Below are 72,089 nucleotides of genomic sequence, written 5' to 3' on the forward strand. Positions count from 1 at the left end.
TCCTAGGAAACTGGTAACAGCTCACATTCAATCCATCGGTAATCAACCTTCAAAATATACCTAGACCAAGTATCACCTCTTCCTGCCCAATTAGAGATACAGGTCAACTCAAGTGCTATCATTGGCAACCCCGTGTTAGTCCTTGTGCCCCTACAATGACAGCAATCAGAGAGTGATTTCACCCTGAAGTCAAATTTTCTGAGTCCTGTGCTCAAAACCTTCCACTCCTCATTTCTCTCATAATAGAACCCAAAAGTCTTTACAGGGCCTGCAAGCCTAGATATGATCTAGCCCTCCTATCTCTCTGACCTCATTTCTTACCCCCCAGTCCCAGTTTCCTTGTTGCTCTGGAAAGGTGCTAAGCACCCTCTCTTGGAGCCTTTGTGTTCCCTTCCTTCCATCCAGACAACCACAGGCCTGCTTACTTACAGGTCTCTGTTCAAACCTCCTCAGAGAAGCTTTGCTCATTCACCCTATCCAAAGTGACCAATTACTGTCTGTAACTTACTGCTTTATTGATTTTCTTCAAAGTGCTCATTACAAACAGTGTATTTTCCTGTTCATAGCCTCTGTCTGCTGTGAAAATGAAGTGTCAGGACGTTGTCTGTCTTGTTCGTTCTATATTTCTAGCATTCATGTGCAGTACCTTGCAGCCAGTAATGAATATTTGTTGAATGAATGAAGAAGCCAACAAACCTTATAGCTGTTAAGGGTTTCAGCCAAACAGGTTGGAGATGGTAACTACTTTCAGCCCCACCCCAAACAGCACTTTTGGAAGAGTAACCTGGATACCTACCTACACCCATTCTCTATGGGTGGGACAAGAGTCACCACCAAAAGGAACAACCCATTGTAGTGGCAAGGCATGATCTAAAGTTTGGGCATAGTTAAATACCATTAACTTTTTAGTGAGGCATTTTAGAGTGCTCATGACTGTCAAGTCCAAGAGATCTATTAATGTGAAATCTATAGGTTCCTAAAGGAATCTGGAAACAGCAAAAACAAATATTCATGTGTTCAACACGACACAGTTTAAGAAGTGCTTTCATACATCTCATTTGGACTGTTACCTGCCTTAGAGATGACAGATGATACTATTCTCAGCTATGATACTATTCTCAGCTTACAGATGGAAATAGGGAGACGGGAAGAGGCTGAGCGACCTGTACAAGGACATAGCTGCACCACTGACATTAGGATAGTCTCAGCCCCAAACCCAGACTTGTGATTTCAAATCCCTTATTTTCCTCCATTGCACGCCATTCGCTTATTTATTTAATGTACATTATGGAGCCAAAACTGTTTCAAGTATTGTTTTAAGTGAGGCACATAAGGTTAAGAAGGTTGATAATCTTTGTGTTTGGTTTTTCAATTAAAAAGAAAAAATAAAGTACACGTACTGTGGTTGAGGAAAATGTAACAGTAGCTGCTACCTTTTACCCGCCCGCTGTCTCTTTCTCAGGATGCAAGCCACTGCTGTTATCTGGAAATCTTTGTAAATATGCAAGTCCCCCATTTGTGAAGCGGGGTCTTGCTTGCAGGTGGGGGCTGGACTAGACGACCTTGGCTGGCTCATCTCCATCCCGTGGGCAGCCACGGCACAGGATAAAGGGAGCTACCCCTGGTAACGGGGGTACCGTTCTCGGGTGCGGGGATGTGGAGTGGAAAGCATGACCATGCTACAGAAGAACGTCTCTGGGGGGAATGCGCCGAGACCCCGCCGGCAGCAGCACCTTAGGTCGGAGGTACTCAGACGGGTTTGACTAGCGTCCTCGGGCTGGGCGGGCGGGGGGCGGGGCGGGACGAGGAGAGACCCGGCTCCCAGCGGACGGGGCGGGGCGACGCGCGGTCGACGTGGCAGCCGCAGGGGCGTGCGCCTCCGGTGGCCATCTTGGAGGCGGGGACGCGCGGCGCTGAGCTCCTGCCGGCGTCTTCGTGGTCTTCTCCGAGCTTTACTCTTAGCACCCCGAACTCCACGTCCCGCGCTTTTCAACTGCCACGCAGACGCTCTGTCGGGCCCCCCCAGGTGAGCGTCAGCCTGGTAGCGACGCGGGTGCTTGCGGGCGGCGGGATGGGATGCGGGCGCCTACGGGCGCAGTCCCTGCCGGGTGGGCGGGCCGGCCGGCGCCCGGAGATGGTTAGGGTCGCGTCGGAGCCCTGCTGTCGTGGAGTCCGGGCGTAAACTGTGCGAGCGTGCTTCGCCAGGCCAGCAGTCCCTGCCGCGCTCAGCCCTGTGAGTGCGGGTTGTGGGTCTTGTGCCGGCCCTGCGCTCCGGGGCGCCGACCCAGACTGGCGCCCCTGGCCGTTTGGCTCCGCCTTCCAGAGCGCTGAATGTGGGAGCGGGACCGGCGGCAGGCGCCCGCTGACCTTAGGCCGGCCCAGCCCAGCCTGGAGACGTGGCAGAGCCTGCGGGGAGGCCGCTGCCTCCAGGAACAGGATTTCGGCAGCTTCGGCCTTCTCTCGGCTCTGGGGTGCACACCCCGGGCCCGCCCTTGGGAAGTAGCTTGTTTTCCCTAGGTTTCTCCAGTCGGGCCGAGCCCCTTTCCAGAGGGTGTTTGCCTTCTGCTGTCTCTTTGTTTCTCCCTGGAGCCAAGTCTTTAGGCAAGTTTGCAGGAAAGCTCCTCTTCTGGATTGGCCGAGTGATATATCCATTTCTGCATTTCAAAGTAGGTACTTTGAGAGAAACCGTGTACATTCCCGCGAAAGTGACACATTTTGGCATTCCAGCCTTTCTCCTGTACGGCCATTATTTCATTCACTTAACGTTTATGGAAGTTTATTTTGGCCTCACAACTGAGAATGCAAAGGCAAAACTCACATCCTGCTTTGGCACTGTTTTGTCTGTTAGTGGAGACCGTCTTTTGTGCTAGTAAAACATCAGTAATGGCTTTTAATGCTTTTATCATCAAAGCTGCATTATTCCATTTCTTTTATTGTATTCTAATAAGTAGGCATTCACTTTTTAACAGAAAACTCTGATGGGAAGCAAATTGGAAGAGGAGGGTCTGGCCAAAGCCTGAGGGCTCAATTTTTCTAAGCCATTTTCATCACTTTCTTTAATGTTAATACATTAATAATACTTCTTACGCTGAGACTTCTGCACTAAAACCTTTATCAACTTTGACATTTCACTGTTGTCACGATAGCTTTTCTTTAGAAGGGTTCATGTTTATGCACACAGCATTTATCCAGTATTGTCATTAAGCTGTTTCTTAAATAGGGTATCTTTTAAAGACTGAAAAAAATTGACCTTTTGTTGCAGGTTATAGATTGTTTTCATTGCATAGGTCATTTTGCCAACACATTCGCTAGTTTTATGGATCAAGATTATCTTTAAACCTGACTTCCACCAGCCAGTGTAAGCATTTGGCAGCGCCTGTAGGAGGAGACTGAATGACCAACAGAAAATGGGGAGATGAAAAGAGGTAGCTTTCGCAGGGAGTGATAAAGTCCCCAGAAGGCCATTTGTGTTCGAGTTTATTGCCCTTAGGTGTATAGGTACTGAATGAAAGGATTTTGCCTCCCTGATCCCCGTTCCTTCTTAATGACATAGATGTTTCCTGTAGGTTCACAACCATACTTTTTGAAAGTGTGTATTTCTGCCTCACCTTCTACTCATTGTGGTTGAAATTGCCTTCTAGCCCCACTCTGCATGGAAATCGCTGTCACTGTGTTCATATCTTAGTTTGGGCAAGCCATTGGATTTTTCAGACATCAGTCATCGTATTTGGCATTTCCGCAGCGTTTGATATTGCTGCCTGTTCCCACCTTGAAACTCTTCTTTAGCTTTTGGACACTATGGTCTCCTGGTTTTCTTCTTTTTGGTCGTCTCCCTCTTCTCAGTAAGCTCATCTTCTTTCTGCCAGACTATTTTTCAAGGATTGACGGGGTCATCTTCTCTTTTCATGGTATTCTCTTAGGTAACCTCATTCCAGAACATGACTTTAGAGGCTATCAGTAAACTGAAGACATCCCCACCCCCACTTACTTTGAAACCGCAGAGCAAGTCACATGTCTCTATTTGGGTGTTTCAAGGAGCTGAAACTCGACGTGTCCAGTATTAAAGACTGCACAATGCCCCCTTCCCAAGAAAGAAGACGTCATACAAATACTTTGACCTCTTCCTGTATCCCTGTCTTCGTGAATGGTGTAGACATCTGTGCAGTTGTGCAAGTCATGCCTCTTCCTGCCACTGCCCCATATCCAGTTCTTCAGTCGACCCACTCTCCTCCATCTCCTGTATCATCACATGTGTCTAGGCCAGAGCTTCTCACCTTTGGCACTTTTGCAATTTGGGGATGGATAATTCTTTCTTGTGAGCGCTGTCTTGTGCATTGTAGGATCTTTAGTGGTATCTCTAGCCTTGACCTACTAGATGATAGTAGTCCCTCTAGTTCTGACAACCACAAAGGTCTTCAGACGTTGGCAAATGACTGTGAGAGGCAGGATTATCCTCTTTTCCTCCTGCATGTGAGAGCCACTTGTCTAGAGTGTTACCAGTTTTATATGAACCACTTCTATCCTTCTTAATAGTCTCTCTGCATTTACTCTGACTGTCCCCTGTCCCTGTCTGCATACTGTGGTCAAAGGAATGTTTTCATACTTAGGACACAAATATGAATCGGCAAAAGCTGGAATTAGCTTTAAATACATCCTTCAGCAGACCAGTAGCTAAACTGTGGCACATCTATAAAATGGAATACTGTTCAGCAGTTAAAAAAACCTACCTAGTGATAGAGCCAACAACTTGGATAGATCTCCAGAGCATTATGCTGAGTAAAAAAAAAAAAAAAAAGGGCTGATCTCAAAATGTATGCTGTATGATTCTATTTAGGTAACATTTCATGAAATGAGAAAATGATAGAGAACAGTCGGTTGCCACGGCTTATGGTTAGTGGGTGGATGCGACAAAGGAACACTCTGAGGGAGTTTCTTTAGGGTAATAGAACAGTTCTGTAACCTGATTGTGGTGTTGGTTACATGAGTCTTTGCAGATGATGAAACTTCCTAGAACTACACACACAAACATACACACAGGTGAAAATGCAAATAAAATCTATAGTTACTGGTATTGAACCAATGTTAATTTTCTGGGTTTAATCACTGTACCACAGTTAGGATGCTGTTGCTGGAGAAGCTGAGTGTAGGGTAGTCCAAGAACTCTGGTCTATTTTGCATCTTTCTTTGAATCTAATTAAAAAAAAATTTTTTAAGGCTTATTTATTTTTGAGAGAGAGAGAGGGAGACACAGAATTCAAAGCAGATCCAGGCTCTGAGCTGTGACCACAGAGCCCAGTGTGGGGCTCGAACCCTCAAGGCTTGTGGTCATGACCTGAGCCGAAGTTGCCGATTAACCTCTGGAGCCACCCAGGTGCCTCTAAAACTTCTTTTAAAAAGTTAAAACAGAAGACAGAGATTTCATCTCCAGCTTGAATGCTGTACGATGATTTTCTGTTCTTAAAAACCCCAACTCCTTGACCTGGTGTATAAGGTTCACCCCGGTGTGGGCTGTTGCCTGTGTCTCCAGTCTTCATTCTTCTTTTCTGTTCGGTGCACATGGATTTTCTTGAACTTGTCTTGTCCCCCTCCCTTACAGGGCTTGTTTACCTCCTGTATTTTCACTTTGTCTGGAATCTGCTCTCCTTAGTTCTTTTCCCTTGCTTAATTCTATATATCTTTCAGATCTCTGCTTATATGTGATTGTCTTTCCTCCCTTTCAACTCAGAATCATATTCCTTTCAAGACTGTGATTTTACCCATGGAGCACATAATTCAGTTCATTGCACATGGGTGGTATTATTTTATTGTCTCTCCTACTGGACTGTATGTATCCTGTTTGTTTCTGCATACATTGTATGTCCACAGGCACCAGTACAGTGCTTGGCAAACAGTTGACTTTCACTGAGTATTTGTTAAATGAATAGAAACATCAAAAGCAAATTCTGAAGTTTTATTTGGAAGTTTTGATTTTATATTTGAGACAAGCTTGGAAATTTGTCATTTTTAAGGAAGTTTTCCCATATTTTGTACTTCATTATTGTCTTAGGACCTGCTTTAAAAAAAAAAAAATAATGTTCATTTATTTTTGAGAGACAGAGAGAGACAGAGTGTGAGCAGGGGAGGGGCAGAGAGAGAGAGAGAGAAAGACACAGAACCTGAAGAGGCTCCAGGCTCTGAGCTGTCAGCACAGAACCCGACGCGGGGCTCAAACTCACAAGCCGTGAGATCATGACCTGAGCCGAAGCCGGACAGCCTAACTGCCTGAGCCACCCAGGCGCCCCAGACCTGCTCTTTAGTTACTGTATAACATTTTTGCTGAAGTTAATGTTTCCAGTACGTGAAACATATCATTTCACAGTTACTAAAGATGCCCTAAGATGTGAACTAGAGATACTGGGAATGGAGCACATTTCAGTTTTATTTTCATGTTAACAGAAATAGCCCACATAATACATTATGGGGAGAGAAGTAATGTTAAGAATATTTAATAATAGGAGCACCTGGGTGGCTCAGTCGGTTAAGTGTCCAACTCTCGATTTCAGCTCAGGTCATGATCTCAGGGTAGTGGGAATGAGCCCTGTGTCAGGCTCCAGGCTAGGTGTGAGCCTGCTTAAGATTCTGTCCCCTCCCCCTCAAAAAATACTGAGTAATACTTAATGCTTAAAAAATTCATTTTTAATTTAAATGTAACAGTGACTGGAATCTAGATATAAGACTTACATACATTCATGTGATAGAGAATTAGTAATTTACTGTTTGAAGTTTTTGGGTAGTTAACATCAAATTATTTCCTAATTACAAAGTATAGTATATGAAAATGTCCCATATTATCTGAATGTTAAACATAAGCACAGACTGTTTTCCTAGGAATTTTGACAGATCCTTTATGTAGAAATAAATGGCATTATAAGTAGCAAACACAGATCTCTGTCTCTTGATGATTATTTTCTAAAATTATTCTCTAGAAGTACACTTGATTACCGTGTAATATTTACTACAATTTTATATCTTTACAGTAAACCATAACTGAAGAAAAATGATGGAAGAGAGCGGAATAGAGACCACCCCGCCCGGGACTCCTCCTCCACATCCTGCAGGACCAGCCGCGGCTGCTGTGTCTTCAACCCCCCTTCCTTCAGGTACATGAAGCTGTCGAGTGTCTAGTGTGTCTGGAGGGCGGTGAAGACACTTAACTTTTCTCAGAGTCAATTAGAAGACTACATGTTTACAGCTCTTCTGATCTTTGCCAGGATGAAAGGAAGGAGCCTTTCTTATTTAAGCCCGCAGGTAGAAAACGTTATGTTTTGCTTTGGGTCAAGTTTTGTTCTTTGTATTTATACTAACTATATTAAATCATCTTCTTATGATTAAAAATATCCTAAGAAGCACGTATTGGTTTTGTCTCATGTTCTGTGGGTTTGATGATTAACTTTCTGGCCAAAATTTTTGAGCCAGTATGTAGGTTTTTATGCTGAAGTTAGCAGTGGTGAAAAACAGCTCTATTTTATTAAAAATACATCCAAAATGAATGAAAACACAAAGATCTGCTTATGAATGGGACTGTAACTTAATTATATACGGCTGCCTCTTTTACGTAAGGGAGCTGAAAGTCATTTGCACTGAGTCGTATTTGTTGTGTAATTCAAATTGTACATTTTAAATACTCACTTATGGCTTGTTAATGTGTTAGATTTTGCAAGAAAAATGTGATAAGATACTTTGAAAATCAAGCGAAAGCATTTTCAGTCTTCTGTTTTTTTTCCCCCTCCCCACCTGTTTTTTTAGCTGCAACCGGTTCTTTTTCTTCTCCAAATGTGTCCTCCATACAACCCTTGCCGCCGCACGTGTATGCCACCCCCCAGCCGCCCGTCCCTCCCGTGAGGCCCTCTGCACCCTTGGTGCCGCCTTCACCCGTCCCTTCTGTCCCAGCGCTTGCTGCCTCCGTGCCACCTCCGGGTTCGCCAGCACCTGCTGCCGCCTTCACTAGCCCTCCTCTGTCCCACTTCCCTCCTCCATCTTCTGCCCCAAACACGCTCTTATCTGCACCCTCTTCTGGTCCTCCCACATCGGGGTTTTCTGTTGGGGCGGCTTATGACATTACAAGGGGACATGCGGGAAGAGCTCCCCAGACACCCCTGATGCCGTCGTTCTCTGCACCTCCCGTCACAGGTAATCCTCTCTTACTGATACTTTGAATTAAATGGCTGTAGGTAATGTTTAAGTGTGTGGTTGTTGTTTTTTAATAACTGTTCTATTGAGAAATAACTTACATACCATATAATTCACCCCTTTAAAATATACAGTTCAGTGGTTGTCAGAGTTTTTACTGAGTCCTGCAACCATCGCCATCATCAGTTTTAGAACCTTTTAATCACACCGCCCCCCCCCGCCCCCCCGAAAAGAAGCCCCATTGCTATTAGCAGTCACTCCTGACTTGCTCCCAACGTTCACAGCCCGAAGGAAGCATTCATCTGCCTTCTGTCTCTACGAATTTGCCTATTTTGGACATTTCATATAAATAGAATCATGCAGTGTGTGGCTTTTGTGACAGGATTCTTTCACTTAGCATATGTAGCATGTTTCTGTACTCTGTTGTTTGTCGTATGGATATTCCTTCCACATTTTATTTCATCAGTTGATGAACTGTGTTTTGTTTTTACTTTTTGGTGTTACGCATACTGCTTTTATGAACATTGGTGTACAGGTTTTCATGAGGACATGTTTTCATGTCTCTTGGGTATATACCTAGGCACGGGATTGCTGGCTTTGAGAAGATGCTAGACTTTTCCAAAGCAGTTGTACCATTTCACTTTCTCCTCAGCACTGTCTCTGTATTACTTTTTTTTTTTAACTTTGTTGTTTCTTGCTGCATTATTTTTAGCTCCTTTCTTTAAGCTCTGGAATGTTCTCATGTTTTGACTTTTTTTTTTCTTTAAAAAATTTTTTTTAATGTTTATTTATCTTTGAGAGAGACACAGAGCATGAGCAGGGAGGGACAGAGAGAGAGGGAGACACAGAATCTGAAGCAGGCTCCAGGCTCCTAGCCACCAGCACAGAGCTGGACGCAGGGCTCTAACCCACGAACCATGAGATCATGACCTGAGCTGAAGTCGGATGCCCAACTAACTGAGCCACCCAGGTGCCCCACTGACATTTAAACTATCGAAATAAAGCTGTTGTTAACTTAGTAAATGCTAAAGTTAATATGTTGTAAAATGTACATGTTTAGTATATAAAGTGCAGTTTCTCTTACAGAGAAATACCAGGGTGAAATTCGAGAGTTTCTTAAAGCTTTACTTGAAAGGTTATATGGGCAGAATGGTTCAGGAAATAGTTTTATTTAGCCAGGTAAAAATTGAGAACCAAATAAAAGCTCATGTATACCTGAAGTTTGTGGTGTTGGGCCATTTTCCTTTTCTAAGTTGGTTATACCTACTTTTTTGTCTTCCCCGAATGGTTTTTGAAAGCCAGTATCCAAACTTCAGCCTTGTCATCTTCTGCCTGTTACTTCTCCTTTTACAAAAAGAAGCTTCTTTTTTGTGATTTTTATTACCAAGGTTTCTGCTTATCTACCTTTACAAACAGAATTTTTAGTACAGTATAATACTTATGTCCATGAATGTGTGAATTTTCTATTTTGAGTTCAAGTAGAGCACATGGAATATGTACTCATTGTCCTACTCTTTTATATGATAGGCTTGGGTGCTCACATCAATTAATTTTATGCATTAAAGGGATTGGAATTATAGCTGCCCACATCCAAGTGCTAAATAGGGCCAATAGGAAGTACTTTTTGATATACATTTGGTCCATTTTCGGGACACTTCATAAAAATGTCTACAGAAAGGGAAAGAAATTTGTTCTTTGGAATCTTGTTCCATTTGTATTTCATAAAGATTTAGGTGATTCTTGGAGTATATAACTCAGTCCTGAAATGCCTGAGTATAGGGGTGCCTTGGTGGCTCAATTCGTTAAGTGTCGGACTTTGGCTCAGGTTATGATCTCGCGGTTTGTGAGTTCAAGCCCCACCTGAGTCTCCATGCTGACTGCAGAACCTGCTTCCCATCCTCTGTCCCCTGCCCCCCTTCTGTCTCTGCCCCTCCCTGGCTCATTCTTTCTCTCTCAAAAATAAATAAACATTAAAAAAATTAAAAAAAAAAAAAGAAATGCCTGAGTATATATTCATGTTATTGAAGCTGTTTTGAGCTACTCATCTCATACATCTTTTTACAGGAAATAGTTTATGAAATAAATTACACATATTAGAAATTTTTGCCATTTACTAGGTATTTTGCCGACTCCCATTACTCAGCAAGCCAGTTTGTCATCTCTGGCACAGGGACCTGGAACCACATCAGCCATTACTTTTCCAGAGGAACAAGAAGATCCCAGAGTTGGTAGAGGTCAGGATGAAGCATCTGCTGGCGGACTCTGGGGTTTTATTAAGGTAAAGGGGTATTTAGTTGAAAAACTAGGCTGAGCTTTTTCATTCTAAAATTATTAGATGGCCATTAAAATAATTTTTAAAGAACAAAATGATATAAGGAAAAGTAAAAATTCTTTTTAGTCTTGTGACCAATTTTTTATAGTTTCTCTCAATCCTTTTTTTGTGCTTATCTGCGTAGATAGATCTTTTCTAAAATTAAAGTCAAAATGGGGTAGTGACACGTGGACACTATTTTGTGTCTCGTTTGTCCTTATGTAGCACATATCAGGAACATCTTCCAAGCCATAAATACTCTTCAGAAATTTTCTTTATGGCTGCTTTGCCCTTCATGCCGTGGCATTTATTTCCCATATTTTTATTAAAAAAATTTTTTTTTAACATTTATTTATTTATTTTTTTTTTAATTTTTTTTTTTTTTTTTTTTCAACGTTTTTTATTTATTTTTTTTGGGACAGAGAGAGACAGCATGAACGGGGGAGGGGCAGAGAGAGAGGGAGACACAGAATCAGAAACAGGCTCCAGGCTCCGAGCCATCAGCCCAGAGCCTGACGCGGGGCTCAAACTCACGGACCGCGAGATCGTGACCTGGCTGAAGTCGGACGCTTAACCGACTGCGCCACCCAGGCGCCCCAACATTTATTTATTTTTGAGACAGAGACAGAGCACGAACAGGGGAGGGTCAGAGAGAGAGGGAGACACAGAATCTGAAACGGGCTCCGGGCTCTGAGCTGTCAGCACAGAGCCCGACGCGGGCCTCGAATTCACGGACCGCGAGATCATGACCTGAGCCAAAGTCGGACGCTTAACCGACTGAGCCACCCAGGCGCCCCTATTTCCCATATTTTGCTAATGGACTTTAGTATTCTCAATTGTAATTCTTATAATACAGCTGTGATGAGCATGCTTGTAGGCAGATCTTAGTGCTCATCTCTGTTTTGTTGAGGTTAATTTCTGATGAATGTCAGAGTGAACAGAGTGAATGTCTGACTGTCCCAGCATTTTTCGTTTGTCAGCACTGATTATGAATTTGAAATAAAACTTTTTCTGATTTGATAAACAAAAAACATACCTTGTTTTAATTTGCATTTCTTCATTACCAGATTTGAACATTTTTTTCATGTGATTTTTTTGCCATCGTATTTTTTTTTCTTAAGTCTCTAGTCCTTTTCTTTGCCCATTTTTGAATTGGGATGATTTTTCGTCTCTGAACAAAAATTCATAAGAGCTCCTAATGTAGTAAGAATGTTTTATTATATGCCATCATATGTTGCACTTTTCTCTATTTTTATCATACATTTAAATTATATTATCCTTTTTTGACACAAAATCTAAATTTGCAGAAGTTCTTCATATCAGTGTTATGTTTTTTTTATTTTTTTAATGTTAAAAATGACCTTTTACCACCACGTTATATCATGAATGTTTTTCTGTGATTTCTTCTAATTCTTTTATGGTTTCATTTTTCTTATACCCACCAGTTTATTGTTGCTGATACTTTATTACATGAAGTAGAAGTCAAACTTAATTTTTTTCTGACTACTTACTCAACTCTGGCAACATCGTATCCCAGTGTTTTGATATGTCATCTTTATTTTAATTACGCAACTGTGTGTTAATGTCATTTTCTGGACTTGTTTTTCTTCCACTGTTTGGCCTGCCCCTGCAATAGTACCTCACTATTTCGATTATTATTGACTCTGTTTATTATTATACTATTATTTATTGAAAGTTGACTCTGTGCTCGTGGAGATTAGGAATATTCATTAATGAGTAAGATAGAAAGGTCATTTCCAAGTGCCTGCTTTTGCAGTGATATATCAGTATTTAATTTTATAAGTTTGCACGTTTCTCTTAAGAATTTTGTTTTACTGGTCTTCTGCATTTATTTCTCTTAATGAATTTTGGAATCACTCTGACAGAGTTTCTCCCAGTATTCTGTGGAGAGTTTGGCTACAATTTAATTATATATTAAACATATTTTTAAATTGGTAAGTAGCTAACTTATTTACTACATTTGAGCTTTATGTTACACAGGGATGGTATTTTTCTAAGCTTCCTTTTTTTTTTTTTAAATCCTTCTGTACTTTTTAAAGGTTTTTCCTTATATAGGGATTACTACTAGTTTCCTTTGTTAATAGCATGTGTTATGAACTCAACTTTTTTCTGATTCCAGTTAGTTCAGTGGTAGATTGGAAAAGCCTGCTAGTCAGATGCCATCTCAGGAGGCACTTCTCCCTAGAAGTCTCTTACCACGGGAGAAGTATACATAAGAAGGGAATACTCAGACCTGGTTCCTTCTGCTTAATAGTGTGGTTGTAAGAATTCAGAGGAATGGGTCTGGGTTAAAAGAGAGAATTTGGGGATGAACGCAACAAATAAGAAGCAGGAAAAAAGAAACGTTAGTAGAACATAGCAGAGTAATACATATTAATAGGTAACTTGTGGGGAATAAGGGTGAGAAACATTACTATTTTTATTTTTTGGTTAGGGAATCAAGTATGAGTTTATGGAGACGTCTCATTACACTTTTTATTTGGGACCTTAATGGATAAGTTTTGCCTAGTCTTTCATATAAATAAGTGGAAATGAAATGCAATAAGAATATGTACATACAGAGAAATGACCGTGTGTGTGTGTGTCTAAAATGAATACGTATGAATATATACATCCACAAAATGAATGAATACATACACATGTGGATATACAGGCCAGTGTGGTCTGTAGACTGCTGTGGGTCTGCGATAAGAAGAGAAATTGAGGGTAAGCATTTTGAAATCTTAACAGCAATTTGACATTGCTATAACCATGTTTTTCTTACATTTTACAAAATCACAGGTCTACCATGTATCAGAAACTTCAAAAAAGTTTTCTTCCACCGTCAGGTGTTCTGTACTTAGAATGGGCATTTATATATTAATTTGTCTTGTGCAGGGTGTGGCCGGAAATCCCATGGTGAAATCTGTGCTTGACAAAACAAAACATTCGGTAGAAAGTATGATTACAACGTTGGACCCTGGCATGGCTCCGTATATCAGTATGTACTTAAGATAGAGCTGCGTCTGCTGTATGGTTTTAAAGTATATGCCTTTGTCAGCCACTCACTGTGACCCATAGTCTTGTAATCATTGGAGATCTTATGTTCTTGATTATAAGTCTTAGCGTTGGCAATCTTAACTTTTTCTTAGTCACAGATACATTTTGAAAACTCCACAGAATCAACTTTGGGAGGAGTAAAACCCATATGAATTGGTATAGTATAGTTTAATTGCAGTTAGTGTATTTTAATTGTAAATGTGGTTGGTATTGTTTTGTGTGAATTGTATTTTATTCACTGTTGACGTTTGAAATGATGCTTTGTTTATATTTGGTTTTGATAATTCTCCACTTCATCTATTTTAATTAAGTGATTGTGCTTACCCTGGGAATATTTTTAGAGGGAGTTGATCTATTTACTAATAATGTCTGATTACCAGGTCTGTTGGGGAAGTTATTTTAACCACCTTTGAATCCCCATTACCAAGAATTCTCCAGACAGGTGACATAGACATACATGTTCTATGCTGTTTAATTTTGAAGGTACCTGTTCTAATAATGTGAACAAGCATAATCGTTAGCAGGATCAGTGACCAATTATTAGTAATTCTATTAAAGATAACAAAAGCCAGAGCCATGCCCCAGGTACTTGAACAGAGATTTTGAGTAGCAAGAAAAAGTTAGTAGCTTTCAGGAGTCTTGATATTAGGTGGTTGGCTAGTAAATGTCAAAGGACAGGACCTAATTGTAATGAGTATCCTTTATTAAGTGGTTGCTCTGCCAGGCAGTACTTGTCATAAGACCTCTGCAGGGTAAGTATTTTCTTCAAGTTGGAGGTGAAGAATCTCGGTTAGGAGAGATTATTATCGTAGGTCGTATACAATTTGGTGGAGCTAGATTGAACCCATGTTCAATTTGATTTTACACTTAGCCACTTTGCTTCTCTGGAAATAGAAAATTGAATCAAGTATTAAATCAGCTGAATTGTTCTTTGTGTTTGTAACTGCCAGAGGATTTAGAAATTGGACCCTGTCATAGATACTGATTTCACATATTCATAATAATCAAGTTTGACATAATTAATGCATCATATATATTCTTCGCAAGCTCATGTTTTGAATGAGGGAAGGAAAGCAATTAGTATCTTTGAAGCTCTTGCTATTTTAACAGGTACTGTGTTAGACTGTGAAAGCAGTTATTTTACCATAACAACAAGCCCCCTGAGGTGGCAAATGTTTTTCCGTGAAAAAACAAGCTCATTGACTGCCCTGAGGTGACAAAGCTAATCAAGTCAGCACTCACATCCTGGGCTTTTCTTCAGGCCAGTGGTCTGCGTGGCATCATGAAAAAGGCAGAAAACGAAAGGGGTCGGGTTGCAGGGGAAAATATCAAATAAATTGTCTCCCAGCAAATATCGTAACGTAATATATAGTCTTAATCAGTTAACTATAAAAAGCAGTAAAACTGATGTGAAAAAGCCAACTCTTTAGTGACAGTGAAAGCAAGACCATTCTAACAAAATTCAAAAAAAAAAAATTTTACGGAAATATTCTAGAAATCATTACAGTTTCATTTGTATCAAGAAGGCACAAGAATATTAGAAATGGATTTTAACACAATTTAGCTTCCTGAATTCTTAAAATTACTTTCCTCATCGTCATTAAAGGTGGCACTGCTCATCAAAAAAAGGCTGAGAAGCCTTTTGAGCTGAAGTTTAATCGAAAAGTACTCAGCTAGAGTCAAGAGATAGGTGCCACATGGAGAAAAAGTTAGAAAAAAAAGTGTATTTGTTTTCTCCTATGAGACTCAATGCTTTTAGGTTTTAGTAACTTAAGAAACTCTAGTACAGATGGGATCTGTGGATCATCCTATTAAATAGGAAGAAAGATTCATGATAAAAAGCCCAGATGTTTTGAAAATATTTTCAGCTGTTCCACAAGATGTTTATTAGGGCATACCATAACATTGTCTCTGGGGCAAAATATTTTACAATACAAACCGCTTTCTTGATCTTTGTATTTGGTTCGTGATAGCCATTAACGCCAGGTGGCAAAGTATGCAGTGCTTAGAAATAGGTCTTTGAACTCAGTATGTCACAAAATGTTAGATTAAGGTTTTAAAAAAATAATTAGGTGTATTTATCAAATTACCCTGTGTAAATGGTACACCCTTTTTAGAAGTGATATATTAAAAATGTTTCAGAATTTTTATTTCATATTGCTCTTTGCCTTTTTAGATTTCAAGTTTTATATGCGTTGGTACTTCCATTTCCTTATATGCTTGCATATTAGGAAATAATAGATGTACAATTTATAGCTAGATAACCCATTTATTTATGGCATATGCTGTTTTCTTCTTCTAATGATGGAGACGTAGGATAAAAAGGTTGACTCACCATGTAAACTATTTTCTAGATAAAAAGTACGTTTCATGGCAGCCCTTGTTGAGTGCAGAACTTTTTTACAACTCTGACACATTCCTTATTGTCAATAACAGCCTTCATTTTCATTTTCTGTAACATACCCTAAATGTGTAACTTGGGTTCCACAAGCCACGTATTTAATTTCTGTGATCGCTCAGTTAGTTGAAGGACTTGGAACTCCAGCATCCTCATGGTATCACAAGTTTATGCATAACAGGTGTGTGTCTTTGTTAAAGCAGGAAAACCATTGTGATTTGCAGCCTTAAAAATGGCAATGTGTTTTATACAAAGTGTAAACTTACCAGAAAATGAAATCTTGTGAAATTAATAGAGCAACATAATAGAAAATTAAACTTTTTTCATAGCTGGTAAAACATTATTTCCCAAATTGACATCTGTGGAAGACTTTGTAGGAGCTGTCATTAGATGCTAAATAAGTAGTCCATGAACAGATGGAAAGTATGGAAAGTACTGGGTTAAAGCCATGAATTTTAACTGTTGGTTTTCTGAGACTCTTAATGTTCCCTGTGGATTTCTTTTAAAAAAAAATTTTTTTTTAATGTTTATTTCTGAGGCAGAGAGACACAGAGCATGAGTGGGGGAGGGTCAAAGAGAGAGGGAGACACAGCATCAGAAGCAGGCTTCAGGCACTGAACTGGCAGCACAGAGGCCGACGCGGGGCTTGAACTCACAAACCGTGAGATCATGACCTGAGCCGAAGTCGGTCGCTCAACCGACGGAGCCACCCAGGCGCCCCTCCCTGTGGATTTCTAGGAGAGAAATGTGTAGAGCATCTCTCAAGCTTGTTTGATCACAAAATGGCTGTTTTAAGGGGATCTACTAATATACCCTGGAACAGCATTTCATAGGAAAACAACTGTTGTGCTCTATTTGTGGCAGATGAGATGTTCAGAACATTGAGAAGGTATGCAGTATCTCCCGCCTGCAGATTAGACTGTCTCAGGTAATGCATTAAATGCTCATTTTTAAAAGTCAGGAAAAGTTGGTAGTTTTCGTCCAAGCACTTGGAATAAGATGCTGTTAGATTAGAGGGTGAAAGTGTGTCTGATAGAGCAGATGGTGTAGTGAAAGAGGATTTCGGAGTGTGAGAGACCTAGGTTTGCATCCTGACATCATTGCAAAATTGTTATGTTACTGTTGGCAAGGTCTTATCAGTCTTAGTTTGCTTCCTCAGCCTATAAAGAAGTTTATAATCTGTGTCTTGCATTATTTTGTGAGCTTAGTAATAATTATGTAATGTTACCATATGACAATGATTAGGACAATTTCATTAATCTGGAGTTGAAATTTTTTTCTTGGTAGAATCTGGAGGTGAACTGGATATCGTAGTGACCTCGAATAAAGAAGTGAAAGTTGCCGCCGTCCGAGATGCCTTCCAGGAGGTCTTTGGCTTAGCTGTGGTGATAGGGGAAGCTGGACAGTCCAATATTGCCCCACAGCCGGTCGGGTATGCAGCTGGGTTAAAAGTGAGTAATAGAAAACTTTTTCAGTATATAGAAACTGGAAGCTAATTTTTTCAGAATTCTGATAGTAATCCTTTGGTCTTTATGGAGCTAATGGCTTTTTACATTCTGAAATATTGATCATCTTGGTTTTTAATTAGACAACCGTTGTGTAGTTTTACTTTAAAGAAAGGGTAGGTTTCGATGATGGGACGGGAGGAAACACGTGGAGAACACAAAGAATAGTTAGTGCTGAGAGATCTTAACCCAGTGTTAGCATGTAATTTATCATTTTATACTGAAATTATAGTATCTCTTGAATTCTTTAAGCTTTTTATTACTTCACTGTAAATAATACTTTATACTTATGTATTTCTTCATGGTTTGGGGAAGTCTAATATATTTGAAAGTTTCCCGACTATTAATGGGGTGCCAGTAGGCAGGTGCTATCTCGATTGACCCTACAGATGTCCCTTTTGCCTTGTACTTGGTGAAGGGACTTAGCAGTCATCTGGAAAGCTTTTCTTAGCTTCCTTGCCTTGATTCTTCCTCTTCTCCATCCTTTTAATTCCTTTGTCTTAAAGATCTGACTGCCTGGCACCTACCTTATAGGTACAATACCTGTGTATAACCAGAGTTTTTCAGGGTCTCCTCAGTGTATAGAAACTTTTAAAATCTTATTAGCACTAATATCAAAAGGAAGACGCGGTCTTATTTTTTCCATAATGAAGGAAGAGGATCTTGTGATCAAGTTTGTAGCAGGGGCAGATGATAGAATTGACTTGTTTTAAAGAGAAATTTCACACCACTGCATACTCACACCACCATTTAAATTTTATAGTTTGTCTTCTGGTCTGTTACAGTTCAAAACCTTGTCCTATGTCTGTGTAAAACCTGTCCAGTTCCCAGTGAACTAGAGCTGGTTTTCTTAAGCTAGCGAGGATTCAAGTTCCAAGAATCCGGGGGCGCCTGGGTGGCTCAGCCGGTTGAGCGTCCGACTTCGGCTCAGGTCATGATCTCATGATTTGTGGGTTCGAGCTCCACGTCGGGCTCTGTGCTGACAGCTCGGAGCCTGGAACCTGCTTCGGAATCTGTCTCCCTCTCTCTCTCTGCCCCTCCCCTACTCATGCTCTGTCTGTCTCTCGCTCAAACATTAAAATTCCAAGAATCCTTTCCTTTCTCTCATACATTTTTTACCACCAGCATATAGACGTGCAAGAGCAAATGAATACTGAACAGGTCATTAGCATGCAAATATTTTTCTCACCTTAAATAAACCAAAGAAATTTTAACAAAATTTTTTACCTCATTTAACTCATCATCTATCACCTTAATTTTTTATTATTTTGTGCTTCTTTTTGCAGCAAAACTTCTCCAAAGAGTTGCTAATCCTGTATCTCTAATTTTTGCCTTCATAGTCTCTGAAACTCAGCCCAGCCAGGCTATCAGCCTGACCCCACAGATAATGCTGTCCAGGTCACCAGTGGTCTCCATCTGGTTTTACCCGTCTGTAGCTTTTGAGACACTTAGGCTTTAATGTTTTTTTCACTTCTGGGGTTCCACATGTTTTTCCCCCGCCTCACTATTTGTTCATTCCCCTGTGCTTCCTTTGTTGGTTCCCTCTGATGATTTTGTCTTTAACTACATTCCCTCCTTTGGTGAGCTCATGGAGTCCTATGGCTTTAAATGCCATCTGTGTGCTGACAGTTTTAGATTTCTGTCTCTAGCACAGACCTCTCATGTAAACTAGATTTATGTAAAAGTTGCCTTCTCAACATCTTAACTTGAGTGCCTCAAACATCCACCTGCTTTTCTTTCCTCCCAGTCTGCCCCTAGCCTTCTCCATCTCTGTTGATTGATGGCAGAGCTATCCTTCCATCTTCCCCAGTGAGAAATGTTGGAGTCACCCTTCTCTCTTTCCCCATGTTCAGTTTATGAAGAAATCTTGTTCGTCCTGCCTTCATGGTGTGTCCAGCCAGCATTTGACTTCTCACGTCTCTACCGCCACTGCAGTGCCTTGCTGGAATCTTGCCATCCTCTCTGAGTAGGCCATCCAGCTGTTATGGTTACCCTGACAGGGTAATGACCTTGTAGCCCTCTAGGTCATTCTCAGCAGAGTGGCCAGATAATCCTTTCATATCATACATCAGAGCATATCACTCTCTTTTTCAACACTTTATATTTCACTCATCGTAAGCCCACGTTCCTTAAGTGGCTTCCACGGCCCCTCACAGTTTGGCTGATGTGGCCTTTTGTTTCTTCTCTCGGTGCTACAACTCCTGGTCGTCCCCTCACTCACTCATGCCAGTCACAGTGGCTTCCTTGCTGCTCTTCATACTTGCCTGGCCTGCTTGTCTTTGTAGGGCCTTTTCACTAGGTCTTTCCTCTGTCTGGGACGTTCTTCCCTCCAATATGTGCTTGGCAGGCTCTTTAAACCTTTAAGTCTTCACGCACATCTTGCCTGCACGGCAAGGCCTGTCCTGACTGCCTTGTTTTGTCCTGCATTTTGCATTTTATTTCTGTGGTTCTCAGCACCTTCTGATACACTGTGTCATTTTGTTTTGTATTCGTGTTTCGGAATGTGTCCCCACAAGAATTAAGTTCCTCAGGAGTAGGAATTTTGGTTTGGTTCAGAGATGTGAAGTGCTTGGTGCTTTTCAAAGTGAGTATCTAACAGTTTTATCAAGATGTCTGAACTGCAAACATCAGAACTAAAAATTCTAGGGTATGTTTTTAAAATTATCAATTTTCTCAAGTAAGCAGTCTGATACACAAGACATTTTCATTGTGGGATCTGCTTTCAGTTTTGGTTTAACGTCCTATCGGTTTCATGAGAAGCTTAGAGATTTTTTTAAGCTCATACGAGCACTCTAGCTGCCCCCCACCCATCACTATCCCTTGATTGTACCTCCACAGCCACACAGTGGTCTTAAGACTGGTCTAGAAGTACCTCTGTGGAGACACAAACATTTTGCAGGGTCTCAGGAGAGCCCAAGAGCTTTAAGGAATTCAGCTTCAGCCTTTGAGAGGCTCTGTTCTTGCCCTTTGGGAAATGAGACCTACCTCCTCCCCACTAAATGTTCATATAGTACATTGCCCCAGAACATAAAATGCTCTGGAGTGTCATTTGAAGGGACAGTTCAAATTACTGTGTTCAGTGTTGGGAATACAAATGACATAATGATGAAGTAAAATCTTGTTTGTTCTCATCAATACTGAAAAAGGACTGACAACAGTTGTCAGCTCGATAGGTCATTAATAATTTTTGAAGATAAATCACCATGTGATATTTGGACTATAACTCAAAATTTCATGGTTTTTGAAACATGGGTCTGAAATATTTTGTTATGTCAAATATTATTACACAGAAGAGGTTTAAAATTGGGGTGCCTGGGTGGTTTCATCAGTTAAGCAGCCAACTTTTGTTTTTGGCTCAGGTCACGATTTCATGGTTCTCTCACGTGAGTTCAAGCCCTGCATCGGGCTCTGTGCTAACAGTGCAGAGCTGCGTGGGATTCTCTCTCTGCCCCTCCCCTGTTCGTGCTCCCTCTGTCTCAAAAGAAGATACTTAAAATCATTAGGTGCTGTTTTTGAAAGGCTTATGGAAATTTTTTTCTTCAAGAAAAGCTTCATCTTTTAGATAATATTAATAGATAATATTAATAGCTCAGTGTGTTGTGATTTTTCTGTGTTTGACAGATTCATTTTTATTATTGGTTTTTTCCCTTCAGACATACAGATTTCTTTTCCATAATATTTAATAAGCAGCTTAAAATCAAAATTCACAGAAACTGATACATAGGAAAATCCTTCATAAATTTATCAACTGTTTTTTCCCCACAAACAGTAGAGGGAGCTAATGAGAAGAAAAGTAATGTAGAATCCTAGAATTTAAAATTTCAACACAGATTTTTTACTCTCCATCAGATTTTAATTAAATGACTTTTCTCAACTAAACCCAGCTTTTCCTTTAAGCACACGAGAGTGTTTCAGGAAATAAACCTGCCGTAATTAAAATTAGGAAGCTTTTGGGGCGCCTGGGTGGCTCAGTCGGTTAAGCGGCCGACTTCAGCTCAGGTCACGATCTCGCGGTCCGTGAGTTCGAGCCCCGCGTCGGGCTCTGGGCTGATGGCTCAGAGCCTGGAGCCTGCTTCCGATTCTGTGTCTCCCTCTCTCTCTGACCCTCCCCCGTTCATGCTCTCTCTCTGTCTCAAAAATAAAACGTTAAAAAAAATTTTTTTTTTTTTAAATAAAATTAGGAAGCTTCTGAAGCATGTATGCCAACCATTAATTGTATGGAAAGGCCAATGATAGTTATGGCCACTGTTTTATAACTTCTATTCAACAGATACAGATAAAAATCCACATGCATTTTAGAAGTATGGAATTTTGATTAAACCACATTGCTTAGTATAAGCTCTTAAGAGTACACAGTAAGCTCTGGTGGCCTTTTTGTGGATTGCTTCCATTTGAGATCATTACTTCATTGTGGCCTCAAAAGTACCTAATTCTTGATTCCTTACACTTCTGAAAATGAAGTTAAAATGTGTTCTTAAAACATGGATGGGGGCTCTGCTTAAAGTGTCTTTATTTGTGACTCCAGAAGATGCCATACTTAACGTCAGGGGAGAAGAGAGGCAGATATAACCCTCTCTTTGTGTTCCTTGTGAAATATAAACCCCTATTTGGTAGGATAGTAAAAAATGAACAAGTTTATTTTGTGAAAGCATTAAATCTAGGAATATTTTGTTGTGCATAGCTGAGATACCTTCTTCAAAGAGGGCTGAATCTCCTAATAGTTTTTACTGAGTTAACAGTAAAATAACATTTATTTAAACTTATTCATAATCAGAATTTAACCATAACTAACTTCCTCTTGGGGGGAATAATTGGGGCAAAGTTACATTTTCCAGGATAACATCTCTTAGATTTTCTTTCAAATCCAATAGGTGCCTCCTCATTCACTGTTACTAGAAAATTTACACTATTAAGATTAACATGAGTGATAAAAATTTTTAAGAAACCCTTTATTTCTTCCTTTATTTTTTCTTGTAGTTCGACACTATGTGAGGTACTGGAGAGATAAGAGTAAGCAAAAATACAGTCTTGATACTATTACAGTTTTGTTCATACATTCTTTCATCTATCTTTATAAGCTAACGTCTTAAATTGATTTATCCATTTTCTTGTAGTTATCAGTTTCTTTATTTCTGTTGTCTCTAAAATCAGTTGTCTCTAGAAGTGCTCTTGCTTTTAAATTTTCATTTGATAAGAATTGACCACTTTTTCTTAATCACTACTTAGCTCTGTTACCCATAGTAAAAATAGGTTAATGTATTCTCCATGGCAAGTTTTATTCAAAATTAGAACACATTTGTCTAACTTTTTAGACATTTCCTGTCACTTCCCTTATCACTGTTTATGAAGTAATTCAGATGAAAGTAGGTAAACAGCATTCTTATTGTTAACTTGTAGTTTTGTATCGTAAGATATGTATTGATGATATTGAGTTATGTAGCGTTGTCAGCCCCTCAGTTTTGTTGCATAAATGGTATTTTCCTGAATAAATCTTGGTGCAGTATATCCATTTGCAGTTAAAAATACATCAGCCGTCATTTTGGTGCTTATTTTAAGGCTATATTTAAAGGAAATAAGAAGAAAGAGGGAAAAACATTTACTGTTGATACGATTGCCTACCTAGATAACTCAAGAGCAAATTGAATAAAAACTACTAGGACTAAAAAAAGATTTATCAGTAAGATATCCTCTTGACAGATCAACATTAAGAAGTAGCACACAGTTTCATATTAGTACAACTAGTACCAATTAGAACATTAATGTAAAAATAATCCATTTTATAGTAACAACCAAAGTAATAGTGTATATGGAAAGTGCTCTGTAAACGTTAATATGGAGGAGAACATGATTGGACTCTTGTACTGTTTATACTTCTGTATTCTTTGGATATATGCAGTGGGTATATAGGTGTGTTTGGTGTAGATGTATATATTACTTATGTAACCGTGAATTAGTATATAGAATACTGAGTAACTTGAAATGGCTTCTAACCTGTGCCGTTGTCATTCAGGGCGCCCAGGAACGGATAGATAGTTTGCGTCGAACTGGAGTGATCCATGAAAAACAGATTGCTGTGTCAGTAGAAAACTTCATCGCAGAATTGCTACCTGACAAGTAAGAGGCTCTTTTTCTTTTAACATAATTAAAAAATTTTTTTTCTTGTAATGAGAACGTTTCGCAATCTACTCTCAGCATTTTTCAGATACACAGTACAGTATTAACTATACTCACTGTGCTATATATTTTATCCCGACTTATTTCATGTCTGAAAGTTGATACCTGTTAACCTCCTTCACCCATTTTAACCACCCCCCCCCCCCCCGCTAACCGTCAGTCTATTCTTCGTATCTGTGAGTTTTTTTGTTTTTTATTCCATATAAGTGAGATCATGCAATATTTGTTTTCTCTGACTTATTTCCTTTTAGACTCTCCTTCTTTGTTCATGGCTGAATAGTGTGTGTGTTTGTGTGTATATACCACAATTTCTTCATTCTTCCACTGACGTGCTTAGGTTGCTTCCGTGTTTTGGTAATTGTAAATGCTGTTGCAGTGAACATTGGTGAGGGGTGCATATATCTCTTCAAGTTAGTTTTCATTTCCGTCAGATAAATACTCAGAAGGGGAATTGATAGATCATATGCTTTAATTTTTTGAGGAACCTCTATATTGTTTTCATACTGCTGTACCAGTTTACATTCTCATCAAGGGATTTTTCTCCACATCTCTGCCAACACTTGTTATTTTTTTGACTTGTGGTAATAGACATACCGATACATGTAAGGTGAGATCTCATTGTGGTTTTGAGCACCTTTTCATGTACGTGTTGGCCATCTGTATGTCTTTGGAAAACTATTTAGAGCCTCTGCCCATTTTTTAATCATTTGGTTTTTGTGCTCTTGAAGTTTTTAATATATTTGTATGTTAATACCTTCTGAGATAAAGGATTTGTAAATGATTTTTCCCATTCAGTAGGTTGCCTTTTCATTTCGTTGATGGTTTCCTTTGCTCTGTAGAACCTTTTTAGTTTGATATAGTCCCACTGAATCATTTTTGGTTTTGTTGCCATTGCTTTTGGTGTCCAATCTAAAAAATCACCACCAAGACTGATAGCAAGCACTTTACTCCCTCTTGTTTTCTAGGAGTTTTATGGCTTTCGGTTTTAAGTTCGAGTCTTAAATCCATTTGAGTTTTTGTGTATGGTGTCAGTAGTCTAGTTTCCCCAGGACCATTTATCCTATAGACTCTCCTTTCCCCATTGTATATTCTTGGGTCTTTTGTCGTAAATTAATTTTAATTGACCATGTGTGTAGGTTTATTTGTCAGCTATTTTGTTGCATTGATGTGTGTCTGTTTTTATGCCAATACCATACTGTTTTGATGAGTATAGCTTGGTAATATATATTGTTTGAAATACAGTTTGAAATCGGGGAGTGTGATGCTGCTTCTTTCTCAGGATTGCTTTGTCTATCCAGGGTCTTGTTCTCTTTCTGTGAAAAATGTCATGGGAATTTTGATAGAGATTGCATTGAATCTTAGATTGCTTGGATGGTATGAACATTTTAACAATTGTAATTCTTCCAGTCCAGGAGCATGGAATATCTTTCTATATATTTTGAGTTTTCAGGTTTTTTTGGCTTTGTTACAGTTTTCAGAGTAGAGATCTTTCACCTTCTTGGTTGTTAAGTGATCCTAGAGAACATTCCATGTGCTCTTGGAAAGAGTATGTTTTCATCTGGTTTTGGAAGGAATGTTCTATATAGATCGGATAAAGCCCATCTGGTGTGATGTGTTGTTGAAAGCCACCATTTCCTTACTCATCTTCTGTCTGGGTGATCTATCCATTGATACAAATGGGGTGGGAAAGTTCTTTACTGTTACTGTTTTACTGTCAATTTCTTCTTTGTATCTGCTAATTTTGCCTTATATATCTTCCATTATTGGGTTCATCTATATTTGCCATTGTTATAATCTCTTGTTGGATTGATCCCTTTATTATTTTGTAATGCCCTTCTTTGTCTCTCATTACCGTCTGTTTTAAAGTCTGTCTGGTCTAAGTATTGTTCCCCCAGTTTTTTTTTGGTTTCTTTCATGTCCATTTGTGTGGAATATTTTTTTATTTAAAAAAGACATATAGACTTAAAAGTCTGTATGTGTCTTTAGGTATGACATGAGTCTCCTTTAGGCCACATATAAATGCATCTTGTTTTTTTATGTAGTCACCCTATGTCTTTTGATTGGAGCATTTAGACATTTTGTTGTTTTGTAGTTGTGTTGTTCTTTCATTATGACCGATGACTTTCTATTGTGTTATACGTAGCCTTATTTTTTTATCTATTAGAGGTTTTGGGTGTGTAGTTACCATAAGGTTTCTATATAACACCTTACCTATATAGCAGTCTGTTAACGGTCTCTTAACTTACACCAATCAAAAACTCCATTTTTACTCATCCCTCCACCCTTTCTGTATGTCGTATTTTACATCTTACCGTGAATCCCTTCATTAATGTAAATATGGTTTTACTACTTTTGCCTTTTAACCTTTGCAGTAGTTGTATAAGGGATTGATCTACTACTCCCTTTGCTGTGTGTTTGCTTTGACCCGTAATTTTTTTTCCTTTATAGTGTTATCTCCGTGGCCTTTGCTTCTTAGAAAAGTCTCTGACATTTCTTACACGCCTGGGTTAGTGGTAATGAACTACTTATCTGTTTTAGTGGTGACTATTACCCTTGCCAGGTAGAATAGTCATGACTGTAGGCTTTTTTTTTTTCCTCCACTGTGATTATAATGCCACTTCCTTCTTTTCTGCAAAGTTTGTGTGGAGAAATCCGAGAGCTTTATGAGGTTTCCCTTGTATATAACTGGTTGTTTACCTCTTGATGTCTTCAGGATTTTCTGTCTTATTTTTTGACATTTTATTTATGTTTTTTATGTGGACCTCCTTGGGTTCATCTTACTTTGGGCTGTGATTCTTTGACCTGGATATTTCTTTCTTTCCCCAGGTCAGGGAAGGTTTTGCTCCTTTCTCTCTCTTCTGGGACCCCTACCCTGCGAGTGTTAGTATGTTTAATATTATTCCAGAGATCACTTTTATGTATCTTCATTTTTTTTCTTTCTGCTTTTCAGCCTCTTTGCTTTATGATACCCTCTCTTCCAGATCACAGATCTGTTCTTCTTTCTAGTCTGACATTTCAGTTACTGTATTTAACTCTGATTAGTTCTTTTTTATGTTTTGAGTTTACGCACTCCAGTCCAGTGAGCATTTTTGTGACCATTACTTTGAACTCTTTATCCATTAGATTGTGTAGCTCTAAGTTTTTTCTTGTTTGAAGCATAGGAGTTTGTGATTTAGGCAAAAACACCTACCTTTCTCAGTCTTGAAGGCGTGGCTTTGTGTAGATGTGTGTTTGGAGTCTTGGGAGGTCCCAGGGCATACCAGGCTGGCATCACCTTCACAAGATGGCTTGAGCTGGTGTGTGTGTCCTAGGGGCCAGGGCTCACTGAGGTGGCATGCCAGCTTGTCTGCATTGTCACAGGTCCTGAGCACCTCCCACCCCAGGGAAAAGTCTAACAATTTCCCCACTGCTTGGGAGATGCTGTGGACTTAATGAATGAGCCTCCTTCACTTCTAGTCGAGTTGCTGAATTAAGGTTAGGTGGTACTTAGGTCCAAGTGAAAGTCTTCACCTCACTCTGAAAGCTTTTCCCCATTTCCCCATCCAGAGCGTTACTCCATTTTGCCCTCCTGGCTTTTACAGCTCTTTAATTTGGTTACATATAGGACTTACATACCTCATCCACCTTTTCATTGGGAGCAATGGTCTGCCATAAACTGCCCCACTGTAGCTAGCTGTGGCATTTTTCCTACCAATTACCTTTTAACCAATACAGTGGCATTTAGGAAGATTAGGGATAGAAAAACAGTTGACTCGTGAAAAGCATAGATTGGAACTGCACAGATCCACTTACACAGCTTTTCTCTGATAGAATGCAGTACTATAAATGCCTTTTTTTCTTCCTAATGATTTTTTAAGTGTTTAGTTTTGAGAGAGAGAGCACAAGCAGGGGAGGGGCATAGAGAGGGAGACAAAGGATTGGAATAGGAGGCTTGTGCTGACAGCACAGAGCCCTGTATGAGGCTCAGACTTGTGCACTGTGATGTCATGACCTGAGCCGAAGTCAGACACGTAACTGAGCCACCCCGGTGCCCCTCTTCTTAACGATTTTCTTACTTTTTTCTAGCTCACTTTATTGCAAGAATATGGTAGATGATACCTATAAAACATGCAAAACATGTTTTAATAGACTGTTATTGGTAAGGCTTTTGGTCAATAGTAGGCTTTTATATGTGTTTGGAAAGTCAGAAGTTAGATTTTTGACTGCGCTAGGGGGTCATGGCCACCCAAATGTCCACGTTGTTCAAGGGGATACTGTAGTATTAGGAAATCTGTTGGTTTCTAGTGTGGATTAAAGAGGAGGGGACGGAAAGGCTGTGATAGGAAAGTGCAGACGAGCCGAGAGGGAGAACATACAGAGCAGATAGCAAACCTAGGATCCAACCACTTGACAGTTCCTGCTTTCTCTCTGCTGTGGTCCTGGTCCTGTAGGAAATAAATGCCGGGAAGATAAAGTCAAAAACACGGTTACAATTAAGAAGATACCCATCCAGGAAGAGCCAGTTAGTCGAAAAAATGTGTTGATGCCTAATAACCAAGAGTAGAGCCAGTACAGACATACTTCTCTGATGAATTTTATATCAGTTCATGTTATGGGAGGAAAACTAACATGGTCTGTACCATACCTGGACAAAAGCCTGTGTAAGCATGGACTGTCCTTATTCAGAGGTTAACCTGTCAAGTTCAGAAATCTTAGGTTTTGTGTTAAATGTATTAAAATGTCTTTTTTGTGTGTGAATTGACTGGTGGTGGTAGGTGGTCTTTGTAAAATAGAGTGGTGGTTCCCACATTCTGTTTTGAGATTTTTTCTGGTAAAAGGTATTCAAGTATCTTGGAATCACAATTCTTAAGTTCTTTTTTAGTCAAAATGGCAGCCACATGAGATTGGTTATTTTAGCAGCTACCTGGAGAGGGATCCTCAGTGATTGTCCGTGAATGTGGGGTGGGGAGTGCCCTTGGAGTTCTTGAAGGATAGTATTTGGGAGAGGAGGAGGACCCAAAGTTTCCCTGGCCAATAGCACTCTTGAAAGAAATGCAGGAGGTTTCCAAGGGCATGATCTTGGTTGCAGTTTTAGCCACATCCCTGTCGACATGCTCAAGAGCCTGATGGAATTTTACATAACAAAGAGGACCTTGTAGTTCTTCTAATGCGTCTTCACCAGCATCTCCAAGGGACTTTTACCTTCAGTGAGTCTCATTTTCAGCAAGTGCTTGCCTAACAGTCACTACAGTTATACACAAGTTACTGATGAGTATGCCAAATAAATAGTGTGATTTAATGTGGTTATTTTGAAACCAGATTTTAGGATATGAATACTAAGAATGTAATGTCTGATCATTTTAATCCTCAGCAAAACTTATTCTATATTTTACTTTGCTGTTTCTTTAAATATGTAAATAGAAGTTACCTAATTCATTTTCTCTTCCATCACACTTTATTAGATCTACATATTTTTAAAAATAGTGAACTTTTTTTGCTCTATATATCCTCTTGTTATTCAGGCTTATGATTTCATGGCATCTGGTGGTTGCATAATTCTAGTTATCTAAAATGCTGGTAGTGTTACAGATGACTTAAGGCAATTATAAAATGTATTTTTATAATTTATGAGTAACTTTAAATAGAAGAAAGTTTTCTTGAAGTGTTTTTAAAGACTGATTATCAAAAATGAGATTTCCTCTGAATGAGCTTAATTTGCTATTCACTTTGCAAATCAGCCACGTATTAACAATGGAGATGGTAATGTAAAATTTCTCATATTTTACCAAGTGTCCTCCCTCCTCTTGGAATTAAGCTAATAGGTAATTTTATATATTATTCTTATGGATTGTTTTCTTGAAAATTGATTAGAAAAACATTTCCTGTTTGAACGATAATAGTTTTTGGGTTAGTTTTTTCTATTCACTGTAACTTTTTTTTTTTTTATGGCACATCAACAACTTAATCCTCATCCATCCCGTTGTAGGTGGTTTGACATTGGCTGTTTGATAGTTGAAGATCCTGCCCATGGCATTCACCTTGAAACGTTTACCCAGGCCACGCCAGTGCCTTTGGAATTTGTACAACAGGTTGGTTTTCTCCTTTTTCATTATACTCCACAGAAACTTGAAATACTGTTTTAACAATAAAAGCTTTTGTTAGATTTTTCACTGGATATACGTTTTTGATTTTGCTTCTTAATTCTTTCCCCTTTCAGCTTTTTCTTTTTGCTTTCCAATTTCTTTCAGGTTGAGTACCTTCCTTGTTTTCCAGCTGTCTTTGAAAAGATAATACTTGACAACCTTAATCATTATTTTCCTCTTTTGTTTTTATGATTGTGCTGTGCTACTGACAACAAAAAAACGATTTACCAGTTCTGGTTTTATATCCACTTTTCGTTAGTGGATACCATTTTGGTTCCCTTAATTATTCCTATCTTTTGTCTTGATCTTCCTTTTTAGTTCATCTTTTCTAACAAGTTCCTGGAACTCAGGAAACCCACTTTTTCCCCATTATGGATTTATTATAAAAGGATCTAACTCCAGAATGACTAGATGGAAGAACTGCATGGGGCAGGGGGACAGAGGTTCCATGCTGGCTGGACCCTCCACTTTTCCAGATTTGTCATGTTGACTCAGAAGCTCTCCCAACCCCATCCTTGGGGGTTTTTATGGCGAGTATGTTATGGAGGCATGTTACCAAGCCCATAGGTTCGGGCTTTCAACCTGATTAACAAAAGATATCTTTGTGGTTCTCAGTCCTTAAGAAATTACAAGGATGGTAGGAGCACTGTGCCAAAAACTGGGGTCCAAGATCCAATATGTATTTCTTACTATAAACCACAGTATTACATGTCCACCGCCTGATCTTCAAACACAAATTCCTTATAGCAAAACCACCACGAAGGTTTAAGACAACTTGCACATTACTAGAATCCCATTCAGTAATAATTAACTATCTAGTCTGTCATCACATCCTGTCAGAATGTCCACAGGGAGAGGCCACTCAGGTTTGGAGTCTTCTGTTGGCTTCCTAAACAGGGTGTGGTGGCCTTACCCTTCCAGGCCTGCGGTATAATGGAGCTCAGAGCCAGCGTTAGCTCTTGCCCTGGCCTTTTGAGGTGTTAGCATAATGTTTGGTTTCCCTCATTGTATAACCCATTAATTCGTTCCTTTACCCATAGCTACTATTTACCCTCTTTTCCTTTTCATACTCAAACTTTTTCCCTAGCGTCTGCTGGCATGCTTTGGAGGCGGCCGTAGTAGTCTAGCAAGTACATCCCCACTCAGTCCACTTGTATTCAGACAAGGTGAGGTTACACAGGTACAGAGATCTTGCAGGTTTGCTTCCAGACCTGAGATAAAGCTGGTGTCACAGTAACGCATCTGAAATGTGTTTCTTGGTTTCTCAGTGCAGATGATGGTTATGTTTACACTATATTGTTAAACGTACAATAGCATTATATTTATTTTTCCCCATGTTGATAAAATAGTATTTATTCTCTCAGCTCTCGTAAAACTGGCAAGTTTAATTCTCTACTTAGCGATTTTTTTTCTGGAATTATTCCTCCCACTGCTTCCGGTCTTATTTGCCTCTATCCCAAATTAGCATTATATTTAAAAAAACAACATGACGTTTATACCTCAATTAAAAAATACATGACTGCTAAAAAAATTCATTTGGGCATCGAGCAAGTTGTAATTATCGATCACAGATCACTAACAAATAATGAAAAAGTTGGAAACCTGGTGAGAATTACGTATTTAGGAGACAGAGTGACAAAAGCTGTTGGAAAAGTGGCACCAATACACTTGCTTACTGTTGCCACACACCTTCCATTTGTAAAAAGTGCAGTACCAGCAAAGCGCGGTAAAGCGAGGTGCAACAAAATGATGCCTCCCTATGGTGGGCTGTCTCCACCACTGGTACGTGTAGCCACACTCCCTGTCACCCCGTTTTGCCACAGAGAGTGCGGGCACATCCTGCCCCATAGGCCCTTAGGAACTTTGTAACGTCACGTTTGAAACCATACCTAGAGTTTCTTGCTTAGGAGTCATCCCTGTTTCCACGTCTGTGTTTGCAACATCGAACAGGGGAATGAAAAGTTGAAGTGATCTAAGGAAGAAAGAACAAGTCACTATACCAGGGTCACCCTCCCTTGGCCAGAATTGCAGCGTGAGACCATCATCCTCGTCTGCCCCCTGCCCCACGTCCACAGGAAAAGAGAGCTTTTCATCTTTTCATCCTACTCACGCTCAGTGCCACACTCATGTGAGCCGGCACCTAAATGCCTACACCTGCAGCTTTTCAGACAACCTGTGTTTCTGTTGCCCATTTCTGTTCTGGACCAAACTCATTCTCGAAGGAGGATATCTCTGTCCATCGTGTCCATTGCTGGACACGGGCTGTCAGGTGTGTTCCTTGCTCTGGAGAAACGCTCAGCCATCCAAATTGGTACAGTATCTTGTATTCAGGTTCTGTTAGGGTGTCTGAACATCTGCACCTACCCCTTAGTAAGGAAAGCTCCATCCAAAGTCAACGTCTGTTCCTGCCACGGCCCATCTGTAGCCCCCAGAGCTGTCACCATCAGTCTCCTTTGTCGTCTGTGTTTATGGTCTTCCCAGCAGGGAACGTGCTGCATAACCATTTGCATGCTTTCTGTCTCCGGTTGGGAGACAGTTCATATTGGCATTTTTTTGTCTCAGAGAATGCAAGAGGACTCTGTCTAGATTCAGCCTACCTCTGTATTTATCCACTCATTTTGTAGACCCAGGTAGCCATCTAAAGCAGGGGTATCTTTAGATGTTTGTCCATTCCACTCACCTTCCAAACCTGGAAGAAGTTCTGATGGGATCCTGTCCTGCTTCATTGCACCCCTCAGATTCATTTCCACAGGGCTGTGCCCCACATGGGCAACCTTTTAATAGGTAACATATCCAGTGTGCCTTCTTGCCCGACCATATGGTCAGACCATTGGCCACTGCCCTGAGTCAGTAAAAACTGAAACAGGGAAAAAAAAAAAAAAAACACTGGTAAAACCCCCAATCATGCTGAGAAAATAGTGTGCATTTTAGCCCATGGAGCTGATTCATTTTTACCTTCTTCTGTCCAAGTGATGGCCTTCCAGATAGACTGTCCCCTCACCTGTGGAACTGCCATCCACGGACCAAGCAGCTAGCTCTTTGCTCTTCAGTTGAGAGTTGTTCATAGGGCACGGTATACATGGCAGTTGGTTCTCAGAGCTTTTCCCATGGCTCCAAAGTGAGTCCTAGAGGAAAAGAGGGGCCCTGGTCATGACTGTCTCCCTAGGCATCATGATCCTGTATGTAAACCATTTCCATATTAGGAACTTTTCCTGGGCACTGCCGTCCTATTAAGGGATTCTGCGATATCATCCTAGACGTTATGCGTATTTTACATTTCAAAATCATTTTATGTCCTTCAGTGAACGGGGTAGCTTTAACTAATAGTCTGGTAGCAAGGTAGTAAATGCCCCTCAGATGGAAACATGCTACTCCGGAGTCCCAGGAAATGTCGCTGGATGGCACTCAGATTTCTGCCATAAGCCTCAGTCTAAGCTCCACATCGGACTGTGGCATAGAGAGTTTGTCACTGCCAGCTCACAGCTTCTGCCTCACACAGTGTGGGCTCAGCCAGTCCTACTGGTTACTGTATAGCATGGCCAATAAATGATACTTGAAGGGTGAATTGACAGCCCTTCACTAGGCTGGGGAAGCTTTCCACAGTGATTACAGTGTCCATGCCCAAAATGCAATCAGATAAAAAAAAAAAAAAAAAAAAAAACACTTCACATAAAGCCTGTTCAAACCTAACAGTTTCCTTACACATTGGTACTTCGATCTGTACTTTCATCCCCCTAACGCTAGACTCTATTTGGAGCTCATCGACAGGATATGGTTTTACAATAATAGGCAGGGCACCTATTCCCCAAACAGACATGATCACCATTTGCACATAAAATCCAAGTCAAGGAGACACCTTCACATAAAACTTGCTGAAACGATTCAGCTTCCATAACCCAATCAACCCTTCCATTTTCACTTTCTAATTGTAGCTCTCATCACGGCTTCACCAGTAGTCCTGGTAGTGCAGCTCGAGGGACTTGAAACCTCTCTTCTCCACTCTTGGCCATTGTCTCTGCTTGTGTACACAGGTCTTTGTGTTTCCAGCAAGAGGGACAAGGGATAGGTCTTCCCTCTCCGTTGACCACCTTCTTAGTGACCAGAGTTCTGAGAGGTTCTTTGTGTTGTCCGTGCATAACTTGTACCTTGGAGAGGGTGGCCTTGAGGCTAGTGGCATAAGCGAAGTCAGACAAGTCAAGTTGGGCCCAGCATCAAGGCTGGACTCACCATTTTCTTTTAGAGTGTAGCTGTGGTAGACAACAACCACCAAGGGACTATTGTGCTTTTTTGTTAATAGTTTGCATTTCTTTGGGTTTCCAAGAAATCAGCTTCCCAGGAGTTGGACCCATCTCTAATTTTCACTGGTAACTTGACCTTTTAGTAACCGAGTACATCCCAGATGCTGTTCCATGCAAGTGGTGGCCACCCCGCAACCAGACGGTCTTCCTCCCTCATTTTTCATCTTTGTTCTTGGCAAGCTATGTGTTTCCATGAGCCACGGCTGTGCAAGCCAGCTACCCCTTCTGACACCTACTATCTAGGTCTCCTACCCATTTCTAGTGTGTGGGAGGGGTTTTTCCACACCACCCAGCAATTCTAGGATACCAGCTGGTATCATACATTGCAGCTCCATTCCGACACCATCTTCCTGGAGATAGTGTCAGATCCTATAGGGTAAGGACTCGGTCCTACAAGACAGCCCCTCCCCAACCTCACACACCAGGGCCAAGTCCAGGTTATCACCTCTGCTTCTGGCCCCACTGCCGCACGTTGGTTCTCATAACACCTTCCTTCTCAGGAAGCCTGGTGACTCACTAGATGGCTTGCCTGTTACGAAAGGATACAAGTCAGAAACAGCCAGATGGATGAGAGGCAGAGGACAAGGTACTGGGAGAGGGTGCAGCGCTTCCATGCCCTCTCCCAGCCCGCCCCTCTCCCTTGATCTCCACATGTTCGCCAGTCTGGAAGCTCTCCCAGCCCCATCCTTCTGGGTTTTTATGGAGTTCATTCGATAGGCATGATTGGTACATCTGGCCCGTGGTTACATGGTCACCTTGCAGCCTCCCTCCCTCCCCTGAGTTGGGAGGGGATGGGATGACCAAGCACAGTTGACCCGTGAACACCATGGGTTTGAACTGCACAGGTCCACTTACACGCAGACTTTCTACAGTACAGTACTTATTTTCTCTATGATTTTCTTAACATTTTTTTCTGTAGCTTACCTTATTGTAAGCATATGGTATATACATAAGGTACAAAGTGGGTCTTAATTGGCTGTTATTACAAAGGCTTCTGCTCAACAGTAGGCTATTTAGTAGTGAAGTTTTTGGGGAATCACAAGTTATATGTGGGTTTTTCAACTATACCAGGTGGTCACTGTCCCTGACCCCTGCATTGTTCAGTGGTCACGTGTAAGTATATTTTTTATTGTAAGTCCCGGTATCACCCATATTCTAGCCTAGCCACGATAGGTTTATGCCAGAAACGGCCTGATGGTTCAAGCAATAGCTCATCAACTCACACAGTTCAAAACCTATTGAAGAAGAAAAAAGTATTTCCACAGAACTGACACGTATTTGCTACAAATAACCACAGGGATAACTTGTTAGCAAATCGGGATGAGAAGGGTATGTGTGTACTGACAAAGCAAAAATCAGACCTGCCGATAAAATGTTAGAACCTCAGACATGCCCCAGACTAGACCCTTTATAAGTGAAACGTGTAAATGAAAATTTGACATGGTGGAAAGGTTCCGAAGAGCACACTGATGAGCGAGGGACTGTGGAAAAGGACGGGAAGGTGCGCTCTCTCACCACTCAGCTTGTTAACCTGGAACAACACACTGACCGGCACTGAGACCTCAACCCTTGGACACTGAGCTCTGTTGGAGTCGTTCGATTAAGGCTGGCATGACATGTGAGCAAGAGAATGAGCTTACTGTGGACAGTCAACACAGGAGGTGTGTGCAGCATTGTTCTAGGTTCTTCTGTAGCCTGGTCACTTCCTGTAGCTGCTCCCATAGCTTCTCCGGGTTTGTCCTCATCTGTAGTAAAAGTAATCTCAGAGACTTTGGAATGTCAGAGCTAGGTCCAGTCGTTTTTAAAATGTATTATAAATCTGACAAATTTCCTTTTTCCATAGGCTCAAAGTCTCACTCCCCAAGACTACCATCTGAGGTGGTCAGGCCTTTTGGTGACGGTGGGTGAAGTTCTGGAAAAGAGCTTAGTAAATGTCACCCGGACTGACTGGCACAGGACGTTCACCGGCATGTCTCGGCGACAGATGATCTACAGTGCGGCCAAAGCCCTTGCCGGCATGTATAGACAGCGCCTGCCCCCCAGGACCGTGTGAGGGAACGCTCGCCCCGGGCACGGAGACTCCTTCGCTTGGGGCCTGGTGGTATTTAGACCTTGTACCTCCCCTAAGTGGACAGCTTCAGTGAACGCAGCCGTCTTGATAGTTTGCCTGTGCGCTGCGGTTGTTCTTTTTTAGAAAGGCACGGGGCCATTCCAGTAGATGAAAAGAAACAGATCCTTTCTTTGATCGTGTCATTTCGTGTACCACAGTTCTTAAAAAAGAAAATCTATAAATATTTTTATAAGATACTTTGATATACCAAATTTATAAGGTGCAAATTCATGTGCCTACTACATTTAACTTAAGGATATGTACTTGATTTTTTTCGTTAAGAAGACCTAACTCATTAAAGAACGTGTCATTGTTTCTTCTATTTCAAGATTAATCTCTTCCTTCTTAGTTTTTGATGCTTCTTGTGTGTGCAGGTGATCGGTCAGACACTGAGCCATGTGCTCATAGTTGACCCTCAGACACCTTGCAGGGAGATGGTTTGCATTTCTGTGCATATTTTTTGCATGGGCCAAAATAATGAAATTGATAGTTTTGTTGGTGTTATCATGTACACACATACATAGTCTAAAAAAGGAAAAAAAGATTTTTTTCGAAGTAAGTTTTGGCATTTCACAGATTTATACTCTCAAACGTTGGCGTGATGGGTGTTCTTTGCTGTGGCTGTGGGACAACTAAGCAGCACATGATTCAAGTGTATTTTACATCAGAAACATTTGGGTTATTTTCATATAATACTGTTCAGTATTTCCAAGTAAACTCTGATGTTGGCCATTATTTCTCTTTCCACTCGTGTTTTCTCAGCCGTTGTAGAGAAATTGTTCAGAGGAATTGCTTTGTTATTTATGGGATTGTACGCCTCTCATTTTAATTAAGGTTACTTAATATTTAGTTTGCCTTAAACACTGCTTTTCTAACCTGGTGCCATTCTGCCTTTACTCTTTATGGAAATTTTCAGTGAAACTATTTAATACTCATTCTGGTTTATCTACTTCATTGTGTTTGTATTTAGTGAAAGCTTCTTTTTCCCCCAAATAATATATTTTACCGTTTTTGAATTTCTACAAATCAAAATTTAAATAGTTTTGTCTTATACTTTTGGACTCTATATATGCAAGTTCATATAACTTTTTTGAAGACAGTTTCTTACCTAAATGTAATTTAATTTTTATTTACTCGTCTATACAAGTCTTTAGATGGACCAGAATTAGCACAATCTTATAAAGGGTATCAAAGCTCTTACCCTGCACTGTCATTACATGTACCGGTTTCTTTGTATTGTTGAGTACTTAATTGATCTGTGCTATTTTTTACCTGAGGATGAGAAGCATTAATTTCACAACTGTGGTTTGGTGAAATTCAGACTTGTTTGTCATTAAAAGTAATGAGAGAGAGAAAAGACTTGCAACCAGCTGCTGTGGCGTAATAGGGATCGAATACTTTTCTCTCCTCTTTTATTGCTATTTGTGGAACAGTCTATCTATGTTTCCTCCATCTTGTTAATAAAAAAGAGCTTTTCTCTACCATGTACTTTTCTCCTTTATTTTTAAAAAGGTACTCTTAGCTAACGGTATTTTATTGCGGCATTGGCCTGAGGAGAAAACACTGTTAGGGATGAAGGGTGCCCCTACCATATTTCTGCCGCTTTCCCTCCTGTTATAGCGAATTTTATAGATCCTAAGGAATGTCTGTTTTATTTTAGCAAGTCGCAAATATTTTATGTTTTTAAGGACACAACAACGGACCTCCCTCAGATGACAGTTTTCCCACAGTTCTCCAGTTATTCATTTCTTCTGCCACTTGGGTGAAGGAAGCCAAGTGATCTCCCTGCTCCTGCCAATTTGCTGAGCCTTCCCTTCTCTGGATCCGGGAAGGGCACATGTGATCTGGTTCTGGCCTCTGGATTCCTTTCTCGGCCATTGAAAGGCATCTGAGCGTGACTGCCTGCACACATGCTGTATTCCCAACCTCAGGCTTGTTTTTTCACTGTTAGCTTTCTTTGTTGTACTCAGAGCGAGAAGAGTAATGCATGATCTTGTTCACGCCCTGGCAGCGGCAGGCAGGCAGGGTTTCCTTGTGCTGGCATAAGATAACTCAGGTCATCCGTCAGCCCAGGTGCTCTTTGCTTTTTTGTCCCTCAAGCTTCTCAGGAAAACCAGACTTTAACATGGCTCTTTACTTCTGGCCACGATACGTTTTTCTTCTGAAGTGCTCAAGTAATTACTTAACTGAATTCTCTCAGCTTGTACACTTTTAATTCAGTAGTGTCCAAGACAACAGGAAAAATGCAGGAAGAGTCATGTAACCTCAGTTGACAGAAGGTTCTCAGATGGTTCAGTTCAAGACCCTCCTCTTAATAAGCTTGTCACGTAACCCCGGTCCCAGAGCTTTGCCACAGACTCGTGCAGTTGGAAAGCTTCAGGTAGTCTTTGTAGTTTTCCCCTCCTGGTCTCTTTACTACTTCTCCATTCTCTGTTCCTTTTTATCTCAAGGATTAATGAGGTAGAAAATCGAGATGACTGAATATACAGCCAAATGGTAGTGCAATTCTAAGTTTAAGGAAAGTATTATATGCATGTATTCAAAAATTATGCAAATTCGTGATATACTCAGGGTCAGCTAAATTACTTTAATATGTCGTTGAATTTACTTGTTCCTCAACTACAAAAAACCCGAAACCGGTATATGTGTTCTCTGAAGCCAAATTGGTATTTTGTGACCCAAGAGATGTTGGGTTATGTATAAATTATTTAAAAACTTGGATTTTTTACTCCCAGAATATGATGTTCATTCTTCAGATCCTATGCAGGATGACATATTGGATAAAAACAATTTTGTAAGTATGTAAATATGTCATAAATAAATAATACCTCAGTTTATTGCCCTAAGGTGTACAGTGATTTTTTTTAAATGCTAAGTCATATTAACGTTGTATTAGGAGGACCTACATTCCTTCGTCTAAACTAGCTACTGGCTGTCAAGAATTCTTACATGGTAGCAACTTAAAACACATCTTCCCAGTTCAATGGTAGCATTCAGATGTACTAGAAATGCTGATTTCAAGTTCAGAGAACTCAGAATATTAAGGGGAGAGGATATTCTGGAGATAGAGTCGATGGGCAAGAAGTTAATGGCCTGCATTCCTGAGATCTCTTGACTAGGGGGTTAATTTACCCTTAACCTCCACAAACACTTTCTTTAAAAACACAACACAACAAAACACCCTTGTTATATGCTATTCTGAGCCTGTGATCTCAGGGCAGAGAGTTTTGATTTGGTAGGCAAGGGTGTACTTTACAAAAGACAACGAAATGTTCATGTGGGTGTTTTGTTTGTTTGCCAAGGGAAAACAATATTGTTTGCAGTAGACTAGAAAAACACCCATTGGGAACCTAGGAAAGGTCCTGTTAAATTTATAATCTGTTTCAGAATTAACTGGAGGAGAAGTTTGGGCAAGAGAAACAAAATTGACCAAAGGCCAATATCAAGGTGTAAAAACTTACACATGAAGGATATCTTTGAAATTCTCCTTAATGTGAACTCACGTGAAGTAATTTCAAGCTGAGAGAAAACCAGGAACTGACAGTTACGTGATAAATGCATACTGCTGGTTAAGTAGTGCAGTAGAAACGTATTTTTATAGGTGATGGAAGTGAAACGGAATCAGCTGTTCCATCAGTATCATCCCAGCAAGTGAGTTACAGAGAAGGGAGTCACATGGAGGGTGTTACCAAACCCTTCTCTTCCAAAGCATCCTGTGTATTTGCTTCACTAAGTGGGCACACAGCTAATGTTGTAAATGTTTGTCGAATGCAACTTTATACCTTGAGACTCTGCCCTGGTGTACTTTTAGTTTTACAATATTATGTTTAAGAAACACTCTTTATACTCCATATTTTTTCCTTTTAGTTTCAAGTGCTACTTGGGGCTTCCCAACGGGTATGAGAATGTATCTGTGATAATTGAATATTCTCCCAAACGTAACAATCCAGAAACTAGGCTCACATTTGAGTATCATTTTTAGGATTAGAGCCAGAAATGTTCTTACTGTCTAGTCTTCAGGCAAGGTACTGACCACATACCTTTCAAAATGTATTTTAATATTTTGAGTCCTCCTGCTCCAAGGGCCACACTTTGAGAACCACTGCTGTGATACCATTCCTGACTCATTCTTAATGTCCTAAGTTATTTTAGAGGGTGAGGTCACCAAGATAGCAGCATAGGTCGTTCCTGACTTCCCCGTTCCTCTCAGAACAGCAATTAACAACTATTCATGGAACAGATACCACTGAGAGGATCAGAACAACGTAGCGAGGTTGATGTACCCCTCCGCCATAGAGACTAGGACCGACCGCGTGAGAAGGGCAGGAGGAGCAGCGACGTATGGGACTCTGTTGCCGCACCACCAGGCCGGCACAGCACCACACCGAGAAAACCTCCCTGAGCCTCTGGTCCCTCCGTGGGGCACAGAACCCAGGCTGGACATCCAGCTCCCCCAACATTATGGGTTACTTCTTGGGAGCTCCTACTCTAGTCTTGAATCCTAGGTACTGTGGGCGAATCTGCAGGACTTGAGCACAGTGGATTTGATGATGACGGGAAAGTAAGCAGGGGCTTCCAACAACCAACACTGGCACCTTGGCCAACCCATTTCCTCCCTGCAGCCCCCAAGCAGTGGTCCCAACAAGTGGTTTTGCTCATCTGCAGCACCAAGGATGTGGCACAGTCTGATGAGGGAACTCAGCAGGGAGCAGGTCAGCCTGCTTTCAGTCCTAAAATCAACGGCCTCACCAGCCCTGGATCCTGGTCTGCACCGACCCAGGCAGGGGAACTGAATCAGAGCCCAGCCCTCTGCGGAGTGTAACTCTTATTAGCCCCATCTGACCCAGAAAGGCTAGCAGAAACCCCTGGAAGCTGCCTAACCTGGCAGTGCTCGTGCAAGGAGTATGGTAGGCAGAGCTGATCATCCACAAAATGAAGTCAGTGCCAGGTGACCCAGTCAGAGGAGCTAATTCCTACCCCACTCACCATTAAGTAAAAACTCCCACCACCACCACCAAGCCAGAAAGCCTGGCTCAACCACCTGCAAAGCTAAGTAGCCTATCAATTCTTGAGCAGAGAATGTGGAAGGCAGAGCTGACAGTCTGCGGAGCAAGGCTAGTAACCCTGGTCAGGTAGGGAAATTGAGGCAGAGAATGGTTTAAGACAAGACTATAAATAAAGAGCCTTACCACCCACCTTGGAGCTGGTTCTCCCAATGTGCTCTGACAGAGAAACTAATTCATAGCCTCACTCAATGCTGAATAAAGCCTCAGCCTGCCTTCCCAGAGAAGTTAGCCAGAGCACATGTAGTCCATCCAACAGCTCACGATTTTACCCATTTATAAAGAATAAAACCAGTGGCCTTGTTTGGCCAGGAAATACATTGTATACTCTTGTGTGATTCAGGTGCCCAATCAATGAACCATGCATGTCCTGGGTTCTGCCCTGCTGCCCTGCCAGGGCACGGAAGCTAATTCCCCATGCTGCTTAGTATCCAGTCCCAACCATCTAGTATGCCTGACCAGAGAATCCTACCACTTCACTTGGGCAAGGAATCAAACCAGGAGTTCAGTCCAACCATTCGCAAAGCCACACCCCACCTCCCAACCCAGACCAGAGCTTGGGCAGTGGCCTCAACCCACAATAGACCCTGAAAGCAAACCTCACCAGCCCAAGGATGCGCCTAGCAGATACTTCCTACCATATTGAGCTTCCTGGGGAAAAACTGTTTATGCCTAATCGAATCTGTAAAGTAGAGAAGAGGAACTGCTTATTTAAATGTGCAAATACCAACATCAAGAATTCAGGATCATTAAAAAGAGAGCAAGAAGCACCAAAGAAAACATAAAACTCCAGTAACTGACCCTAAAGAAATGGAGAGCGCTCAAATATCAGACTAAAATTCAGAATAATCCTTTTAAAAAATGTTTAGTGAACTGAAGAATACACAGATACCTCAATGAAATTTGAAAACAATGCATGCACAAACTGAAAAGTTCCACTAATAAAGAGCAATCATCAACAACAAAAACCCAAGTAGAATTCCTAGAGCTGAAAACTATAATGACTGAAATGAAGAACTCAATAAAGAGCTTCAAAAACAGATTTGATCATGCAGAAGAAGTCATTAGTGACTTAAAAGAACAGGTGAAATTATGCAGAGGGGGAAAAATTAAAAAAAAAAACAAAAAAAAACGAATGAAAGAAGCCTACTACCAACAGGACACCATCAGAAGAAACAATATTCACTTCTTGGGAATTCCAGAAGGAGAAGAAAAACAGTACGTGACAAATTAGATTTAAATAAAAAATGTCTGAAAACTTCCCAAAACCTGACCCCAAGAACCCAAAATAGGTTGAGTTTGAAAGGGGCTGCAAAGAGACACATTATCATTAAACTGTGAAAAGTCAAAGGTAAGTAATTTTGAAGCTAGCAAGAAAAAAGAGCAGAGTTACATGCAAGGGAGCTCCCAAAACACTATTGATCTCTCAGCAGAAATGTTCCAGGCCAGGAGAGAATGGGATGATATATTCAAAATATTGCAAGAAAAAACTCAACCAAGAATTCCACACTTGGCCAAGCTGCTGGTCGTCAGCAATAGAGAGGTGAAAACTTTACCAATCAATAAAAGCTGAGGGAGCTCATCACCACTACACCTGCCCTACCAGAAGTGTTAATGGGAGTTCTTTGAGTGGAAATAAAAAGAATCCAATTAACATCAGAAAAATGTAAGAAGATAGCATAAAACTCACAGGTAATGGTAAATACATAATCAAAGTTAGATTCTGTAACATGGAAGGGTGGTAGATAATGCACTTATACTTCAAGTTTTAGAACATAGTAAAAATAACCATATCTGTACTATCCTGTTACTAAAAACCAAATATTTAAAGATATGCAAACTATAATATCAGTAAACAAAAATGGGGGTGGGGAAAGCATGAAGTTTAAGAATGCTATTCAAGTTAAGTTTTCAGTTTAAGATAGGGTGTTATAATTTTCAGATATTTTATGTGAGCCTCATGGTACCTTTTTTTTTATTATTATTTTAAATATTATCATGGTACCTTTAAAGGAAAAACCTAGGGGCGCCTGGGTGGCTCAGTCGGTTAAGTGTCCGACTTCAGCTCAGGTCACGATCTCACAGTCCGTGAGTTCGAGCCCCGTGTCGGGCTCTGTGCTGACGGCTCAGAGTCTGGAGCCTGCTTCCGATTCTTTGTCTCCCTCTCTCTCTGCCCCTCCCCCGTTCATGCTCTGTCTCTTTCTGTCTCAAAAATAAACAAACGTTAAAAAAAAATTTTTTTTAATTAAAAAAAAAATAAAGGAAAAACCTAAAGAATTACACAAACAACATTACAGTTCAAAGGATATCTGTACCAAAAGATATCAAAACACAAAATGAGACGATATGAAACAATGAACAACAGATCTGCAAAACACCCAGAAAACAAACAACAAAACGGTGATAGTAAGTCCTTACCTATCAATAATTACTTTAAACCTAAATGGGTTAAGTTCTCCAAAACACAAAGAATGGCTCTGTGGGGAAAAAAAAAAAAATAACCAACAAGATCCAATGATATGCTGTCTACAAGAGACTCACTATAGCCTTAAAAAGGACACAGACTGAGAATAAAGGGATGAGAAAAGATATTCCAAGCAAATGGTAACCAAAAACAAGCAAATAAAAAGGCAGGGAAGCTCTACTTTTATCAGACAAAATAGACTTTAAGAATGACTACAATAATAAGAGACAAAGGACATTATATAATGAGAAATGGATCAATCCACTGAGAAGATGTAACACATGTAAATATTTATGCACTTGATATCAGAACCCCTAAATAAATGAAGGAAAAATGAATAGCTTAAAGACAAATCAACAGTAATACAATAATTGGGGCTTTTCTACCAACGTTTCAACACTGGACAGATCATCCAGACAGAGAATAAAGAAGGAAACAGCAGAAAGGGGAAATTAAAGGGGAAAATAAAAATTATCTTCAGACAATGAAAATGGAAACACAACATGCAAAAGCTTACAGAATGCAGCCAAAGCAGTTCTAAGAGGGAATTCATAGCAATAATGCCTACACTAAGAAACAAAGATCTCAAATAAACAATGTAACTTCTTCAGACATTTCATTTGGTAATTCTCATAGAAACAAACCTACTTGGAAAATTTTCTAGGCTTAGAAAATATAAGGAATGAAAGGCACTTGCCATTACTGATTGTAATTCAGAAAGGTGATACTAAATTTTGTGTTGGCTTTTTCATATATGTCCACATGTGTAAAGTAGAATCCAAGATTAAGAATTAAGAGGATACAATAGAAAACAATATGGGAGAGAATATGAAGAATAGGTTAGAGGTGAAAATTAAGTCTATTAATTTTTGTATAAATTGCAGCTATAAAATAAAAACCTTTATGAGGAAGTGTTGGGGTAAGGGAGTAAAAGTGGCATTTGAAAAAACTAAGAACAATACCCTTCCAAAACAATAAAACATAATCCTAATAGGTTTGGGGGAAAAGAGAAGAATTTTTAAAAATCTGCCAACCTCTTGAGATTAAATGGCAATTTTGCCATTCCATACATACAATTATAACTCAACAACTGTGTGTTCTTCAAAACATTTTGTTAAAATCCAATAAAAAAAATTTTGGATTCTTTTGAGTCTCACCAACCCAGAAACTACAAGATCCCATATCTATCTAAAAACAAGAGAAAGTAATGCTCCCAAGCTTATTGTACAAGGCTAGCATTACTCTGATACCCAAATCAGACAAACACACTACAAAAGAAATTATCGGCCAGTATCCCTTATGACTATAGATACAAAAATCCTCAGCAAAACATCAGCAAACCAAATTCAATAACACATTAAAAGGATCATACACCATGAATAAGTTGGATTTATTCCAGGCATGCAAGGATGGTTCAGTATCTATAAATCAACATGATACACCACATTAACAAAATGAAGCATAAACATTTTATGATCATTCCCATAAATACAGAAAAAGGATTTTACAAAATGTAACATCCACTTTTGATAAAACCTCTCAATATCATGGGTAAGGAGGGAACATACAACCACTTACTGAAGGCCATATGCGATAAGCCTATAGCTAACATCATCTCCATGATAAAAAGCTGACAACTTTCCTTTTAAGACCAGAATTAGGAATACCTACTCTTGCCACTTTTGTTCAGTGTATTATTGAAAGTTCTAGTCACAGCAACCAGATAAGAAACCATGGCTTCCAAGTTAAAAAGGAAGAAGCAAAACCATCACCATTTACAGATGACATGATACTATACATAGAAAACCCTCAAGCCACCATCCAAAAACTACTGACAGAAATGAGTCCAGTAAAGTTTCAAGGTACCAAATGAACATGTAGAAATATGTTGGATTTCTATACACGTGAACTATGTGTCAACGATCAACAAGAGTTATGAAGAAAACAATTTCATTTATAACTGCATCAAAAAGAAAAGAAACAAAACAAAACATAGGAGGAAGCTTAAAGATCTGTACTCTGAAACTATAACACATTGATGAGAGACAGGATGACACAAAACAAAGTGAAAGATCTATCATACTCACAGATTGGAAGAATATTGTTTAAATGTCCAAACCACCCAAAACAATCTACAGATTCAATACAATCCCTGTCACAATATCCACGGCATTTTCAAAAACAGAACTATAATAAACAATTCTAAAATTTATATAGAAGCACAAATGACTCCAAAGGGCCAAAGCAGTCTTCAGAAAGAAAAACACGGTAGGGGGTATCCTGTTCCTGGATTTCAAACTATACTACAAAGTTACAGTTCAAAACAGTATGGTAGTGGCACAAAAATAGATACACAGATCAATCGAACAGAAAAGACAGGCCAGAAATAAAACCACACTTATACAGTCAATTTATCTATAGCAAGGAGGCAAAAATCTCCAAAGAGGTAGAGACCATCTCATCAAAAAATGGTGCTGGGAAAACTGGACAGCTTATATGCAAAGAATAATAGAGTACTACTTTCTTACCTCATACGCAAAAATAAACTCAGAATGGATGAAGGACTTAAATATAAGAACTGAAACTGTAAAACTCACAGGAAAAAAAAAAAAACATAGGCAGTAAGCTCTTTGACACTGGTCTTTGCAATATTTTGAGAGGCCTATTTCCTTAAGCGAGGACATCAAAAGCAAAAACAAACAAATGGGACATCAAATTAAAAAGCTTTCTGCACAGCAGAGGAAACCATCAACAAAACAAGAAGGCCACACAACAAAAGGGAGAAGATAACCACAAATGATGAAACTGGTAAGGGTTTAACATCCAAGTATATAAAGAACTCCTACAACTCCAGAGCAAAAGAACAATTACAAAATGGGCAAAGGCCTGAACAGATATTTTCCCAAAGGATACATACGTATCATGAAAAGATACTCAACATCACTCACCGTCAAGGAAATGCAAATCAAAACCCCAGTACGTTATCATCTTACACCAGTCAGAATGACTATGATCAAAAAGACAAGAAATAAGTGTTGCTGAGGATGTGAAGAAAAGGGAACCCTCATGCTCTATTATTGGTAGTAATGTAAATGGGTGCAGCCCCTCGGGAAAACATGGAGATTTTTAAACATATTAAAAATACAAATACTAGGGTGCCTGGGTGGCTCAGTTGGTCCAACCCTCAATTTCAGCTCAGGTCATGATCTCACAGTTTGTGGGTTTGAGCCCCTTAATCGGGCTCTGCACTGACAGCACGGAGTCTGCTTGGGATATTCTCTCTCCCTCTCTCTCTCTCTCTCTCTCTTGTTCTATCTCTACTCCTCCCCACTCACACTTTCTCTCTCTCTCAAAATTAAGAAAAAAAAAACATTAAAAAAATACAAATATTATACAACACATCAATTCCACTTCTAGGTATTTACCTGAAGAAAATGAAAACACTAATTTAAAAAGACATGCACTCCTTTGTTCATGACAGCTTTATGATAGCGAAGATACATAAGCGACCTAATGTCCACATCAACTAATAAAGATGTGATTTATATATATTATATACACACACACATATACACACACATACATATATACATATACATACATATACACACACACATAAATACACAATATTTCTCAGACTTAAAAAAGAAAGAAATCTTGCCATTTGTAACAACATGGATGAATTAGACTTATTGTGACTTTTTAATGTATATAAATACTGAATCACCAGAAACGATACACCAGAAACTAATACTACATTGTATATCAGTTATTCTCTAATAATACCATTCACGTGTTTACGTACTTGATTTTTCTACAAAAATAGTTTCTGTTACTATGGCAATATTTATCTGAAAAAGGCAGCCTCTGACAGTCAACTATTAATTGGAGTAACCAGTGTATCATTATGAGCCAATAGTGCAACAAATCTGGCAAGTTATATTTAATATTCAAATAATGAACAGATGGGTCAGATAGGAAAAATTACAACTATGAAGAAATGCAAATGTACATAAAAGATACACATCAAAACAGAAAGTCCACAAGGCACAAACACAAATATTAGAAGGATGCTTCAAAAATCAACTACTATTGGAGAAAGGTTTTATGAAAGCAATACAGAATCTAAGATGAACACACCTCCCTATAAATTAACAGAACTCTAAATACTTGATCTGACATCCTCACCAATGTTAAGTGCTACAATACTAATTTCCTCAGGTTTTTCTGAAAAAAAATCTATAGGATTTGTGTACTTAACTGGTGCAAAAATTTTTTCTCAACTGTACAAAGTGGAAATCACTTCTGCAGCCTTTAAAAAGAAGAAAATTAAGGGGTGCCTGGGTGGCTCAGTCAGTTAAGTGTCCGACTTTGGCTCGGGTTATGATCTCACAGTTTGTGGGTTCAAGCCCCGTGTCAGGCTCTGGGCTGACAGCTCAGAGCCTGAAACCCGCTTCGGATTGTGTGTGTGTCTCTCTCTGTCCCTCCCCCACTCATGCTCTGTCTCTCAAAAACAAGTAAATGTTAAGTAAAATTAAAAAAAAAAGAAAATTAAGAATTTCTTCACTTTAAGACAAAAAAGCAGAGTATCTGTTTATTTTGCCACACCATGTCGACATATACAGAGGGAAAAGCACAGAAATAACAAATGAATTGATGAATTACCATAAGGTGGACACACTCACACGACCACCGCTATGATCAACAAATAAGCAAGCCCCTCAAATCACCCCGTAGACCTCCTTGAAATCAGTCCTCTACCTCCTCCCCAAAGGTGACCAACCCCTATCTCGCGCTCCAACACCAATAAGGCTTTTGCCTGTCGTTGGACTTTAAATACTTCTGTGGCGTCTCTTCTTCAACACCGTGTCTGTGTCAATCATTTGTGATGTTGGTACAGCATTATTTGTCCACTTGCCTTTCTGTGTAGTGCTCTGTTGTCTGAATATACTGTAAGTTATGCATTTTTTTCTTCTGTTACTGGGCAGGTGGGTCTGTTTCCAGTGTTGGGTTTTTGGGGTTGTTTTCTTTTTTTTAACTATAATGGGTAATGCAGCTGTGGACAGACATCTGGTACAGTTATTGTGATGCACATGTAGAGCAATGCTGCTAGAAATATACAGAAAAGTGGAAGTTTTGGGTCATAATATATGCATATGCTTAACTCCAGTAGGTATTGTCACAATGTGGTCTGAGTGATCAAACCACTTTGTGCTCCCACCATTAGTATGTATTTCTTCTGCTTTCCTACAGTTAATAATTCCGTATCTTTGCCAACTCTTGCTACAATTCATTAAAATGTTTCCTTTTATTAGGGTTTCCATTTACTTTTTTTCTGAATCTGAGGGGCACCTGGGTGGCTCAGTCAGCTAAGTTACCTGTTCTTGATTTCTGTTCAGGTCACCATCTCCGGGTCGTGAGATCGAGTCCCCACGTTGAATTCCACACTGGACGTGGACGCTACTTGGGACTCTCTCTCTCACTCTCCCTCTCTCTCTGCCCCTGCCCTGTTCACACTTTCTAAAAAATAAGTGAAAATAAGTATTAATAAGTTAAAAAAATAAACTTAAGGGCACTTAGCTGACTCATTGGGTAGAACGTGTGACTCTCAATCTCACAGTCATGAGTTCAATCCCCACATGGGATATGAAGCCTACTTAAGTCAATTTTAAAAAATGAATTTGAGGGGCGCCTGGGTGGCTCAGTCAGTTGAGCGTCCGACTTCGGCTCAGGTCATGATCTCACAGTTCGTGGGTTTGAGCCCCGCGTCGGGCTCTGTGCTGACAGCTCAGAGCCTGGAGCCTGTTTCAGATTCTGCGTCTCCCTCTCTCTGCCCCTCCCCTGTTCATGCTCTGTCTCTGTCTCAAAAATAAATAAACATTAGAAAAAATTTTAAAAAAATGAATTTGAGCCACTTTTCATATATTTGCCATTTTGTTATCTTCCTTTATGAAGTACTAAGTCTCCTATTTTCCCATTAAGTTTTTTCTATTTCTCAAATGATTTTTAGAAACTCTTTATATACTCTGAGTAATACATGTTACGGATACCACACACTTGTCTTTCCACCCCCTATGTGGTATGCGTCACTGAACAAAAGTTTAGATTATAACAGAGAGGGCTATTTCTCTCTTCCTTTATGGTTAGTGCCATTTGTGACCTATTAAAAAAAAAAAAGAAAGAAAGGAAAATCTTTACCCCAAGTTCTTGAAGACATTGTACATTGACTTATACATTCTTCACTGTTGTTGCTTTTGTATTTGAGATCGACAGACCTTCTGGAATCATTTTATATGTGTATAAAGGGCATGACATAAAGTTTACAAGTTTTTCCCCTCAATAGAAATACACAGTTTTGCTGATACCATTTGTGTAAAAGACCATGTTAGATTTACTGACCTTACAGCACTTTAACTAGATTAAAGTCCTTCTACCATATATGCTTCTCTTTCCTTAAAAAGAGAAATTCTATGTATTTTATTGATTTTTTTAATGTTTCTTTTTGAGAGAGAGACAAAACACAAGCAGGGGAGGGGCAGAGAAAGAGGGAGACACAGAATCTGAAGAAGGCTCCAGGCTTCAAGCTGTCAGCACAAAGTTTGGGGCCTGAACCCATGAACTGTGAGATCAGGACTTCAGCCAACGTGAGATGCCTTAACCAAATAAGCCACCCAGGCACCCCTTTACAAATGTTAAATCTCAGTATACATTATTGGTTTTGTTTATAAAATCAACATTCATTTATATTTACCTATGATTTACTCTTTTTATTGCTCTTTATTCCTTTTTGTGTTTCTGAACTTTCTTCTGGTATTATTTTCTTTTTTAACCTGAAGAAACTGCTTTCTACAGGTCCTTTATTGTGCATCTTCTGGGGAAATTCTTTTTTAAAAAATTTATTCCATAATTTTTTTCATAATTTTTGAAGGATGCTTTCCCTGGTTATAGAATTCCAGTTTCACATGTTTTTCCTTCAACACTTTTAAGGACAACATACTCATATCCTCTGGCTTCTATTGTTTCTATTTGTAAGCCAGTTGTCAGTCTTACTGTTGCTTCTTTGAAGACAGGTGATACATGCTTTTACTCGAACTGCCTTCAAGATTTTCTCTTTGCCTTTGGATTTCAGCAGATGTACCATGATGTGCTGAGAATCCGATGCTTCCAAATTCTATAGACCTCTATTCTGGGACTATAGCTACACATACAATAGCTATTTTCACTGTGTCCCTGATCTCTGTTCTCTATTCTGTCCTTTTCACTCTGAACTTCAGTCTGGTCATTTTCTTCCAATTAGCATTCAGTTTACTAATTCCTTCCTCTCTTGTGCCTACTCTGCTAGTAAACTCATCTACTGAGTTCTTGATACTCTCTTCTTCAGCACTACAATTTCTATTTTTGTATTTTTGATAATTTCCATTTTTGGATAAAATTCTCCATTTTTTCTTTTAGTTCCTTCAAAATATTAATCTTGGTTATTTTAAAGATCCCACCTGGTAGCGTTATCTTCTGAACCTCCTGTGGGTCAGTTTCTATTACCGATTCTTTTCTCTTAGTTTCTGGTAAAAACCTGTCTTCTTGTAACAGCTGCTCATTTTTGATTGAGGGCTAAACATTGTGTATGAGAACTGCCATGGTAATTTGAGACTCTGTATTTTCCTTCAGAGAGGATCTAGTTTTGCTTTATGCCAAGGAACCAGGTTAGCAGCATATCAACTTAACCCAATAAGACATTAAAATAATTTAAGGTGCTTTTAATCCTTCTGAGGAGTGGAATGCTCTATTTTTGGTTCAGTCTTACTCTTGGAATGTACCTGAAACCCGTGGCAGGTCTCACACTCCATTTCTCTCTCCCTAGTCCTGTGAATCTGACAAAAGCTGTGTTCCATTTCTTACCTCAGCCACTGCTTTCATATTTCACAATATTCCCAGTGATTAAATTGGTGCCAGGCTTATGCCTCTTTCTACATACATGGAAAATTTGTTCTCCCTTCACTCCTGGACATTGGTTCCACAAATTTTCACTTATTTCACAGCTTCCTGATTTCAACTGAATGTTTTTTTGTTTGTTTGTTTGTTTTATACGATATGTTGTCTGGCTTTTCATTTGCTCTTTCTGGGAGGGTTTTACCTAAAAATCTCGGTTGCTGTTGCTAAAAGTAAAACTCACCTTGTCATTTAAATAAAAGCTGTCGTGTCTCTAAGTATATGGTCAGGGAACTGCAAAGATTTATCGTTTAATAGAATTTTCAAATCCAAAGTCCTTTGCAGAAAACCATTCAATTCCAAGCAAGTTCATTTGAAATATATCAGAACAAGTAGAACTAGAGAGGAGTCTATCGGAGTATTCAAATTACATCTCCACACACCCTGCACATCAGTGAGGTTATCGCGTGTCAGAGGGGTAGGAGATACCTAGATTATCGCGGTTTGTGGTTGGTGGCTTTAGCTCAGAAGCAGCCACTCGTCAGAGTACAGATTTAACTTCCTGACCACAACACAGTGCCTGCCCATCATCCTCAAATCTACTTGCCTCTTAGGAGGCCTTGTAATTAGCATTATTCCCTATCAATTCAATAATAGGTACTAATAGCCAGATGGTTTCTATGAGTGGGGCCTCTTTTTTTAAAAAAAAATTTTCACTGTTCTTTATTTTGAGAGAGACAGAAAGAGCTCCAACAGGGGAAGGGCAGGGAGAGAGGGAGAGAGAGAATCCCAAGCAGGCTCCAAGTTAGCAGTTCAGCCTGACGCAGGGCTCCAAGTCGCGGACTGTGAGATCATGACCTGAGGTGAAATCCAGAGTTGGACACAAGTGACTGAGCCACAAAGGCGCCCCACATACGGCCCACTTTTAATGCCTAGTTCCAAATTCTTAGTGCATCCCTGCAAAGTGAGTGTTAGTATCATTTCCCACATTTTTTAAAAAGGTTATTCCACTCGAAGGATAGCCCATGGAACACCAGCACCATGGAGGTCCTATCTACCATTATACTTCAGGGCTTGACACAATTATAAATATTAATAAATTTAATACAAAAATGAGTAAATATCTTGTGACTAAAGGAGCTCAAGTGTGTATGACCCCATAGGCCAATTGTTTTTTTTTTTTTTCTGTACCATGCAGGATGATTATTTAATGCGTATGTTGTGCTCTTTCTTTTCAGTATGAAAACTTTTTTAAAATATCAAATGCAAGTCTGGCTTTGAAAGGACCGTCAGTCACTTAATGATGAAAGAAGGAGTTTAAATTGATTTAAAGATGACTGTCCATCAGAAGTGTTCAACTTGAAACGACCAGACTACTGAAAGCTGCAGACTGAACTCCACCATTGCAGAATTGGAGAGCTCCAAGTTAGAAACTCTGGATTTGAAACACGGGCTCAGCCCTCAGGACCTGGGTAATTTCAAGCAAATTTTTCATCTCTTCGAGCCTCACATTTTTTATGAGTAATACACAAGTGCTGATACCACAGGCACAAGACCATCTTGGGAAATACATCAAGTGATATTCATAGCCAACTCCTTTAAGTCCATTTACTCTGAACATCTGCCCACCATGATGATGGCTGTGATGTTGGAAAATGGGAATGTTTCATGTAATGGAAACCCTAAGTGCTAGCCAACCAGTCATCCACCCAGCACTGCGGCATGTGCTACGCTGGGCATGACATGACACGTCCACGTTGCTCTCCTCTATCAGGCCTTCAGGGCTGATTTTTCAAGGATGGTTTTCACCACACAGACACTTCTATTGTGATTGGATAAATGTATTCCCGAAAACCTTTGCTTTCCGTATAATTGCGTGTAAGAAATAGAAGTTACGTGAACGGATGGTGTTAGGGTCTGATTATTCAGAACTCATCCCTCCTGGAAACCAGAGTAGTAAGAGATTTGATGACAACCTCAACCAGAATATCACACAATTAAAAACAAAACCAAACCAACTAAACAAACAAAAAAACGTGCTACATTCCCAATAGGACAACAAGACAACTCTTACCAGAGTGAAAAAAAAAAAAAATGAGGTTCTGGTTGAATATGGTGACGAAGGAGATTCCTAAACTCACCTCCTCCTACATATGCACTGAAACTATGGCTACATGCAGAAAAATATCTGCAGGTAACATCCAGTAACATCTGGATAAGTACTGAATCATCAGACTGTACATCTCCAGTCTTTGTATGAACGAGACCTGTGTGCCTGCCTTGGTGCTTTGGCCTGAGAAGCAGGCTTCTGGTCTGGCTCCCAACTAGGAACCTACTAAGACACTGTCTGCAGACAGAGGCCTGTGAGCACCATCTCTGTTACTCTCCTCTGCTTTGCTCTGGGTCACTGGAATCTCCTGGGGGGGGGGGGGGGGAAACCAGTCATCTGGTGCCCCGATCTCTGTGGCTGCCGCCAAGGTAAACACTTGTTAATTGCCTGGCTCTGGTGGCCAGAGGGATCTGCACCAGCAGGCCCCATGGGACTGTTACAAATGGACAGTTTTTAACAACCTACCTCCCTTGCAGGGCAAGCACACAGACAGCAGAATGACACCTGTCCCCACAGTCTGTCTGTAAAAGAGTCCCCTGAGCTTATTCTCATGGCTGCAGCCTGAGGGGCAGGTTTGTACTTAAACGTACATCAGGAGGCTGACAATAGTCATTTCCAGAGACTAAAGAGGCCAGAAGGTGCTGACTTCATGCTCTTCTTTTGCCGCACCCTGGGCTGTTCAAGTCTCCAAAAAAAGACCTTGTGTACATATCTGGCAATTAGGCCATTATGTCTGTGGCCCACAGGACATCCCTTGATAGTCTGGTTCTAGTGGCCAGCAGGGTTTGTGCTGACAGGTTCAATGGGATGGTAGTAAACCAAGAAGCAGTCCTTTTTTTTTTTTTTAATGTTTATTTTTGAGAGAGAGAGAGAGAGAGAGCGAGCGAGAGTGAGGGTGAGACGAGGAGGGGCAGAGAAGAGAGGGAGACACGGAATCCGAACCAAGCTCTAGGCTCTGAACTGTCAGTCCAGAGCCAGGGGCAGAGCTCAAACTTATGAACCGTGAGATCATGACCTGAGCCAAAGTCAGACACTTAACGACTGAGCCACCCAAGTGCCCCAATAAGCAGTTCTTAATTGTGGGTCATTCAAGGGCTCAGCACAGAGGACACAAGCAGAAACATCAACCTCCCAGTCTTCTCCTGAAGGAAGTATTTTTGTATACTTTAAAAACTGCTGGAGGCTTCTAGGTGGCTCAGATGGTTGACTGTCCAACTTCAGTTCAGGTCATGATCTTACGGCTAGTGGGTTCAAGCCCAGTGTCAAGCTCTCTGCTGTCAGCACAGAGCCTGCTTTGGATCATCTGTCTCCCTCTCTCTCTCTCTGCCCCTCCCCTGCTTGTACTCCCTTTCCCTCTTTTAAAAATAAACATTAAATAAATAAATAAATAAATAAATAAATAAATAAATAAATAAATAAAAACTGCTGCCTAAGGGTCTGGCTTCTACTCAGCCTACATTTAGGTGCTGAGATCTGCCTCTTTGGAACAGTGACAGGTCTTACACCCTCAACTACTAAAGCCACTAGAAAGAAATTAGTTGCTTGGAAAATTGCAAAGGTTTGGTAGACAACCAAGAACTAGGACAAGGTTGAATGTTAACACCATTCCTTCAAGAATGGGAGAGGTGGCTGCTTTAAGCAATGTAAAGAAGCCAAGACAGATAATCAAGGAAAATGAAGAAACAGAGGAATGTGTTCCAAATGAAAGGACTAGACAAAACTTCAGAGAAAGACCTTAATGACATGAAGTTACGTGACTTACCTGATAAAGAGTTCAAAATGATGGTCATAAATATTCCCACTTAACAAAGGAGAAGAATGGATGAAAAGAGTAAGAATTTCAACTAAAAGAGAATATAATAAAGTATCAAAATACAAGTCCAAAAGATAAAGAATATAATAAGCCAACTGAAAAACACCGATAGGTTCACAGAAGTCTAAATGAAGAAGAAAGGATCAATGAACTCAGGCTAAGGCAGTGGAACTCAATCACAGCAGCATAAAGAAAAAAGAATGAAAAGAGTAAACATGGCTTAACAGACTTAGGGGATATCATAAGAAGACCACCATTCACATTACAGAGAACTCAGAAGGAAAAGACACCGAGAAAAGGAAGAAAACTTAATTGAAGAAAATCATGGCTGAAAATTTCCCTAACCTCAAAAGGCACAGATATTCAAAGCCAGGAAGTCCAGCAAGTCCCAAACAAGAGGAGCCCCAGGAGACCCCACAGCAAGACACATTATAATTCAAGTGTTGAAAGTTAAAGACCAGGAAATAATCTTAAAACCAGCAAGAGAAAACAACTTGTTACATACAATGAATTCACATAGACTATCTGCAGATTTTTAAGCAGATTTGCAGGCCATAATGAAATGGAATATATTCAAAGGGCTGAAATGAAATTAAAAACAAAACAAAACAAAACAAAAAAACAGGTGACCAAAAATACTCTACCTGGCAAAGTTGTCCTTCAGCATTTAAGGAAAGAGAAAGAATTTTACAGATAAGGTAAGACTTAAAAGGTTTATCACCACTAGTCCAGCTTTACAAGAAATGTTAAAGGAACTTCTTTAAGGTGAAATAAAAGAATGATAATTAGTAACAGGAAAACCTATTATAAATCTCATTGGTAAAGATAAATATTTATATTAAAATTTAAAATAATTTAGTGGTGTAAAGGTTGTATGCTAATGACTTATAAAGTTAGTATAAGCTTAGAAAATAAATTTAGTAAAAGTAACTATAACTACACTAAGTTAATGGATACACAAGATAAAACAATATTAATTGTGACATCAGAAACATAAAACATGGAAGCAGGGAAAGAATAAGAATGCAGAGCATTAGAATGCATTCAAACTTAAGTTATTATCAATTTAAAATAGGCTAATAGAAGTTGTTTTATATAAGATTTAAGTTTACCACAAAGCAAAAACCTGCATCAGAGCTGAAGAATTCAGCTCCTAAAATTGAAAATATACTAGAAGTTATCAACTTATTAGAGAATTCAGAAGAAGAGATTAGCAATCTAAAAGACAGGGTAATGGAAAGCAACCAAGCTGAATAGCAAAAAGAAAAAAAAAAGAATAAAAAATGAAAATAGGTTAAAGGAACTCAGAAACATCATCAAGTATAATAATATTGGCATACAGGGATTCCAGAGGGAGAAGGGAGGAAGGGGAGGGGACGGAAAATTTATCTGAAAAATGAATAGGTGAAAACTTCCCTAATCTGGTTAAGTAAACAGACATCCCGGGCTAGAAATCACAGAGAACCCCTAGCAAGATGAATACAAGGAGGTACACATGAATACACATAATAATTAAGATGGCAAAAATCACAGAACTTTAAAATCAGCAAGAGAAAATAGTTATGTATATACAAACAACAAGCCCCATAAAGCTAGGGCTGATTTGTCAGCAGAGACTTTTTGCAATCCCGAAGGGAATAGTATGATCTATTCCAAAAAATACATCATGAAAGGAAATGACCTACAACCCAGAATACTCTGCCTAGCAAGTTTATCATTCAGAATAGAATGAGAAATAAAGAATTTCCTTGATCAAAGAAAGAAGATCAAGAGTTTATCCACAATAACCAGCCTTACAAAAAATGTTAAAGGGAATTCTTTCAATGCAAAGGCCACAACTAGGAGAAAATCGGAAGAGCAAAATTTTACCGGTAAAAGCAAATGTTTTGTAAAGTAGTAGATCACTTGTAAACCCAGTATGGAGGTTAAAATACAAAAGTAGTAGAAGAGATTATTTCTACAAAAATTAGCCAAGGGTAAGCAAAATTAAAAAAAGGAAAATATGATATCATGTACCATATTCACAGAGGGAATAAAAAAATAGTGCTTTTAGAATGTGTTTGAACTTTCTGTGACCCTCAAATTAAGATAGATTGTTATACACAATGATGCTATAAATAAACCCAATAGTAACTACAAATCAAATACCTGTAAGATATACCCAAAAAATTAGGAGAAAGAAAGCCATGCTTAACACCAATGAAAGCCATCAAACCACAAGGGAAGAAAGCAAGTGGAGAAGCAAACAACAGAGACAAACTACAGAAACAACCAGAGAACAAGTAACAGAATGGCCATAAGTACAGATCAATAATTACTTTAAATGTAAATGGACTAAATGATCCAATCAAAAGACACAGAGTGACTGAATGTGAGATCATGACCTGAGCTGAAATCAAGAGTTGGCTGCTTAGCTGACTGAGCCACCAAATGCTCCCACAAAGTGGGTTCAGAGGGAACATACCTCAACATAATAAAGGCCATATATGACAAATTCACAGCTAACATTATGCTCTATGGTGACAAATAGAACTTTTTTTCCCTAAAATCAGGAAAAAGACAAGAATTTCCACTCTGACCACTTTTACTCAATACAATACTGGAAGTCCTGGCTATAGCAATCAGACAAGGAAAAATAAAGGCACCCAAATTATTAAGGAAGAAGTAAAACTCTCTATTTGCATGTAACATAATACTATACATTGAAAACCCTCAAGACTACACCAAACAAAAAAAAAACTATGAGAATTGACAAATCAATTCAGTGAAGTTGCAGGATATTCAATTAAGACACAGAAATCTGCTGTGTTTTCACAGACTAGAAGAGAGTAGGAGAAAGAGAATTTAAGAAAACAAGTCTATTTACAATTGCATCAAATACAACAAAATGCCTAGGAATAAATTTAGCCAAGGAGGTAAAAGACCTATCCTCTGAAAACTATAAGACACTGATGAAATTAAGATGACACTAATAAATAGAACGATATTCCGTGCTCATTGACTGTAAGTTATAAACTTCCAGTTTTGACATTCCTAAGTCAGATAAAAATACTGCACAAAGAATATAGACAATATTACAATCATGTTGTATGCTGATAAGATGGTGACTATGCTTATCATGGTGAACATTAAGTAACTTACAGCATTGTCAAATCAGTATGTTGTACGCCTAAAATATATGATTGTATTTAATTATACTTCAACAAAAAATCCCAAAAGCCTATAGTAGATACACAATAGGTAAACCAAAAGAATTCTAATCACATCACTGTGGAAAAATCATCAAACAACAAAAGCACAGATCGAGAATAGAGAACAAAAGTATTAAACGACTGTCAGAAATCCATGAACAAAATTACAGTAAGTCCATACCCATCAATAATTACTTAAAATTTTTTTTTAATCTTTTTTATTTTTGAGAGAGAGACGGCATGTGAGCAGGGGAAGAGCAGAGAGAGGGAGACACAGAATCCAAAGCAGGCTCCGGGCCCTGAGCTGTCAGCACAGAGCCTGACACGGGGCTCGAACTCACAAACTGTGAGATCATGGCATGAGCTGATGTTGGACGCTCAACCAACTGAGCCACCCAGGTGCCCCTATCAATAATTACTTTAAAAGTAAATGGACTAAATTCTCCAATTAAAAGACAGAGTGGCTGAATAAATTTAAAGGAAAAAAAAAAAAGACCTAACTACTGCTGCCTGTCAGGGACTACATCAGCTTTAAGAACATACACAGACTGGAAGTGAAGGGATAGAAAAAGATATTCCATACAAACAGAAAGCAAAGCAAAAGAAAACAGAGATAACTGTTCTTTATCAGGGAAAATTTACTTTAAATCAAAGACCACATTAAGAGACAAAGTCATCATACAGCGATACAGCGATCAAATAAGAGGGTATAACACTTGTAAGGCTTATGCACCCCAAATCAGTAAGGAGCAATTAAACAGATAGGCAAACATTAACAAGACCAAAAGAGACAAACAATAACACAGTAACAGTAGGGAACTTTGATACTTTATTTTCATCAATGGTAGATTATCAAGAACAAAAACCAATAAGGAAACATTGGACTTACACATTGAGATGAATTAATAGATATTTATAAAACATTCGATCTAAAAGCAGAATACACACTTTTCTAAAGTACACATGAAACATTCTCCAGGATACATCATATATTGAGTAACAAAAATCTCTTATTACATTTAAGGCTGAAATCATAACAAGCAGTTTTTCTGGTCTAACAGTTCAAAACTTTATTTATAAGAAAAAAACTGGAAACTTCACAAATATGTGGAGATTAAACAACATGGTACTATGCAACCCATGGGTCAAAGAAGATATAAAAAAATAAAAATAAAAAGCAACTCTATACCTCATCAAACTGGGGGTGGGGGGAAAGAACATAGAAGTCTGAAGTTAGTAGAAGCAAGGTTATAACAAAGACCAGAGCAGAAACGAATAAAATAGGGACAAAAAAGACAATAGAGAAGATGAAACTAAGAGCTGTTTTTTGAAAAGACTGACAAACCTTTATGGAGATTCATCAAGAAAAATAGAAGAATCAAATAAATAAAATCAGAAATGAAAGAGGAGAGGAGAGGGGCACATGGGTGGCTCAGTCAGTTAAGCATCCAACTTCAGCTCAGGTCATGATCTCGCAGTCTGTGAGTTTCAGCCTCATGTCAGGCTCTGTGTTGACAGCTCAAAGCCTGGAGCCTGCTTTGAGTTCTGTGTCTCCCTCTTGCACTCTGTCTCTCTCTCAAAAATAAACAATAAAAATTTTTTTAAATAAAAAAAGAAATGAAAGAGGATAGGTTACAACCAATACTAGAGAAATACAAAGGATCATAAGAGACTACTAGGAACAATTATAGAACAAAAAATGAAAAATGTTGGAGAAACAGATTAATTCTAATAATATACAACCTACAAAGAATGAATCATGAAGAAATAGGAAATCTGAACAGAGTAAGGAGATTTCATCAGTGATCAACAGTCTTCCAAGAATCCAAAGGCCATGAGATTAGTTTGATTGGTGAATTCTATCAAACATTTAAGGAAAATTAATACCAAGTCTTCTCAAACTATTCCAAAAAATTCAAGAGGAGGGACCATTTCCAAACTCATTCTATGAGACCAGCATTACCTTGATAACAAAACCAGACAACAATACCACAAGAAAATAAAATTACAGGTCAATATCCCTAGTGAATATAAATGCAAAAATGCAAAAGTCTTCTGGAGCACCTGGCTGGCTCACTTGGAAAAGCATGTAACTCTTGATCTCAGGTTCATGAGTTTAAGCCCCATGTTGGGTGTAGAGATTACTATAAAAAATAAAAAGACTTAAAAAAAGAGAACAAAATATACGCATATTGAATTTAACAGTACATTAAAAAGATCATACATGATAATAAAGTGAAATTTATTCCAGAAAGGCAAGACAGTTCACTGTTCACAAATCAGTTTGATATACCATGTTAACACAATGAAATATAAAATTATATGATCATTTTAAGAGATGCAGAAAAAGAACTGGACCAAGTTCAATATACATGTATGATAAAAACACTCAACAAGTGGGTATAGAGGTAAAGTACCTCCACTTAATAAACTCCACATATGACACATTCACAGTTAACATCATATTAATGGTGAAAAGCTGACAGGTTTTCCTCTAAGAATAGGAAAAAACCAGATACCCACTCTTAACACTTTTATTCAACATGCTATTAGAAATCCTAGGCAGAGCAATTAGACAAGAAACAAAATGCATCAAAATCAAAAAGGAAGAATTAAAACTATCATTATTTGCATATGGCATGATAATCTATATAGAAAACCCTGAAGACTTTACCAAAACCTGTTAGAACTAACTGACAAATTTAATAAAGTTGCAGGATTCAAAAAATCAACCCGCAAAAATCTGTTTCATTTTTTTTACATAATAATAAACTATCAGACTAAGAAAATAATCTCACCTACAACTGCATCAAAAAGAATGAAATACCTTAGCAACAAATTTAACTAAGCAGGGTGGGGGGTGGCAACTGTAAGGTATTGATATAGTAATGGATATAGTAAATTAAAGAAGACAAAAATAATGGAAAGATAGCTCATGCTCACGGACTGAATAATCAATATTGTTAAAATATACATAGTACCCAAAGAAAACTACAGACTGAATGTAATCTCTATCCAAACTCCAATGGCACTCATAAAATTAGCATAAACCATTCTAAAACTTCTAAGGAACCACATAAATCCCCAAACAGTCAAAGCAATCTTGAGAAAGAAGATCAAAGCTAAAGGTATCATGTTTCCTTATTTCAAAATTTATTACAGCTATAGTGATCAAAAAAGTATTGTAAAAGGCCTAAAGAAACCATGAAGATCCATTTGACAGAAAAGAGAGCCCAGGAATAAACCCACATGTACATGGTTGATTAATTTAGGGTAAAGGAGGCAAGAATATACAATGAAGAAATGACAGCTTCCTCAATAAATGGTGTTGGGAAAACTGGACTGCCACATGGAAAAGAATAAAACTGAACCACTCTCTTATGCCATATGCAAACTAACTCAGGATGGATGAAATATTTCAAGACCTGAAACCATAAAACTCCTAGAAGAAAACTGGCAGCAAGTTGCTTAACTTTGGTCTTGCCAATTATGTTTGGATTTGACACCAAAAGCAAGCTAACAAAATCCAAAGTTAACAAGTGAGCCTATATCAAACTAAAAAGCTTCTGCACAGCAAAGAAAACAACCAACATTGATAAGGCAACCTGTGGCATGGGAGAGAATGTTTGCAAATCATTTATCTAATAAAAGATTTACTATCCAAAATACATGAAGAATTCATACAACTCAATAGCAAAACACCAAACAATCTCATTAAAATAAGGCAGAGGATATAGATAGCTGTTTTTCCAAAGAACACATACAGATATCTAAGGAACATGTAAAGGGGTTCAACATCGCTCATGATCAGGGAGAAAGAAGTAAATCAAAACCAAAATGATGTATCACTTCATACCTTTTAGAATAGTTATTATCAATGCACCTGGGTGGCTCAGTTAGTTGAGCATCTGACCCTCGGTCTTGGCTCAGGTCATGATCTCACAGTTCATGGGTTCGAGCCCAGCACCAGGCTCTGTGCTAGCAGTGTGGAGCCTGCTTGGGATTCTCTCTCTTCCTCTGGCCCTCCCCGACTCATGCTTGTACTCTCTCTTAAAAGTAAACTTAAGAAAAAAAAAAAAAAAAAAAAAAAAAAAGAATGGCTATTATCAGAAGGAAAAGAAAGAATGACCAAGATGGTGACATTGAACATTGCTTATTTCACTCCCAGTCACAAAACAAACAATTAACAACTATTCTTGGACAAGACACTATTGAGAGAATTCTAAAACTAAGGATGGAGACTGAAGCACCCAAGTAGTCCTAACCAGTAGTTTAGTTTTGCTCATCACCTGAATCAAGCCCATGTACACTCAGAGCAGGGAATTCTTGGGGATGCAGGTCTGCCTATTTTGGATCTGCAAATTTTCCAGGCCTGCCTCCTGGTCTTCTCTTGCCCGTCTAAGGTGAGCACAGTCATTGCCCCAGCCACTGATGAGTGAAGATCTCAGCCCCACCACACCAGAACCCTACAGGAACAAATGTAAAGCTATATATCCAGAAATATTTGAGCAAAGTCTGGCAGCCAGAGCTGATAGTCTACAGAATAAGCCAGTGGCCTTAGTAAGCCAGAGAACTTGAAGCCTCTATCAGCCACCATTCAAGACAACAAAGAGTCTTACTTGCCTCCGAGCTGGTTCTTCTACTGCACCCATGCAGAAAAACTAACGGCTTCCCCCATCAACAGAGCACAACTGTTGGTCCTGCCCAGCGACTTTAATACACAGTCTTTTTTGATTAGTATCAACAAATAATACATTGTGCAGGCCCTGGGCCCAGTCCTGCTACCCTCCCTAAAACAGAGAAGCTGATTCATAACTCCATCGACTGCTGCAAATAGTACCCAGTCTGGCTGTATAGTAAGTCTGACAAGAAAAACTCAGAAAATTCATAGTTCCTCCTAGAACTTCACTTAGGCAGGAAAGCAAACCAGCAGTCCTACTCAACTCCTTTCAGCTTGCATCATGTCCTCTCCTTCTGATTCAAAGCATTGACCTTAATAGGAAGCCCTACCTGCCCAAAGACACATCCACACATCTGATCTGAGCTGACTGATGGAAAATGGTCTCTGCCAAACAAATCTGTAAAGTCTAATAAAGGAGGCCACTTAGTCAAATGTGCAGATACTAGGGTAAAAAAATGTAGCATCATAAAAAATGTGGTAAACATGACACCATCAAAGGAAACTAATAAAGCTCCAATAATTTATCCTAAAGAAATGGAGAACTATAAACCATCCAACATATAATTGTTAATAATTCTAAGTATTTTAGTGAACTATAAGAACACACAAAGAACTAAACGAAAATAGGAAAACAATGCATGAACAAAATGAGAAGCTCAATGAAGAAATCATAACCATCAAAAAACCTAAAACCAAACAAATTCTAGAGCTGAAAAATACAATGATTGCACTGAAGCAGTCAATAAAGAACTTCAAAACAGACTCAACCATTTAGAAGAAACAATCAGTTACCTTCAAGACAAGAAATCTGGCATTATCCAGTCAGTGGAAAAACAATAACAAGAATGAAATGAATGAAAAAGATAGAAGAAAATCTATAGAAATAATACGGCACCATCAAAAGAAACAATATTGTGATTATGTCAATTCCAGAAGGAAAAAGAGAAAGAGATTGGGACAGCAAATATATTTAAAGTATATATAACGAGGCACTGGCTGGCTTAGTTGGTAGAACAGGTGACTCTCGATTTCAGGGTTCTGAGTTGGAGCCCAATATTGGGTGTAGAGATTACTAAAAAAATAAAATAAATTTTAGAGTATGTTCATACTATAATGGGTGGAAACGTCCCAAAACTCAGGTGAGAAATGGACATCCAATCCATGAGGCCAAAGGACCCCCAAGAGATTGAAATGAATAGGGCTACACTAAGACACAATGTAACTAAACGTTCTAAGACAAAGAAATAATTTTTGAAAGCATCAGAAGAAAAGCAAGACATTACATACCAGGTAACTCCCATAAGATTATTAGATTTCTAAGAAAAATATTTCAGACCAGGAGAGAATGTGATGATATGTTCCAAATATTCAAACAGAAACCTGTCAGGGGCATCTGAGTGGCTCAGTCGGTTGAGCTTCTGACTGTGGCTCAGGTCATGATCTCATGGTTCATGAGCTTGAGCCATGCTTTGGGTGAGCTCCAGCCCCACAGTGGGTGAGCTCGAGGTCTGTTTCTGGTGAATATGAGCCCCAACTTGGGTAAAAAACATGAACCTCGCTTCAGGAAAGCCCCACTTCTCTCTCTCTCTCTCTCTCTCTCTCTCTCTCTCTCTCTCTGTGCCCCTTGTGGGATTTTCTCTCTCCATGCCCCTTGTGGGATTCTCTCTCTCTCTCTCTCTCTCTCTCTCTCTGCCCCTCACTCATTTGTGCCCTGTCTCAAAAAAAAAAAAAAAAAAAAAAAAAAAAGCCTGTCAAACAAGAAGTCTACACCTGGTAAAGCAATCCTTGAAAAATGAAGGAAAGATGAAGACATGAAGGAAAGATGAAGACATGAAGGAGAGATGAAGACTTTCCTGAGCAAACACATACTAAGGCAATTCATCGCTACTAGACCTGCCTTCTAAGGAATGATGCAGGCAGTTCTTTGAGTGTAAGTAAAAGGACACTAGTTAATATCCTAAAATGTAAAACAAGTATTGAAAATCTCACTGGTAATGGTAAATACACAGTCAAAATTAGATGCTGGAATATGGTAATGATACTGCATTATTCACTTACAACTCTAGTTTACAAGTTAAAAATAAGCAGCAAAAACAAAACGTAACTACAATTTGTTATGAGCTGCACAATATAAAAATATGGCAAGAGTAACATCAATAACCTGGAATGTGAGGGAAAGGAAAAGTAAAAGTATAAAGTTTAGAAATGCTATCAAAGTTGTTGTTAGTTAAAAATGAGACGTTATAATTTTAAGATATTTTATGTAAACTTCATGGTAACCAGGTAACCATAAGGAAAAGCTCTATAGTGATTACACACACACACACACACACACACACACACACACAAACATGATTGAGAAGTCAAAGTATACTGATACCAAAAGACATGAAATCACACAAAAAACAGTAGGATACAAAACAATGAAAATGGGCCAGTTCCCGTAGTATAGTGGTTGTCACGTTCACTTCAGCAAACAGTATAAATGGATCTACATAACACTCAGAAAATAATGAACAAAATAGCAAAAGTCCTATATATCAATAATTACCCCAAAATAAAAAGATTAAATTTTCCAACCAAAAAACATTCATGGCTGAATGAATAAAAAGATAAGACTCAATGATATGCTGCCTACCTGAGACTCATTTTTGCCTTAAAGACGCATAAGCTGCTGTCCATGACTGAATGGACAAAAAAGTTTCTTCAAGCTGATGGAACCGCCCACCCTGCCCCCAAAAGCAGGTATGGCTGTACTTAGACAAAATGGATTTCAAAAGAGGTAAAAGAGACATAGGAGGGCATTATATATTAATAAAAGGAGTTGATCCATCAACATATATATGCCTATATATGTATAATACATCTTGCTATAATTACATATATATCTCCACCAACATGTATATGTGTGTGTATATAAACATCTTGTTATATAAGATATAACTAATATTTATGCACCCAACATTGAAGCACCTAAATACATAAAGCAAAACTAAGAGCTAAAAGGATAAATAAATAGCAATGTAATAATAATTGGGGACTTTAATACTCCATTCTCAACAATGGATGGGTCAAACAGACAGAGAATCAATAAGGACACAGTGGATTTGAACAATACTATAGGCCAAATGGATCTAACAAACATATGTAGAACATTTTATCCAGTAACAACAGAATACACATTCCTAGTAAATGGCCATGAAACATTTTCTAAGTGAGACCTTACGTGGGCCACAAAACAAGCCTCAGCAAATTGAGGAACAAAATTGTACCAAGTATCTTCTCTGACCACAAAGGTATGAAACTAGAAGTCAAAAACAGGAGGAAAACTTTAATTTCTTGCAAAAGACAAAAATGGAAACACAACATATCAAAACTTGTGGGATATAGTCAAAGTTGTTCTAATGGTTTATGCAATAAATGCAAACTTTAAGAAAAAAGATCTCAAATAAACAACAAAACTTTATGCTCTGAGGAACTAGAAAAAGAACAGTTACCTTACAGTTAGTATAGGGAAGGACATAATAATGATTAGAGAAGAAACAGTGAAATAGAGGACAGGAAAATAATAGAAGAGATCAACACAACTAAGAGCTGCTTCTTTGGAATGATAAACAAAACTGACGGTCTTTAGCTAACCAAAGAAAACTAACCGAAGAGAAAAGAGAACCCAAATGGACACAATTATAAATGAAAAAGGAGACACTGCAACTGATACCACAGAAATACAAAAGATCCTAAGTGGCTACTTTGAGAAGGCATGTCAACAAATTGCATAATCCACAAGAAACGGTAAAATTCTTAGAAACATACAATGTACCAAGACTGCAGCAGGAAGAAACAAAAAATCTTACAGACCAGTTAGTAGTAAGGGGATTGTATGAGTAATGGAAAAACCTTCCAACAAAGTTAAGCCCAGGACCAGACAGCTTCACTGATGAATTTTACCAAACATTTAAACAAAGAATGCCAATCCTTTTTAAACTCTTCCAAAAAATCTTAGAGGAGGGAACATTTCCAAACTAATTTTATGAGGTCAGCATTACCTTGACACCAAAGCCAGATGAGGACATTACCAGAAAAGAAAACTACAAACCAATATCCCTGATGAATACAGATGCAAAAATTCTCAACAAAATACTAGCAAACATAATTCAGAAGCACATTAAAACAATCATTCACAAAGATCAAATGGGATATACCCCTGGGATGCAAGGGTAGTTCAACCTACACAAAATCAATGTGAAGTATCAAATTAATAAAATTAAAGCTAAATATCATACGGTCATGTCAATGGAGGCAGAAAGAGCATTTGACAAAATTCCTCATTCATTCACGACAAAAGGTCTTCACAGATCAGGAATAGAAGCAATGTAGCACAAGGTAACAGAGATCATATATGATAAGCCCACAGGTAATACCATATTCAATGACAAAGGGTATAAAGTTTTTTTTTTTAAGATCAGGAGGAAGACAAGGGTGTCTCCTCACACTATTCCTGTTCAACATACAAATTGAAGTCTTAGCCAGACCTATCAGGAAAAAAAAAAAAAAAAAAAGAAAGAAAGAAATGAAAGTCTCAGAATTGGAAAGAAGGAAATAAAATTTTCTCTATTTGTAGATGACAGGATTCTATACACAGAAAATTGTAAAGACTGCACCTAAAAACTCTTAGATCTCATCATTAAATTCAGTAAAATTACAAGATATAAAATTCTCATACAAAACTCAGTAGCATTTCTGTGCACTATCAATAAATTATCTGAAAAATAAATAAAGAAAATGATCCCATTTACAATAGCATCCTAAACAAAATACTTAAAAATAAATTTAACCAAGTAGGTGAAAGATCCCCTCTCTACTCAGAAAACTACAAGACACTGATGAAAGAAATCAAAGACAAGTAACTGGAAAGCTGTCCCATGTTCATGCATTGGAAAAAGTAATGCAACAATGTTCATATTACTCAAAGCCATCTATAGACTCAAAGCAATCTCTATCAAAATTCCAGTGGAATCTCTAAAGAATCTTAACAATCCTAAAATTTATATGGAACCATAAAAGACCCCTAATAGTTAAGCAGGACTGAGAAAGAAGAATAAAGCAGGAGGCATCACACTTTTTTTATTTTAAGCTATACTATCAAGCTATCATCATCCAAGCAGTATGGTACTGGCCTAAAAACAGATGTATAAGCCAGTGGAATGGAATCAAGAGTCCAGAAGTAAACCCACACATTACAGTTAACTAATATTGGATAAGAGAACCAAGAATACTCAATGGAGGAAAGACAGTACTGTCATTAAGTGGTGCTGCACAAACTAGATAGTCACATGTAAAAGAATGAAACTAGACCCCTATCTCACACAACTCCAAAAATTAACTTGAAATGTATTATAGATCTAAATATAAGACTGGAAACCATAAATCTTCTAGAAGAAAACCTAAGAAAAAAAAATCATCTTGACATGGGCCTTGCAAATGAGATTTTTTTGGATATAACAACTAAAGTGAAATCATCCAAATGAAAAATTAAAAAGTGGGACTATGTCAAACTGAAAAGCTTCTGTATAGCAAAAAAAAAAAAAAAAAAAAAAAAAAAAAAAAAAAAAAAAAAATCTGCATGGGAAAAAAACTTGTAAACCATATGTAGGATAAAGAGTAAAAATGCAAATATATGAAGAACTCAGGTGACTCAATAGCAAAAAAACGCAAACCATCCAACTGAAAAATGGGCAAAAGTCCTTAGTCAACATTTTTCCAAGGAAGATATATAAGTGGCCAACAGGTACATGGAAAGATGCTTAGCATCACTAATCATTAGGGAAATACAAATCAAAATAAAAATGAGGTGTCACCTCATGCATGTCAGAATGACTAATATTAAACAAACCAGAGATAGCATATAGTGGGGACAATGTGGGGAGAAGAGAACCTCCATACCCTATTAGTGGGACTGTAAATTGGTGCATCCACTGTCAAAAACAGTATGGAGGTTCGTCTAAAAAATTAAAAACAGAACTACTATATGATCCATCAATTCTACTTCTGGAAATATATCTGCAGAAAATTAAAACACTATGATAAAAAGATATCTGTATTTTCATGTTAATAGCAGCATTATTTATAATAGCCAAGACATGGAAATAACCTAAGTGTCATTTGAAGGATGAATGTATAAAGAAAATCTGGTGTGTATATTATACACCTATGTACATACATACACAATGGAATATAGTTCAACCTTAAATAAGAGGAAATCCTGCCATTTGTGATAACATAAAGGGAACTTGCAGGCATATGCTAAGTGAAGTAAGCCAGACAGAGAAAGACAATTACTGTATGATCACACTCAGGTATGGAATAAAAACAAACAAACATACATGCAAACAAACCAAACTCTTCATAGAAAAGGGGAGATCAGATTTGTGGTTACTAGAGGCAGGGAAGATTGAATGAAGGACATCAAAATGTACAAACTTCTAGTTCTAAGATAACCAAGCACTGGGGGTGTAATCTATGATGTGATTGCTATAGTTAACATTGCTGTATGGTATATATGGAAATTAAATGAGTAAATCCTAAGAGTTTACATCACAAGGAAAAAAAAATATATATATATTATCTATATGAGACGATGGGTGTTAGCTGAACTTATTGTGGTAATTATTTAATGATATGTGCAGCTGAAATCACGATGTACACCTTAAACTTATGGTGTAATAAGTTTAATAAACTTACGGTGTAACAATAAACAGCACTTTATGTTAATTCTATCTCAATAAAACTGGAAAAAAGAGATATAACAAGTGTTGGTGAGGTGGTGTAGAAAAGGGTAACCCTGTGCACTTTCGGTGGGAATATAAACTGGTGCAACCATTACACAAAACAGTGTAGAGTTTCAATAAAAAGAATTAACTTATCTAGCAATTTCAAATTATCTAGCAATTTCACTTTTGGCATTTATCTAAAGGGAATGAAAATACTAACTCAAGAACGTATATGCACCCTCATGTTCACTGCATCATTATTTATGATAGCCAACACACGGAAGCAACTTAACTGTCTACTTATGGATGAATGGGTAAAGAATTTGTAGTATATATATACAATGGAATATTATTTAGCCACGAAAAAGAAAGAAATCTTGCCATTTGCACTATGGATGGGCAGAGGGTAGTATGCTAAGTAAGTCAGACTGCGAAAGACAAGTATTATACAATATTACTTACGTGTGGAATCTAAAAGAAAGAAAAAAAACCCACCCCCAAAACCAAACCTAATAGAGTACATATTGGTGGTTCCCAGAGCTGAGGGATTGGGGTTGGACGAAATGAGTTAAAGGGGTCAAAATTTACAACTTCCAATTATAAAACTTATGACTTATTTAGTCATGGGGATGGAGTGTATAATATGGTGACTGTAGTTAATAATATTGTAGATGTACAGGTGAAAGTTGCTAAGACAGATCTTAAAACATCTCATCACAAGAAAAAGTGTTTTGACTATGTAGGGTGATGGATGTTAACTAGACTACTGTGGTGATCATTTATATAAAACTATCGGGTTATGTTGTATACCTGAAACTAATATATCAACTATATCTCAGTTTAAAAAAATAGTGAAATTAGCTTCATGGAAAGGGCGGATATCAATAAAGGGCTGAGGATGCTAAGTTATGGAAAGAGGACAAAAAATAGAATGATGGGAGAGAACTATGCAATGAGCACTTTCAAGCCTGACAAGGGTCTCATCTAAGCCAATGAGAGCAACATGGGATGAACTAGAAACTGGGGTAATGTTCCGAGATGCCTGTTCTCACATGTGTTTGTGATTTTGAAATTTAGGGGTGCTACATGAACTATTCAGACTTCCAGATTACACAATCTACCCATTTACCCATTTTGTAGAAACTAATTGCTACCGAAGTATGGGTTGGAACAGAATGGAATGGACTTGATGCTTGGCTTCTAATCTGTAAGAAATTGTTACGGGCTGAATTGTGACTCTCCCCTTTTAATTGTCGCAGTCCAAAATACAACTGTATTTGGAATAACAGCTTAAGGCAATTGAAATGAGGCCATTAGGCTGAGTCCTAATCCAATATGACTAGTTTCTTTATAAGAAGAGATTTGGACACAGAAACACAAAGGGAAGACCATGTGAAGACACAGGGAGAAGACAGCCATCTGCAAGCCAAGGAGAGAGGCCTCAGAAGAAACCAATCCTGCCAACATCTTGCTGTCAGCACTTCTAGCCTCAAGAATTGTGAAAAATAAATCTCTACCGTTTAAGTCACCCAGGCTGTGGCATTTTGTTATGGCCGCCTGAGCAAGCGAATACAGAAACTAATGACCACGGTATATAAAAGAGCATCGGAGGCAAAGTCAAGCGCCTGCAGGGGTCAGGGTCAGGGAGGCAGTGCAGGTGAGAAGGATGGAGGGGATACCCTGGAGAAGCCACAGCCCACCCATGGGAGACAGGTGCTCTCAGTTTCAGCTGATTGCTGTCATGTGAAATTGTGAGCCTTGGTGAGGCCAGATCATCTGGTTTTTTCAAGACCAGCTAAATGTCTGGATTTTTATAGATAATGGCCCAATTCTTACAACCCTGACCAACGAAAATATGACAGAGGTTTGGGATCCAGTGTATGGAATACCAGTTGTGAATTACTGGAATGTAAACGATTACACA

General features: G+C 38.9%; 1 protein-coding gene and 2 long non-coding RNA genes across 5 annotated transcripts; 1 reads left to right on the forward strand and 2 right to left on the reverse strand.

The window, feature by feature from the left end:
- Nucleotides 1-1,896: 1,896 nt before the first annotated feature.
- PRRC1 (proline rich coiled-coil 1) lies at nucleotides 1,897-38,989 on the forward strand. Of its 3 annotated transcripts, XM_042934220.1 has the most exons (10): nucleotides 2,035-2,233; nucleotides 2,518-2,666; nucleotides 7,017-7,139; nucleotides 7,786-8,169; nucleotides 10,287-10,447; nucleotides 13,379-13,481; nucleotides 17,226-17,389; nucleotides 23,454-23,557; nucleotides 29,583-29,685; nucleotides 35,881-38,989. In XM_042934220.1, exons 3-10 carry the CDS (start codon nucleotides 7,037-7,039, stop codon nucleotides 36,088-36,090), a joined length of 1,332 nt encoding a protein of 443 aa, XP_042790154.1. In that variant the 5' UTR covers nucleotides 2,035-2,233; nucleotides 2,518-2,666; nucleotides 7,017-7,036; the 3' UTR covers nucleotides 36,091-38,989. The 3 variants fall into 3 exon arrangements, with proteins under 3 accessions (XP_042790140.1, XP_042790154.1, XP_042790147.1); XM_042934206.1 differs by lacking the exons at nucleotides 2,035-2,233; nucleotides 2,518-2,666 and adding an exon at nucleotides 1,897-2,026; XM_042934213.1 differs by lacking the exon at nucleotides 2,518-2,666.
- On the reverse strand, nucleotides 17,174-27,598 carry LOC122217352. Its single transcript, XR_006201430.1, has 2 exons — nucleotides 26,808-27,598; nucleotides 17,174-17,378 (listed from the first exon to the last, which is right to left on the reverse strand). It is a non-coding gene; the product is annotated as an uncharacterized LOC122217352 (long non-coding RNA).
- LOC122217348 lies at nucleotides 22,701-23,522 on the reverse strand. Its single transcript, XR_006201425.1, has 2 exons — nucleotides 23,435-23,522; nucleotides 22,701-23,000 (listed from the first exon to the last, which is right to left on the reverse strand). It is a non-coding gene; the product is annotated as an uncharacterized LOC122217348 (long non-coding RNA).
- Nucleotides 38,990-72,089: the final 33,100 nt, after the last annotated feature.

Source organism: Panthera leo, chromosome A1 (genome assembly GCF_018350215.1).
Source record: "Panthera leo isolate Ple1 chromosome A1, P.leo_Ple1_pat1.1, whole genome shotgun sequence".
Classification (NCBI taxonomy): Eukaryota; Metazoa; Chordata; class Mammalia; order Carnivora; family Felidae; genus Panthera; species Panthera leo.

Coding starts and splice junctions, on each gene's coding strand:
- PRRC1 (XM_042934206.1), top strand. CDS start 7,037: ATGATGGAAGAGAGCGGAATAGAGACCACCCCGCCCGGGACTCCTCCT. Junction 13,482..17,225: donor TGGCATGGCTCCGTATATCA/GTATGTACTTAA, acceptor TTTTCTTGGTAG/AATCTGGAGGTGAACTGGAT. Junction 17,390..23,453: donor GGTATGCAGCTGGGTTAAAA/GTGAGTAATAGA, acceptor GTTGTCATTCAG/GGCGCCCAGGAACGGATAGA.